General features: G+C 43.6%; 2 protein-coding genes and 2 long non-coding RNA genes across 22 annotated transcripts; 3 read left to right on the top strand and 1 right to left on the bottom strand.

The window, feature by feature from the left end:
- Window positions 1–22,704: 22,704 nt before the first annotated feature.
- LOC123133702 (uncharacterized) lies at window positions 22,705–25,867 on the bottom strand. The gene is made up of 3 exons (XR_006465361.1): window positions 25,217–25,867; window positions 23,657–25,147; window positions 22,705–23,559 (listed from the first exon to the last, which is right to left on the bottom strand). It is a non-coding gene; the product is annotated as an uncharacterized lncRNA (long non-coding RNA).
- A 16,315-nt stretch (window positions 25,868–42,182) lies between these two features.
- LOC123136062 (BOI-related E3 ubiquitin-protein ligase 1) lies at window positions 42,183–46,937 on the top strand. 2 transcript variants are annotated; one of them, XM_044555347.1, is made up of 4 exons: window positions 42,183–42,583; window positions 42,689–42,848; window positions 45,318–45,661; window positions 46,160–46,937. In XM_044555347.1, the coding sequence occupies exons 2-4, from the start codon at window positions 42,704–42,706 to the stop codon at window positions 46,718–46,720; spliced, it is 1,050 nt and encodes a 349-aa protein (XP_044411282.1). In that variant the 5' UTR covers window positions 42,183–42,583; window positions 42,689–42,703; the 3' UTR covers window positions 46,721–46,937. The 2 variants fall into 2 exon arrangements, with proteins under 2 accessions (XP_044411282.1, XP_044411283.1); XM_044555348.1 differs by having other exon boundaries at window positions 42,669–42,848.
- A 2,099-nt stretch (window positions 46,938–49,036) lies between these two features.
- LOC123136060 (probable polygalacturonase At1g80170) lies at window positions 49,037–54,592 on the top strand. The gene is made up of 2 exons (XM_044555346.1): window positions 49,037–49,663; window positions 53,219–54,592. The coding sequence occupies exons 1-2, from the start codon at window positions 49,229–49,231 to the stop codon at window positions 54,368–54,370; spliced, it is 1,587 nt and encodes a 528-aa protein (XP_044411281.1). The 5' UTR covers window positions 49,037–49,228; the 3' UTR covers window positions 54,371–54,592.
- A 5,970-nt stretch (window positions 54,593–60,562) lies between these two features.
- LOC123136059 (uncharacterized) lies at window positions 60,563–68,607 on the top strand. 18 transcript variants are annotated; one of them, XR_006466550.1, is made up of 8 exons: window positions 60,563–61,084; window positions 61,206–62,377; window positions 62,640–62,809; window positions 62,928–63,596; window positions 63,905–64,126; window positions 64,251–64,403; window positions 64,795–67,975; window positions 68,078–68,607. It is a non-coding gene; the product is annotated as an uncharacterized lncRNA (long non-coding RNA). The 18 variants fall into 18 exon arrangements; XR_006466548.1 differs by having other exon boundaries at window positions 60,564–61,084; window positions 61,206–61,369; window positions 61,764–61,819; window positions 62,138–63,596; XR_006466543.1 differs by having other exon boundaries at window positions 61,206–62,809.
- Window positions 68,608–72,089: the final 3,482 nt, after the last annotated feature.

Here is a 72,089-nt window from a genome sequence, read left to right as displayed (position 1 = left end):
ACCCAAAACTTGAAAACTTCACAACACAAAACTCAACAGGAAATCTTATAAGCTCCGTTAGTGAAAGAAAACAAAACCACCACATAAGATACTGTAATGAACTCATTATTTATTTATTTTGGTGTTAAACCTACTGTATTCCAACTTATCTATGGTTTATAAACTATTTTACTAGCCATAGATGCATCAAAATAAGCAAACAACACACGAAAAACAGAATCTGTCAAAAACAGAACAGTCTGTAGCAATCTGTAACTAACGCAAACTTCTGGACCTCTAAAAATCCTACCAAAATAGGAAGTTCTGGAAAAAAAGTTTATTGATCAGCAGCAAAAATAATAAACGCAAAATCACGCTCCTGTGATTTAACAAAATTATATTCGTGTGCACAAAGTTTCTGTTTTTCAGCAGAATCAAAACAACTATCATCATAGGTTATCCTATAGGTTCTACTTGGCCCAAACACTAATTAAAAGATAAAAACACATCTAAACAGAAGGTAGATGCAAGATTTATTACTAAACAGGAGCAAAAACAAAAAACACAAAGAAAATTGGGTTGCCTCCCAACTAGCGCTATCGTTTAACGCCCCTAGCTAGGCATAAAAGCGAAGATAGATCTAACGAGTGCCATCTTTGGCACTAAATTCATAAGTAGCCCGCATGATAGATTCATAAGGTAATTTGACTTTCTTTCTTGTAAAGTGCTCCATGCATTTCTTTAATGGAAATTGGAATCTAATATTCCCTTCCTTCATATCAATAATCGCGCCAATCATTCTAAGGAAAGGTCTACCAAGAATAATAGGGCAAGAAAGATTGCAATCTATATCAAGAACAATAAAATCCACGGGCACCAAATTTCTATTTGCAACAATGAGAACTTGATCCTTCCCATTGGCTTTTTAATGGTGGAATCTGCAAGGTGCAAATTTAAAGAGCAATCATCAAGATCATGGAAACCTAGAATATCACATAAAGTTTTTGGAATCATGGAAACACTAGCACCCAAATCACACAAAGCAAAACACTCATAATCTTTAATTCTAATCTTTATAGTAGGTTCCCACTCATCATTAAGTTTTCTAGGTATAGAAACTTCCAAATTAAGTTTTTCATCATAAGATTGCATCAAGGCATCAACAATATGTTTGGTAAAAGCTTTATTTTGACTATAAGCATGAGGAGAACTAACAACGGATTGCAACAAGGAAATACAACCTTCTAAAGAACAATTACCATAATCAAAATCCTTGAAATCCGAGATAGTGGGTTCAATGCTGTTTAAAGTTGTGACCTCTACAATCCCACTTTTACCTAATTTAGCATCAAGATCTAAAAACTCCGAATTCTTGGGACGCCTTCTAGGTAAAGTTGACTCATCATCAGTCCCATAATTATCAAGATTCATATTGCAAAACATAGATCTAATAGGATACGCATCAATAACTTTAAGATCCTCATCATTATTTTCATGGAAACTAGAAGAACACGCTTTTATAAAGCTATCTTTCTTAGCACGCAATTTAGCGGTTCTTTCCTCACACTCATCAATGGAAATTCTCATTACTTTGAGAGACTCATTGATATCATGTTTAGGAGGAGAAGATCTAAGCTTAAGAGAATCGACATCAAGCGAAAGCCTATAAACGTTCCTAGCCAAATCATCAACTTTGAGAAATTTTTCTTCAAGAAAAGCATTAAAATTCTTTTGAGAAATCATAAACTCTTTCACACTATTCTCAAAATCAGAGGGCATATTATTAAAATTACCATAATAATTATTGTAGGAATTTCCATAATTATTAGAGGAATTACTAGGGAATGGTCTAGCATTAAAGTTTCCTCTATAAGCATTGTTTCCAAAACTATTCCTACCAACAAAATTCACATCCATAGATTCATTATTATTCTCAATCAAAGAAGACAAAGGCATATCATTGGGATCAAGAGGAGTATTTTTAGTAGCAAACAATTTCATAAGTTCATCCATCTTTCTACTCAAAACATTGATTTCTTCTATAGCATGCACTTTTTTACTAGAAGATCTTTCAGTGTGCCATTGAGAATAATTAGCCATAATATTATCAAGAAGTTTTGTAGCATCTCCTAACGTGATTTCCATAAACGTGCCTCCCGCGGCCGAATCTAAGAGATTTCTAGAAGCAAAGTTCAAATCGGCATAAAAATTTTGTATGATCATCCATAAATTCAAACCATGAGTAGGGCAATTGCGAAGCAGCAATTTCATTCTTTCCCAAGATTGGGCAACATGCTCATGATAAAGTTGTTTAAAATTCATAATATCGTTCCTAAGAGTGATGATCTTAGCGGGAGGAAAATATTTAGAGATAAAAGCATCTTTGCACTTGTTCCAAGAATCAATACTATTTTTAGGCAAAGACGAAAACCAAACTTTAGCATGATCTCTAAGTGAAAACGGAAATAACTTCAATTTGACAATATTGTTATCCGTATCTTTCTTCTTTTGCATATCACACAAATCAACAAAATTGTTTAGATGAGTAGCGGCATCTTCACTAGGAAGGCCGGCAAATTGATCTTTCATAACAAGATTCTGTAAAGCAGTATTGATTTCACAAGGCTCAACATCATTAAGAGGAGCAATCGGAGTACTAAGGAAATCATTATTATTGGTATTCGAGAAATCACACAATTTGGTATTATCTTGCGCCATGGCAACAAGTAATCCAACACACAAGCAAGCAGAAAAAGGCAAGCGAAAAGAGAGGAGGAGATTGGGAAAGAGAGGGCGAATAAAATGGCAGGGTGAAGTGGGGGAGAGGAAAACGAGAGGAAAATGGCAAATAATGTAAATGCGAGGGAGATGGGTTTCTGATGGGTACTTGGTATGTCTTGACTTGAGCGAAGACCTCCCCGGCAACGGCACCAGAAATCCTTCTTGCTACGTCTTGAGCTTGCGTTGGTTTTCCTCGAAGAGGAGAGGGTGATGCAGTGATGTCTACTACACAACCTTCTTCTTGTAGACGTTGTTGGGCCTGCAAGTGCACAGGTTTGTAGGACAGTAGCAAATTTCCCTCAAGTGGATGACCTAAGGTTTATCAATCCATAGGAGGCGTAGGATGAAGCTGGTCTCTCTCAAGCAACCCTGCAACCAAATAACAAAGAGTCTCTTGTGTCCCCAACACACCCAATACAATGGTAAATTGTATAGGTGCACTAGTTCGGCGAAGAGATGGTGATACAAGTGCAAAATAGATAGTAGATATAGGTTTTTGTAATCTGAAAATATAAAAACAGCAAGGTAACAAGTGGTAAAAATGAGCATAAACGGTATTGCAATGATAGGAAACAAGGCCTAGGATTCATAGTTTCACTAGTGCAAGTTCTCTCAACAATAATAACATAGAAAGATCATATAACAAGCCCTCAACATGCAACAAAGAGTCACTCCGAAGCCACTAATAGCGGAGAACAAATGTAGAGATTATGGTAGGGTATGAAACCACCTCAAAGTTATTCTTTCGGATCAATCTATAAAAGAGTCCATACTAGAATAACACCTTAAGATACAAATCAAACAAAACCATAATGTCACCTAGATACTCCATTGTCACCTCGAGTATCCATGGGCATGATTATATGATATGCATCACACAATCTCAGATTCATCCAACCAACATAAAGTACTTCAAAGAGTGGCCCAAAGTTTCTATCGGAGAGTCAAGAACGTGTGCCAACCCCTATGCATAGGTTCCCAATGTCACGAAACCCGCAAGTTGATCACAAAAACATACATCAAGTGGCACATGATATCCCATTGTCACCACAGATAATCACGGCAAGACATACATCAAGTGTTCTCATAAAGACTCAATCCAAAAAGATAACTTCAAAGGGGAAACTCAATTCATCACAAGAGAGTGGAGGGGGAGAAACATCATAAGATCCAACTACAATAGCAAAGCTCGGGATACATCAAGATCGTGCCATAGAGGAACACGAGAGAGAGAGAGAGAGATCAAACACATAGCTACTGGTACATACCCTCAGCCCCGAGGGTGAACTACTCCCTCCTCGTCATGGATAGCACCGGGATGATGAAGACGGCCACCGGTGATGGGATCCCCCTCCGGCAGGGTGCCGGAACGGGCTCCCGAGAGGTTTTTGGTGGCCATAGAGGCTTGCGACGGTGGAACTCCCAATCTATCTTCTGTTCTTGAAGTTTTAGGGTACAAGAGTATATATGGGTGCAGGGGAAACGTCGGAGGAGCTACGGGGGCCCCACGAGGCAGGGGCGCGCCCGGGGGGGTGGGCACGCCCCCCACCCTCGTGAGCACCTCCCATATCTTCTGACGTGCACTCAAAGTCCATCGGGTGGCTTTCCTTCCAAAAATAACTTCTCTAGTTGATTTCGTTCCGTTTTGACTCCGTCTGATATTCCTTTTCCTCGAAACACTGAAATAGGCATAAAACAGCAAATCTGGGCTGGGCCTCCAGTTAATAGGTTAGTCCCAAAAATAATATAAAAGTGGATAATAAAGCCCAATATTGCCTAAAACAGTAGATAAAGTAGCATGGAGCAATCAAAAATTATAGATACGTTGGAGACGTATCAAGCATCCCCAAGCTTAATTCCTGCTCGTCCTCGAGTAGGTAAATGATAAAAAAAGAATTTTTGATGCGGAGTGATACTTTGGCATAATTTCAATGTAAATCTTCTTAATTGTGATATGAATATTCAGATCCGAAAGATTCAAGACAAAAGTTCATATTGACATAAAAATAATAATACTTCAAGCATACTAATCAAAGCAATCATGTCTTCTCAAAATAACATGGCAAAATAAAGTTCATCCCTACAAAATCATATAGTTAGGCTATGCTTCATTTTCGTCACACAAAGATGTTCCCAACTTCTATACCCTCGATGACAAGCCAAGCAATTGTTTCATACTTAAATAATCTCAAACTTTTTCAACCTTCACGCAATACATGAGCGTGAGCCATGGATATAGCACTATGGGTGGAATAGAATATGATGATGGGGATTGTGTGGAGAAGACAAAAAAGGAGAAAGTCTCACATTGACGAGGCTAATCAACGGGCTATGGAGATGCCCATCAATTGATGTCAACATGAGGAGTAGGGATTGCCATGCAATGGATGCACTAGAGCTATGAATGCTCAACAAAAGAAAACTAGTGGGTGTGCATCCAACTTGCTTGCTCATGAAGACCTAGGGCATTTGAGGAAGCCCATCGTAGGAATATACAAGCCAAGTTCTATAATGAAAAATTCCCACTAGTATAAAAAGACAACTTATGAGACTCACTACATGAAGAACAAGGTGCTACTTTGAAGCACAATATATGAGACTCACTATATGAAGAACAAGGTGCTACTTTGAAGCACAAGTGTGGAAAAAGAGATAGTAGCATTACCCTTTTTATTTATTTTATTTTTTTCTTTTTCTTTTTTTTGGGCCTTTCTTTTTTTTCTTTTTGGCCTTTCTCTTTTTTTTATTTTTTTATTTTTGGGCAATGCTCTAATAATGATGATCATCACACTTTCATTGATTACAACATATGAATTACAACTCGAAACTAGAACAAGATATGACTCTATATGAATGCCTCCGGTGGTGTATCGGGATGGTGCAATGAATCAAGAGTGACATGTATGAGAAATAATGCATGGTGGCTTTGCCACAAATACGATGTCAACTACATGATCATGCAATGGCAATATGACAAAAGTAATGTATGTCATGATGATGATCGGAACGGTGGAAAGTTGCATGGCAATATATCTCGGAATGGCTATGGAAATGCCATAATAGGTAGGTATGGTGGCTGTTTTGAGGAAGATATAATGAGGTTTATGTTTGATAGAGCGTATCGTATTACGGGTTTTGGATGCACCGGCGAAGTTTGCACCAACTCTCAAGGTGAGAAAGGGCAATGCACGGTACCGAAGAGGCTAGCAATGGCGGAAAGGTAAAAGTGCGTATAATCCATGGACTCAACATTAGTCAAAAGAACTTATATACTTATTGCAAAAATTTAGAAATCATCAAAAACCAAGTACTATGCGCATGCTCCTAGGGGGATAGATTGGTAGGAAAAGACCATCGCTCGTCCCCGGCCGCCAGTCATAAGGATGCACAAGCCAGGTACACTTCATGTTTCAAATTTGTTACACAACTTTAACCATACATGCATGCTATGGGACTTGCAAACTTCAACATAAGCATTATTTAAATTCATAATCACCCAACTAGCACGACTTTAATATCACTACCTCCATATCTCAAAACAATTATCAAGTATCAAACTTTTCTTAGTATTCAACACACTCATAAGAAAGTTTCACATATCTTGAATACCAAGTATATTAATATTAAGCAAATTACCATGCTATTAATGACTCTCAAAATAATCTAAGTGAAGTATGAGAGTTCAACTATTTTTTCAAAATAAAACTACCACCATGCTCTAAAAGGTATAAGTGATGCACTAGAGCAAATGACAAACTACTCCGAAAGATATAAGTGAAGATCAATGAGTAGTCGAATAATTATGCAACTATGCGAAGACTCTCTCTCATTTAATAATTTCAGATCTTGATACTTTATTCAAGCAGCAAGCAAAGGTAAAGAAAACTACATTGCAAGGATAGCACAACTCATGTGAAGAAGCAAAAACTTAGGCTCAACCGATACTAACCGATAGTTGTTGAAGAAGAAAGGTGGGATGCCTACCGGGGCATCCCCAAGCTTAGATGCTTGAGACTTCTTGAAATATTATCTTGGGGTGCCTTGGGCATCCCCAAGCTTGAGCTTTTGTGTCTCCTTAATTCCTCTCATATCATGGTTTCTCTTTTTATCACAGGCTTCATTCACAACAAACTCAACAAGAACTCGTGAGATAGGTTAGTATAAACCAATGCAAAACTTTATCATTTTCTACTGTAACAAATCACTTAAATTATTATTCAACATTGCATACTAAATGCCTATGCATATTTAATACTCCTATCCTCAAATAGAATCATTAAACAAACAAACATATGCAAACAATGCAAACATAACAGCAATCTGCCAAAACAGTACAGTCTGTAAAGAGTGCAAGAGTATCAATACTTCCCTAACTCCAAAAATTATGAACTAAAATTCCCACTGTAATAAATTTATCAGATCTCATCATGCAAAAAGTTTCAACATTATATCATGCTCTGAATTTTCTAGGGAATTTTTGCAACAGCGGTAAACTTTCTGTTTTCAAACAGCAACATGTATACTAGCAAAATAAGCATGGCAAAGGCTATCCTTGACTTTTTTATTGAAAGTAAAGATGAAAAACATTATTCTAAATAACATCAAGCAAATACTAACAAGAGAAAATGACGCTCCAAGCAAAACACATATCATGTGGTGAATAAAAATATAGCTCCAAGTAAAGTTACCGATGAACGAAGACAAAAGAGGGGATGCCTTCCGGGGCATCCCCAAGCTTAGGCTCTTGGTTGTCCTTGAATATTAACTTGGGGTGCCTTGGGCATCCCCAAGCTTAGGCTCTTGCCACTCCTTATTTCGTAGTCCATCGAATCTTTACCCAAAACTTGGAAACTTCACAACACAAAACTTAACAGAAAACTCGTAAGCTCCGTTAGTATAAGAAAATAAAACAACCACTTAGGTACTGTAATGAACTCATTCTAAATTCATATTGGTGTAATATCTACTGTATTCCAACATCTCTATGGTTCATACCACTTAATACTAGCCATAGATGCATCAAAATAAGCAAACAACACATAGAAAACAGAATCTGTCAAAAACAGAACAGTCTGTAGTAATCTGTATCAAACGTATACTTATGGAACTCCAAAAATTCTACCAGATTAGGAAGACCTGAGAAATTCATGTACCAATCCAGTGAAAAAAGAATCAGATCAGCAGAACGTTTCTGTTAATTAACAAAACTAAATTACTGGGTGCAAAAGTTTCTGATTTTCAGCAGGATCAACACAACTATCACCGTAAGCCATCCTAAAGGTCTTACTTGGCACTTTATTGAAACAAAACCTATAAAACATGATTACTACAGTAGCATAATCATGTGAACACACAAAAACAGTAAGGGTAAATATTGGGTTGTCTCCCAACAAGCGCTTTTCTTTAATGCCTTTTAGCTAGGCATGATGATGACAATGATGCTCACATAAAAGATAAGAATTGAGAGATAACGGGAGCATCATGAAGCATATGACTAGCACATTTAAGTCTAACCCACTTCCTATGCATAGGGATTTTGTGATCAAACAACTTATGGGAACAATAATCAACAGGCATAGGAAGGTAAAACAAGCATAGCTTCAAGATTTTAAGCACATAGAGAGGAAACTTGATATTATTGCAATTCCTACAAGCATAAATTCCTCCCTCATAATAATTTTCAGTAGCATCATGAATGAATTCAACAATATAACCAGCACCTAAAGCATTCTTTTCATGATCTACAAGCATAGAAAATTTACTACTCTCCACATAAGCAAAATTCTTCTCATGAATAGTAGTGGGAGCAAACTCAACAAAATAACTATCATGTGATTGAAAATTAAGATCAAGATGACAAGTTTCATGGTTATCATTATTCTTTAAAGCATACGTGTCATCACAATAATCATCATAGATAGGAGGCATGCTTTCATCATAGTAATTTGCTCATCAAAGCTTGGGGGACAAAAAATATCATCTTCATAAAACATAGCTTCCCCAAGCTTGTGGATTTGCATATCATTAGCATCATGGATATTCAAGGATTCATACTAACAACATTGCAATCATGCTCATCATTCACATATTTTATGCCAAGCATTCTATGTAATTCTTCTTCTAGTACTTGAGCACAATTTTCCTTCCCATCATTTTCACGAAAGACATTAAAAAGATGAAGCATATGAGGCATCCTCAATTCCATTTTTTTTTGTTTTCTTTTATAAACAAAACTAGTGCTAAAACAAGAAACAAAAAGATTTGGTTGCAAGATCTAAAGATATACCTTCAAGCACTCACCTCCCCGGCAACGGCGCCAGAAAAGAGCTTAATTGACGGGGTGTGAGTGAGTGCCTTTTACCTAGCCTCCCCGGCAACAGCGCCAGAAAAGAACTTGATGTCTACTACACAACCTTCTTCTTGTAGACGTTGTTGGGCCTGCAAGTGCACAGGTTTGTAGGACAGTAGCAAATTTCCCTCAAGTGGATGACCTAAGGTTTATCAATCCATAGGAGGCGTAGGATGAAGATGGTCTCTCTCAAGCAACCCTGCAACCAAATAACAAAGAGTCTCTTGTGTCCCCAACACACCCAATACAATGGTAAATTGTATAGGTGCACTAGTTCGGCGAAGAGATGGTGATACAAGTGCAAAATAGATAGTAGATATAGGTTTTTGTAATCTGAAAATATAAAAACAGCAAGGTAACAAGTGGTAAAAATGAGCATAAATGGTATTGCAATGATAGGAAACAAGGCCTAGGGTTCATAGTTTCACTAGTGCAAGTTCTCTCAACAATAATAACATAGAAAGATCATATAACAAGCCCTCAACATGCAACAAAGAGTCACTCCGAAGCCACTAATAGCGGAGAACAAACGTAGAGATTATGGTAGGGTACGAAACCACCTCAAAGTTATTCTTTCGGATCAATCTATAAAAGAGTTCGTACTAGAATAACACCTTAAGATACAAATCAACCAAAACCCTAATGTCACCTAGATACTCCATTGTCACCTCGAGTATCCATGGGCATGATTATATGATATGCATCACACAATCTCAGATTCATCCAACCAACATAAAGTACTTCAAAGAGTGCCCCAAAGTTTCTATCGGAGAATCAAGAACGTGTGCCAACCCCTATGCATAGGTTCCCAATGTCACGAAACCCGCAAGTTGATCACCAAAACATACATCAAGTGGCACATGATATCCCATTGTCACCACAGATAATCACGGCAAGACATACATCAAGTGTTCTCATAAAGACTCAATCCAAAAAGATAACTTCAAAGGGGAAACTCAATTCATCACAAGAGAGTAGAGGGGGAGAAACATCATAAGATCCAACTACAATAGCAAAGCTCGGGATACATCAAGATCGTGCCATAGAGGAACACGAGAGAGAGAGAGATCAAACACATAGCTACTGGTACATACCCTCAGCCCCGAGGGTGAAATACTCCCTCCTCGTCATGGATAGCGCCGGGATGATGAAGATGGCCATCGATGATGGGATCCCCCTCCGACAGGGTGCCGGAACGGGCTCCCGAGAGGTTTTTGGTGGCTACAGAGGCTTGCGGCGGCGGAACTCCCGATCTATCTTCTGTTCTGGAAGTTTTAGGGTACAGGAGTATATATGGGTGCAGGGGGTACGTCGGAGGAGCTACGGGGGCCCCACGAGGCAGGGGGCGCGCTGGGGGGGGGGGGTAGGCGCGCCCCCCACCCTCGTGAGCACCTCCCGTATCTCCTGACGTGCACTCCAAGTCCACCGGGTGGCTTTCCTTCTGTAGGACCTTGAAGTATGTCTAGAGGGGGGTGATTAGACTACTTGACCAATTAAAACTTAACCTTTTCCCAATTTTAGAGTTTGGCAGATTTTAGCAATCTTTGGACAAGTCAAGCAATCGTCACTCAAATCAAGCAAGCATGCAAAGAGTATATAGGCAGCGGAAATTAAAGCATGCAACTTGCAAGAAAGTAAAGGGAAGGGTTTGGAGGATTCAAACGCAATTGGAGACACAAATGTTTTTATCGTGGTTCCATGGCTCCACCCATGAAGGGTCCACAAAGAAGCAACCTTGTCTATCCCACCATGGCCGTCGCCCACGAAGGACTTGCCTCACTAGCGGTAGATCTTCAGGAAGTAGGCGATCTCCTTGCCCTTACAAACTCCTTGGTTCAACTCCACAATATTGTCAGAGGCTCCCAAGCGACACCTAGCCAATCTAGGAGACACCACTCTCCAAGAAGTAACAAATGGTGTGTTGATGATGAACTCCTTGCTCTTGTGCTTCAAATGATAGTCTCCCCAACACTCAACTCTCTCTCATAGGATTTGGATCTGGTGGAAAGAAGATTTGAGTGGAAAGCAACTTGGGGAAGGCTAGAGATCAAGATTCATATGGTAGGAATGGAATATCTTGGCCTCAACACATGAGTAGGTGGTTCTCTCTCAGAAATGGTAAGTTGGAAGTGTAGGTTTGTTCTGATGGCTCTCTCCACGAATGAAGAGGAGGTGGAGGGGTATATATAGCCTCCACACAAAATCTAACCATTACACACAATTTACCAAACTCGGCGGGACCGAATCAACAAACTCGGTCAGACCGATTTAGTAAACCTAGTGACCGTTAGGGTTTTCAGTGGGACCGACATGCAACTCGGTAGGACCGATATGGTTAGGGTTAGGACATAACGTAATCTCGGTGAGACCGATTACACAAACTCGATGAGACCGATTTTGGTAATTAGCTAACCAGAGAGTTGGTCAGGTAAACTCGGTGGGACCGATTTGCTCTTTTCGGTGAGACCGAAATGTTACAAAAGGGAAACAGAGAGTTTACATTGCAATCTCAGTGGGACCGATCGCTCACTTCGGTTAGACCGAAACGTTACGAAGGGAAACAGAGAGATTACAATCCCATCTCGGTGAGACCGAGATCCCTATCGGTAAGACCGATTTGCCTAGGGTTTGTGGCAGTGGCTATGACATATGAACTCGGTGGCGCCGGGTGTGACCGATTTTGGCTTTAGGTTTAGGTCATATGAGGATGTGAGAAAGTAGTTGAGGGTATTTGGAGCATATCACTAAGCACTTGAAGCAAGAGGCTCATTAAGCAACACCTCATCCCTCCTTGATAGTATTGGCTTTTCCTATAGACTCAATGTGATCTTGGATCACTAAAATGTAAAATGAAGAGTCTTGAGCTTTTGAGCTTGAGCCAATCCTTTGTCCTTGATATTTTGAGGGGTCCACTTTCATCATCCATGCCATGCCATTCATTGAGCTTTCCTGAAATAATAGTCTTGGAATAGCATTAGCTCAATGAGCTATATGTTGTTATTAATTACCAAAACCACCTAGGGATAGTTGCACTTTCACCTTCCAAAAATAACTTCTCCAGTTGATTTCGTTCCGTTTTGACTCCGTCTGATATTCCTTTTCCTCGAAACACTAAAATAGGCATAAAACAGCAAATCTGGGCTGGGCCTCCGGTTAATAGGTTAGTCCCAAAAATAATATAAAAGTGGATAATAAAGCCCAATATTGCCTAAAATAGTAGATAAAGTAGTATGGAGCAATCAAAAATTATAGATATGTTGGAGACGTATCATGCAGCAATAGTAGCGTAAGTATTTCCCTCAGTTTTTGAGAACCAAGGTATCAATCCAGTAGGAGGCTCCTCAAAAGTCCCACGCACCTACACAAACAAACAAAGAACTCACAACCAACGCAATAAAGGGGTTGTCAATCCCTTCACGGCCACTTGCGAAAGTGAGATCTAGTAAAGATAGTATGATAAGATAAATATATTTTTGGTATTTTATAATATAGATGCAAAAAGTAAAGATGCAAATAAAAGTAGATTGGAAGCAAATATGATAAGAGATAGACCCGGGGCCATAGGTTTCACTAGTGGCTTCTCTCAAGATAACATAAGTATTACAGTGGGTGAACAAATTACTGTCGAGCAATTGATAGAAAAGTGAATAATTATGAGATTATCTAGGCATGATCATGTATATAGGCATCACATCCGTGACAAGTAGACCGACTCCTGCCTGCATCTACTACTATTACTCCACACATCGACCGACTCCTGCCTGCATCTAGAGTATTAAGTTCATAAGAACAGAGTAACGCATTAAGCAAGATGACATGATGTAGAGGGATAAACTCAAACAATATGACATAAACCCCATCTTGTTATCCTCGATGGCAACAATACAATACGTGCCTTGCAACCCTTTCTGTCACTGGGTAAGGACACCGCAAGATTGAACCCCAAAGCTAAGCACCTCTCCCATGGCAAGAAAGATCAATCTAGTAGGCCAAACCAAACTGATATTCGAAGAGACTTGCAAAGATAACTCAATCATACATAAAAGAATTCAGAGAAGATTCAAATATTATTCATAGATAAACTTGATCATAAACCCACAATTCATCGGATCTCGACAAACACACCGCAAAAAGAGTTTACATCGAATAGATCTCCACAAGAGAGGGGGAGAACATTGTATTGAGATCCAAAAAGAGAGAAGAAGCCATCTAGCTAATAACTATGGACCCATAGGTTTGTGGTAAACTACTTACAACTCATCGGAGGGGCAAGGATGTTGATGTAGAAGCCCTCCATGGTCGATTCCCCCTCCAGCAGAGTGCCGGCGAAGGCTCCAAGATGAGATCTCGCGGATACAGAAGGTTACGGTGGTGGAAATTGTGTTTCGTCCTTCTCCTGGATGTTTTCGGGGTACGTAGGTATATATAGGAGGAAGAAGTACGTCGGTGGACGCCCGAGGGGGCCATGAGACAGGGGGCACGCCCTCCTATCTCGTGGGAGCCTCGGCAACTTCTTGACTTACACTCCAAGTCCTCTGGATCACGTTCGTTCCAAAAATCACGCTCCCGAAGGTTTCATTCCGTTTGGACTCCGTTTGATATTCCTTTTCTTTGAAATACTGAAATAGGCAAAAAAACAACAATATGGGCTGGGCCTCCGGTTAGTAGGTTAGTCCCAAAAATGATATAAATGTGTAAAATAAAGCCCATAAACATCCAAAAGGGGTAATATAATAGCATGGAACAATCAAAAAATATAGATACGTTGGAGACGTATCAGCGTCCTCCTTGTCCCATATAGGCTCCGCCACTCTGTAACCGTCGGGACCGAGTTGGTGGACCCCTAAGTTCAACTCCCGCATTTCTTTCCCCCACTGACTTGATTCCACGGTTGCGCTGCTCCCGCACTTGATCTTGAACTCCTTGTAGTCATCTTCGCTGATCGAAGGATTTTTCGCCTTGATCTTCTCATAACTATCACCTTTGTCAATCATTCTCTTCACCGCGCTTCTCCAAGTAGACAGGGTCGTGCTCATCCTCGTGAGGGCGGCACTGTTCACTTTATTCCCTGAGAGGCGTGTGTTTGCAAAGTCACCGAGGAACTTGTATCGTTCGTGCAGCTTCGTGAAGAGGAGGTTGCGCAAATTCCCTCGGTCCTTATGCCTTAGGTTCTCGGTGTTGATCGAGATGGTGCTCCGGAGAATGCACCCGAGCTGAACTGAGTACCCCTTGACTAATTCTTTGGGCGCCGTTGGATGCCCGTCGGAGTTCACTTCAGTAAATTCCTCCTTGACGGTGCCGAGCACGTCCGGGCGTTGGTCCTTCCGTTGCCTCTTCGGTTGGCTGCCATATGTGCATGCACTACCATCATCAGTGGTGGCATCCCCAGCGGCACCATCAGTGGTGTCATCCACGACGCCACTAGGGGTTGTGTAGTCAGGATCGGTGTCTTCCGCGGCGTCCTCATAGCGGTGAGGTTCTTCCTCCATCTCCTGGGACAGCTCCCAAAATTGCTTGCCGCCCGAACCGCCGGCCTCATTGTTGTGGGCCATGTTTCGCTCTAAATAGGAAAAAGTTTGGTCAAAAAGTTGGTTATTGTCAAGGAACAAGATCATGGTCTCATTATTTAGGGTTTGTCGACACCGAGGCATCCTAAAAGCTAAGCTTTTATCATTTAGGGTTTGTCGACGCCGAGGCACCTTAAAAGCCTAAGCTTTCATCATTTAGGTTTTTATCGACATCGAGGCACCCTAAAAGCCAAGGTTTTATAATTTAGGGTTTGTCGACGCTGAGGCACCCTAAATGCTAAGTTAAGTTTTCATCATTTAGGGTTTATCGATGCCGAGGCACCCTAGGTTGACTGATATATATGGGTATCTTCTAATAATATACCCTATCAAGAAAAGGGAAGGAGAATTCTAAGTTGGGCCTAATCACTTGGCTCTATTGCCACCTATGGCAGTTGCTTTTTCGTCTGTCCAAACATGAATTCATCGTACGTGTTTAATGCAGCAAGAATAAAGGGGCAGTTGATCCTACTTAATTTAAGTACTAAGATACCCCGGCCCATGCATTAGTCGCAAGTACCCCATATGTCCTATTTTTAGCAAAGTCATGCTAAAATTCACGGAAAATTTTAGCATGACCTTTGCTAAAAATAGGACATATGGTACAGGAGCAGCATCACAAGTAATACCAATGAACGTATAGTCCAGCAAGTTGAAAAAGCTGAAGTTCTCAGCATGAAGTAAATAGGAGTATCCAAAATAGTTATTTGCTTGATCTCAAGTTTGACATATATGATAGTGATAGATGTAAGGAGCAGAACAATGGCAAAGCCACAACCTCAAATCAGGAACAAATAAAAACACAAACTACAAATTGATGCGATCTAAATATACTTTTCCCTTACAACAAAATAGCACTATGATTTACAATGTAATTACTTTGAAAATAACACTGTGATTACTCTAAAATTACACTGTAAATAAAATGGAATTACATTCATGAAGCTGCTGTAAACTTAGACGCAACACTGCACACAAAACATAGAAAAACAGAAGAAATGGTTTTAAAATGGATGCAAATACTACCCAAGAAAGACAAACCACAAAGAATAGGGTTCCAAAATGCTTGCAGATCCAACATAGAGAAACCCCTAGGGAAAAAATTGGATTGAAAATTTTATTGTGATTTAGTGTAAATACACTGAAAAAAATAATGTAATTAACCTGAAATTGCACTGCAATTGCAGTGATTATAAAACTAGCAATCTCAGGGTTACAGTAAAAGTTGCAATGTTATTACCCATGGAATTATAATGTAACAACATTGTAGTGTCACTGCTCTATAATTTCAGAGGAACTAGAGTTATGAAGTTGTTGTAACTTAGATGCAGTTACTACCTAAAAACGCACACCATATAGGAAAAAAAGCCAGCAGAATCAGAAATCACAAGTCAAGGGCTCCAGCCTCCAGGCCATCAGCTAGTAAATCGACAGGGCAATTGAGTTTTGAGTCCAGCGCTACATCCACGCACCGACCACTAGAGCTGCAACATAATTGCCAGCAAAATCCACCGCTAAGACCGCACATACACCTACATCAAACACCAGGAATCGAATGAAACCACCGGCTCTAGAAGAATCCCCACTACATCAAACACCACAAGATTAATTTGTAGTATGTCAATGTGCTGCTTTATGGGGCACTTAATATGTAACTAGATTTTCTAAATTTTGAAATTTTAGTTCTGATTATGCATATCACCGTTTTTCATCTAAAATGTGTAGTACTTTCATATTTATGGGCACCACGGAATTTCAAAATTTTACTATGGGGCATTATATTTCTATAGAAGTACTACACATGTTGTTTTTGTTAAACATGCAATATGTTACAGAGAAAGAGGAGGCGCATTGGTCACTTGGCATGGGCCAGCTGCGATTCATGTAATCTTCTTCAGTTGTACTAGTACTTACATTAGTTCTCCCCTCCCATCGATCGACTAGTGATGTGCATATGGTTTCTTTTCTTAAGGCCAGCCATGGGATAAATTCATGCCCACACTCTTGTTCGCCCAGGTTCAGAGTTTCAGACATAGTGCATATATAGAGTTTCAGGCATACATACGTTCACTGGTAAAGTGAGTCGCTGGCCTAGCTACACGTAGCTCTATGATGCCTATGCAAATACCCAACACATTCAGATTGCCCCGGGGAGCGACGCCACCACGATCCTAGAGCATCTTCAAGGGCTATGCAACAAATGTTGTTTAGGTCCAATTTTGCCGACAAGTTCGGACGTCTTCATGAATATTTTCATATTTATCTGCAAAATCATGGTACCCACTACCCAAAGGGCATTTCTACTTGTCCGCCTTAGCGGATTTTAATCAAACAATTCATATGCGCCATGGAGTTTCAACCAGAACAAGAACCCGTCGCGGCCGATGTCAGTGCTGAAGACACGACTATGGGCACGAAGAGCAGCAGGGGGGAGAGGGGAAGCTCACCAGGTGGCTCAAGGAGGCTGGCGAGAGCTTAGTAGCAGCAGAGGGTGGCGGTGCCCGAGGGGGAAGACGAGGGCGATGCAGCGGAGACGAGCTCGAGGCCGGGGTCGGGGAGGACGAAGCGGAGCTCGTGGACATGCCGCCGAGGTGCGGGGACGGAGATGGCCGTGGCTAACACGATGGCGAGGGGGAAGACGAGGGCGATGCAGCCGAGACGAGCTCGAGGCCGGGGTCGGGGAGGACGAAGCGGAGCTCGTGGACTTGCCGCCGAGGTGCGGGGACGGCGATGGCCATGGCTAACACGGCGGCGAGGCTCGGGATCTGGCGGAGAAGGCGAGCAGGGGAGAGGGCGAGAGGGCGAGCACGGTGGCGCGGCTATGGCGTCGGGGGACGACGATCGGGCGGCGGAAGGAGGGGGCACGCGTGAGAGTGTGGCGAGGGAGGAAGTGGATCTGGCGAGGGAGGGACGAAGGGATCGGGTGAATTAGCTAGGGGGGAGATTACAAATGGCGCACCCCCTGGCGGTGCGCCATTAGTATGTTTTTTATAGCAATGGCGCACCAGCCGACGGTGCGCCATAAGTAATTTTATTTTATTATTATTTTTTGTTGCATCTAATAATTTTTTAATATGAATATGAAATAGTAATAAATTTTTATAAAAACAATAATATTTTTTAAAAAAATATCATCAAATTTGTTATTTGAAAATATTTATGAATATGAAAAAATATCATCAAATTTGTTATTTGAAAATATCATCAAATTTGTTATTTGAAAATATAATCAATTTTTTTTTGGATTTTTAGTTGCATTCATTTGTGACGGTGGAGCGGGGGAGGGTGCGGGGGTCGGCGGCGGCGGTGGAGCGGGGGAGGGTGCGGGGGGTCGGCGGCGGGGGTGGAGCGAGGGAGGGTGCGGGGGGTCCTCGGCGGCGGTGGAGCGGGAGAGGGTGCGGTGGGTCGTCGGCGGCGATGGAGCGGGGGAGGGTGCGGTGGGTCGGCGGCGGCGGTGGAGCGGGGGAGGGTGTGGGGGGTCGTCGGCGGCGGTGGAGCAGGGGAGGGTGCGTGGGGTGCTCGGCAGCCAGGAGGATCTGGCAAGGGGGGATAGCGATCAAGATGGAGGGGGTTGAGATCGAGTGTCATCATGAATATTCAATATTTTTTCATATTGAATATGAAAAAATATCATCAAATTTGAAAAAATATTCGTGAATTCAAAAAGTGCCCATGAAATTTAAAAATATTCATGAGTTCAAAAATTGCCCATGAAATACAATCGAGAAATGAAGGCTACAATTTAAATACAATCGATCTTAGCTAGCTATCTGTTCACAATCTTCTTGCCCTTATTTTTCGTAAATGGAGTTCTTCTCTTGAACGGACGTTCTTTAGGTAGGGTGGTCCTGCTTCTTCTTGTGGTGTATGTCGGTACTTCATCGTCGTCGTCATGTTCCATCTTCGGATCGCCGTACTTGTCGAAGTCTTGCTCATTGGCGACTCCATCCATTCCAATGATCTTCCTTTTGCCTCTCCTCACGACAACACGATTGGGCTTTGACGGGTCGGTAATGAAGAAGCATTGGTCCACTTGGGAAGCCAGTACCCATGGCTCATTTTTGGCAGTGACATTTGCGCCCGCGGTCTTAGATTTGGCTTCGGGTATAACCATGGCGGTGAAATACCGGTCTTCTTTTATGACGCTCTTGGCCCATCTGACACGGAACATCGGGACCTTCTCTCTAGCGTAGCTCAGCTCCCAGATCTCCTCGATCCTTCCGTAGTATTTGTCCTTGTCGTTACGGGTGTAGGATTCCATCATTACCCCGGAGGTCTGATAACCACCGCTCTTCATGTCCTTTCCCTCGGTGTAGAATGTGTAGCCATTGATATCATACGCCTCATACGTCATCAGGTTGTGATCGGCGCCCTGTGACAAGGCAAATATGAGTTGTTCTTCCGCGGAAGAATCCTTATGTAAAGGGTACGACAGAAGCTTCTGCTTGAACCAACGTGTGAAACATGAGTTGTGCTCTTTGATTATATCTCCGTCCGTCCTCTGTTGGCCTCGGTCATTGTATGTCTTCTCAATAAAGGTTTTGTGATCTACCACCCAAGGATCGACCATGTCTATGTGTTGTAGCGCGACTAGGTTTGCTCTTTCAAAGTCGGCGAGTCGACCCTCGAAGTCGACATGCATTTCGCGGCGACCCTCACGGTGGCCCCATCGAGCAAGCCTGCCGAGGTGCCTTTTGACTGGCAGACCAACGGGGTTCTCGATGCCTAGATAATTCATGCAGTAGGAGATGCACTCTTCGGTCAGAAAGCCCCTGGCTATGCTTCCCTCTGGACGTGACATGTTGCGAATGTATCCTTTGATGACACCATTCATCCTTTCGAACGGCATCATGCTGTGCAGGAACATCGGCCCGAGTTAGATGATATCCTCCATGATATGGACCAGCAGATGCACCATAACGTCGAACAATGCGGGCGGAAAGTACATCTCAAACTCGCATAGTATCACCACGATCTCTTCCTATAGCCTTCTGAGTTGCCTCACGCCAACCGACTTTTGAGAGATGACGTCGAAAAAGTTGCATAGGCCAAATAGCGTTTCACGGACGTGCGCGTCCATGATTCCATGGATTGCAACTGGAAGTATCTGCGTCATCATCACGTGACAGTCGTGAGACTTCATCCCGCTGAACTTCTGCTTCGCTGAGTCTAGGTATCTGCTTATCTTCCCCGCGTAACCATAAGGAAGTTTTACTCCTATGAGGCAGGTGAAAAACTGATCGATCTCCTCCTGACTTAGAGTGAAGCACGCGGGAGGGAAGTCATTTCCGGTCTTCTTGGCCCTTTTACCTTTGCGATGACTTTCCGTGCCCTGCTTCGCCTCATCATCATCATCATTAGCGTGAAGCTACTCCCTGATGCCCATTGATTTCAAGTCTGCCCTTGCTTTCGGCCCATCTTTCGTCCTCTCTGGCATGTTGAGCAGGGTACCAAGCAGACTCTCGCACACATTCTTCGTGATATACATGACATCAAGGTTGTGAGGCACACGGTGGATCTTCCAGTATGGCAAGTCCCAGAAAACAGACCTCGTTTTCCATACCTTCAGCAGCGGCTCTGGCGCCTTTCGCTTCTTTCCCGGCTCTGGCGCCTTTTGCTTCTTTCCCGGCAGTGGGCAATCTTTCCAATTTTTCAACAGCTCGTCTATTTCCTCGCCGCTCCTCGTACGCGGGCGTCTTCGGGGTTCGGTTTCACCATCGAACAGATCCTTGCGTTTCCTCCATGAGTCATCATCGCGAAGCCACCTTCGATGTCCCATGAACACGGTTTTTGAAGACCCGGGATCTCTATCTAGCTGGCGATACATTGTGTCATCCATGCACCTGACGCATCCAGAAAATCCGTGGACCACCTGCCCCGCGACATATCCGTAACCGAGATAGTCGTGCACCATCGTGAGCAGTCGACTCTCATAGGGAAATATTCTTTCTCTGCGGCGTCCCACGTGGTTGGTGTTTTCCACAGCGTGTCTAGCTCCTCTTTCAGCAGCCCCAGATACAGATTGATGTCGTTCCTTGGTTGTTTCGGCCCTTCAATTAGCATACTCATGTGAATGTACTTCTTCTTCATGCACAACCAGGGGGGAAGGTTGTACATCCACACAAACACAGGCCAGGTGCTATGTGTGCTTCTCTGGCTGCCAAACAGATTAACTCCATCGGTGCTCGCGCCCAGCACGATGTTCCTTGGATCCTTCCCAAATTCTGGGTGTTCGAAGTTCAACGCTTGCCACTGGCTCCCATCCTTAGGGTGACTCAGCATCTTGTCTTTTTTATTTATCTCCGGATCATTTGCGTCATCTTCTCGCTTCTTCTCCTCCCTATCCGCGTGCCAATGCAGGAGCTTTGCTACCTTAGGGTCCGCGAAATACCGCTGCAGACGAGGAGTGATCGGAAAGTACCACACCACTTTTCGAGGAGCTTTCTTCCTCTTCTTGTATCAAGTGACGCCGCACACCGGACATATGGTAGACTCTGTGTGCTCGTCCCGATAAATGATGCAATTATTCATGCACACATGGTATTTAACGTGCGGCAAATCCAGAGGACACACGATTTTTTTCGCCTCCTCGAAACTGGTCGGGCACTTGTTCCCCTTGGGAAGACGTTCGTGCCAGAATGACATGTTCTCGTCGAAGCATGCGTCAGTCATTTTGTGTTTTACCTTCATCTCCAGAGCCATGAGCATTACTTTCAGGCGAGTATCCTCGGGCCTGCATCCTTCATACAATGGAGTAACCGCGTCTACCTCCAGTTGATCCAGCTTGGCTTTCTCTCGGGCGGCAGCTCTTGCGTTATCCGTTTTCTTGAGAAGCAGCTCTTGAATATGAGGGTCTTGCACCCAACCCATCGATGGTCCATCGTCGTCTGCTCCGGCATCTTCATCTTCATGATCATGCCCTTCGTCTGCTCTGGCATCTTCCTCATCATCATGTCCGACATCTTCTACATGATGACTGTGTACTGCATCTACTTCATGATCATGTCCTGGAGATTCTTCGTCTTCTCGCCCGCCCTCGCCGCGGTTGTCTTGCTGCCCTTCCTCATTTCTTGCCCGGCCCCCATGCACGACTTCATAATCATCTTCATCACCTTGCCACCAATAGCCTTCCATGAAACCACGCAAGAGCAGGTGGTCCCGCACCTGTACGGAATCCGGGTCCATAAGGCTCCTCAGCTTGCATCTTCGACACAAACATCTTATCTCCGTCTCGTTCTTTTGAAGCATCTCGGCCTTCGTGGAGCTCAAAAACCTATTCACGATGCCTTCGGTCATCGTGCGGACCATGGTCGCCTGGGGGTAGAGCAAAATGATATTTTAAAACCAAGAAAAAATTTGGCATGACTTTGCCTAAAAATAGGACAAAAAAGAATGCATAGTGCCAAAATTCTCGCCAAAACGGAAATGAATCAACATTCCGGCAAAATATTGGCAACTATCGCATTTCAAATACCGGTACCTACAAACACAAACATATATGCAACACCACAAACATATGTAACACCACAAACATACATAGATCTAGCTAGGTCATAAAAAGTGCATGTGCACGTTGTTGGAGGGAGAAAAAAGTAGATCTACAACATAAAGATAGCTTTTCCCTTACTTACCTATCAAAAAAAGGTAATTTAACCACTTAATTTGGATGAATCTATGGTGCAAATGAGGTGAGGAGGAGGAGGCAGCCGAGACAAAGTTGGAGGAGGAGGTGGAGAGAATGAAGTGGGGAAAATGAGTGTGTAGGTGTGGCTGTCCAAAATATCTAGCTGGTCCCAGGTTACTAATGGCGCACCACCTACAAATGCGCCATTAGTAACCCCGGTTACTAATGGTGCACCAGCTGGTGGTGCGCCATTAGTAGTTTTGCAAAAAAATAAAAAATATATAGTAGTGGCACAATGTGTGGCTGGTGCGCCATTACTAGTTAAAACTAGTAATGGCGCACTCTTCCCTGGTGCGCCATTAGTATTTTTAGAAAAAAAATTGTTACTAGTGGCGCACTATGTGGCTGGTGCGCCATTACTAGTTAAAACTAATAATGGCGCACTCTGCCCTGGTGTGCCATTAGTATTTTTGGAAAAAAAAAATTGTTACTAGTGGCGCACCATGTGTCTGGTGCACCCTTAGTGTCTTTCACACTAAAGGCGCACCAACACATGGTGCGCCACTACTATATAGTAGTGGCGCATCACATGTCTGGTGCATCATTAGTGGTCATATCATCTATAGCCCTTTTCCTAGTAGTGATGCTACAAATAGACATACGTCTATCAGCGGTGAATTACTGAACAAAATCTAAAGATACTTAATGTTATTATTTTAAGCACATACTTTTTATTTGAAAAACATTAAAATACTCTGTAGAAATTGTTATGATCAAGTGAAGTGCACTTCATAACTATTTTATAGAACTAACTTTTTATATAAATTTGAGAGCAACATCTTAAGGTTGGAATTAACAAAAAATGCATGTACTACATCCAGCATCATCTTAAGTAGCAACACACATATATTAGGTAGGTGTGTGTACAGAAAGCTATCGATTGAGCAGCATTTTAGTACATCATAGTAGCTAACTAGCTATGCCCGCGCGGCGGCACGCCGCGCCCTGTTGATTCATTGCCGTGAAATTGGTTCGATGTTGCTAAGGAAATTTGTGATGTTGTGTGAGGTGTTGCTGAGTTGACATACCTTTTTTTTTCAATCGGCTGTGATTCAATATAGAAGATATGTGTGTGAAATTGTACAGTCATAATAAGGCAAGTAATGATGCGCTGTTAGTAAATTGCCTTGATATTTTCAATTGTAAATACCTCTTCCCACATAGCATTTGTGTGATATACTCCTCTATTATAGTTTACACTGAAAAGAAACAAAGAAGTTGAACAAATGTTTAATAGAAACTACTGTCAAATCTAAAGTTAATTCATTGAGAAGAGTATGAGGAGATGTTATATACATGCTACTTATTTCGATGACAGGAGCATGATGAGATGTTACATGCTAACTGATTTCTCTGTTCGCTTGTTTGGAGCAGCGTGGCTGATTTTATCCCTAAAACTCCCAACTCTCCATAATAGAATAAAACTGTAAGTTTCAGATCACATCATTAAATATCTTGAAGAATTTAATGACAATAAAAATGCTATTTCATTTTACAGCAAAAGAAAGGAACAAGTAGCTAGATGCATCAACACTATAAATGGACAAACTGAACTAAAGACTACTTTATGATCCTTCCAAATTCATTCACAACCCAAACCATGAAATAAAGTAATTCAAGGTTCTTACAGAAGATAGTGGAAGCACGACAAGGGAAGGGATTTTGATCGTTGTAAATTGACCAACGATAACACGGAAAAAAGAAGATCATAAGATATTTGCACAAAATAATTAGAAGAAATCACTTACGCTACATGAGCTCTGATGTGAATCCATATCAAATTTTCACTCAACTGTCCGTCATACAAAAATGGCCACCCTTATTTAACATGGCACCACAAAGGTACTCTATGTATAAATGGAATGAGTTATATATTTCACACGTACACGATTAAAGGATCTACCATCAGTGTATCGAGATTCTACCGCATTATACTAAAGAACGATTTTACTGAACAATAGCACTTGCAGCAAAAGATCAAGGTGTACTTTGGTTGAATATGAAAGCGTGGAATTACATTATAGTACCAAAGTACGATTTTACTGAACAACAACACTTTCAGCAAAAGACCAGGCTGTACTTTGGTTGGATATTAAAGTGTGGAATTAAATTTATGTAATATTTTCTGTTTAACTCTTACGGTTTCCTCGTAGTTAATCAGAAATGTACTATACCCATCTAATTGAGTGCTTACTTGACAATAAGAAAACTGAAAAGCGTCCCGTTCTATTCAAAATGCCCTGCTTTCGATCAGAAACGCATTAGACCCAGCTTTCAAGCAACTTGACTGAATATCTGAATCTTTACTTAACACTGAAAATTAAAGACCATCTCACTATTCAAAATGCCTAGTTTTTAGAGTAACCTCTTAGCAGCCATGATCTTGCAACACTTATTAGTTTTTATTTAAAAAATATTGGAAAATAGATAAACATAACTATGACGAATGATACCTTTATTCGATAGTGAGGCCAGCACAAAAAGAGTTCCACAAGCTTTAGCTTTAGCGCCAAATGATTCAACTGATGCTCCTACAAGCTTCTGAATTCACAAAGATTGTGCCGCCCAAAAGTGAGGGAGAGAGAGATTGCTCGTACAAAAAGTAAGCATCAGGGAAGAACACAAGTAGGAGTATAGCAACATAATGTCTGGACTGAGCTCATTATTTTTGCCTGCAGCCGTTCAGACATTACGCCGAACACTTGGCCTGCGTCGGAGCAGTCAGCTGCGCCCAGAACGATGCTTAGCCCATGGCGAGCTCCTCCACGTTGAGCACTTGAGCTCCACCTGCAGGGGAAGCAGTAAGCCACAAGAAGAAGTGTCTATGATTGGTGGGGCGGGAGTCGCGGGTCTGACCATGGTCGCTGCTGCGCCCGTTGTCTGGCATGTGGACATCCATCGACTGCAGCAGAGGCAGTGAAGATAGTAGGAGGAAGGGGGCTAGGGGCACGTACATGAGACACCGGTGGAGGATGCAGGGTGCTGGTGGCCGCATTGTCGCGTCCCGTGCCAAGCCGCCATTCTCCACATCAGAAGAGGGACATGAGAGGTTGGAAACATCCCCGCTGCCAGTACTGCCCGCTGCTACATGTTGCATCCACACCGCACGTTGCCACTCATGGTCACCGCGCGCACGCGCAACCTGCCATCGCGCTGTGAGCTTGGCCTAGCTAGCCGCGCACAACCGCGATCACACGAGAGTTGTGCCGATGCCCACCGCCAGGAGTAGAAGTGCGAGACACCTACACCGCCACCGCGCGCTGCGTGAATCACTGCATGGCCTCGTGCTCGCTGCTGCAGTGCCAACACCGGGTGGAGCAGGAGGACGACGACCAACGACAGCTCCACGCAGCCGAGGAGGCCGACGCCGTGGCCCATTACAACAGCAGGAAGAACAAACCATGGAGCTAGTATAAACAAGAAGAAAGAAACGAACCACAGAAAGTAGACGAAGTACAGGAAGAAAGAACACCTATTTATAGTGTACAGAGAGATGGAGAGTATGAAACAAAACCAAACACAAAGTGTAGAACAACGGCAGGTGTAGAATGACCCATATAAACGGCGCCGCTTACAAAAAGCAAAACACAGACGCATTCAGAGTAGACCATGCAAGCGGTGCCAATCTCTAGAACATCCCTGAGAACTGAGTAAGCGGCAAGCTGGACTGTCCTGGGTGTCCCAATCACTTTTAAGTTTTAAATTACCCCAATAGTTCGCTGTCGCTGAACCAACTGCCGGACCGCACATACCTCCTTGTCTAGTTGTCATTGGCCCCAACCACGCGTCCCCAGGGCACCGCTTCGGCGAGTTATTATTGGCCAGTCACGTACTGAGACGCCGCGTCCCATCTCGACTGCATGCACCTTGTCGTCTTGTCGTTGGATCCAAGTGCCAATCCCCTGATCACCGCTTCGGGCAGTTGTAATTGGCCGCTCGTCCACTCAAGCGGCGCGTTCCCATTAGTCCGCATGCATGCAGTAGCTGATTTAACCACGTACCTTTGTCGCCTTGCATCTGAACATACGTGCACAGCGCTGACCACCGGTTTGCTCTCATTTCTTAACCATTGTACGTGGTTCCTCTCGCATGCGAACACGTACATATATTTTCTGTGACACAACCTGGCCTACTGCATGCTAGAACGGCGTAAAAAGGAGAAGCAAAATTGAAAACTAACACACCACGTGAACCACATACATCTTGAACGGCTAGAGCCACACGGTGAAGGAGCAAGCAAGTTCAAAAAATTTACAAAACAAACTACGGCCACAAATGAGTTTCTACCCCGCCACATCCCAATTTAATACACGTGCCCTCATGCCGTTAGTCTATGGGTTGCTTTCACCCAAGTGGTGAAACCTGGAGGCAAAATCTTGGTTAGAAATAGAGGCTTGGGTATTTTCAGAATATATTGGTCGTTGAATAGTCGGAAGAAGTAAACAGATGGTTACCAAAAGCTTCGGCATTGTGGAGCTTACACAGTCTTCCACCTTATCCTGACCTTGGTATTGAATCACTGTTACAGCAACCACAAATATGGATATCAGATAAAAATCAGAAAACAAGTTGTATTCTCTGCCAAAACCATATGCAATACCTCCTATAGTAGGAGTATTTTCAGTAACTACTCTGATGTACTACTGCTCCTAGTTTCAGTAAACAAATAAAATACATGCAGAACTAACACATGGGATACTGAGCAAAACCAAAACATAAAGAGGAAATTATTGTCAGCGAGAAATATGAAGTTAAGTCTGATGTACCGCTACAGCCATACGTGTAACCTCGTCGGTATCCACCCCATCCGCGAAACTCTCTTCCGATTGTTGCCCGCGTGGACTATCCATGACAACAAGAAGACTATATGTAGAGAATGGCGTAACAAAATAAACAAGACTATCAAATTTCTGCTACAAAGAACGCAAAACTCTGTCAGTAGTTATAAAACTGAAAATAATATAATTTCTCCTACATCTACATATCATCAATGATGGATTTAGTTTCTTTTTGATAAATAATCAGAATGTCAAATGTATAGAGAAATATTAGAGGTCCATGCTCATACCTTTTCTTTAACCTGAAAAATATGGCGGTTAGCAGGGGCACATGAACCTGCACCGTACTTGGCACAAACCATGAAGAAATCACAGTAAGTCGTGAAATAGAAGAACAATATAACTATTATTTCGTATCCATTAGAAGTTATTCGATGAATTTGTATCAACAGTAATAGTGCAGGTCATAACCAAGAAATTAAGATCGGGCTTGAGTTCTATATTAGGAACCAGATCAAGAAGAGAACTAAACAAAATTTCAGAGAGGAAAGGGAAGAAAAAGAGCTTACTGGTAGTTGTACTTGTACTACCCCCGATCCAGCCGAAGCAGGTGGCACTTTGGACTCAGTCGTGGAAGTCCTCAACGGCAAGAAGGAACCCCCAGCCGGGCATCTCGAGGTCGATGTTGAGTAACAACAGGATTGACATGGAGCCATTGACGTGCTCCACGCGCAGGCTCGGGATGAACTCGTCGACACCTCCGCCACTGGTTAACGATGGGTCGGCGTGCCTAGGCGAAGGGAAGAGGCAAATGGGACTCCATCCGGTGACACCTCCTCGTCAAAGGACGGGCACGCTTCCCATCTCCCAGCTGCTCGTCTAAGATGAAGACACGGCGGACCCATGGCATGGTGTAGGGCGGCAGGGATGTTCGCCGCCTGGATCGGGGGAGATCGCGGGTGTCGTGGAGATGTGCGAGATTTTCTCTTGTTTTTCATGGGTAGTTCGGGATTGGGAGAGAGGTCTTGTTCTCGAGATGGAGATTGGGTTGGGGAGAAGGTGTTGAACGTTGGTTCTGCCCTGTTTTTGCGTCGATGTGGTGCGTGAGGTTTTCGGTAGATTTTTTTTGGGAAACGTTTGGGGCCGGGGCACCGGCCGAAGCTTCGGCCGATCCAGTCCACGCGCGCACGCTGCGACCCAGTCGCGAGCAACCACGTGGCGCTGCGGATCTCGCGAATCTTGCCTCATTCCTGTCTCGCAGCTCCGCGGATCTCGTCCCCATCCTCATCTCCTGCAGCGCCGGCGCCCACATCTCGCCGTCGGCCATGGAAGATCGAATCCCCCGCGCGTCCATGGATGTAGATCTCACCCCGCCATGCTTTACAGCCCGTTTCGTCATTGGATGCAGCCCGTTGACCAATCCCCATCCCCGGCGGTTGCAACTCCCACACTTCTCGTGCTTCTGCCTCGCTGTTGACGAGCCGGACGACGATGGTCGACACCGGAGGTTTCTGCAGAATCGTCGCACCCCCTCATGTTGCAACCGTTTTAAAAAAAGCTCCATCCCCTAGATGAAAAGCTTCAACCGGATGTAGAGAAAGCTACAAGCGGTCAGCGTCATCGCCGGAAAGCTACAACCGTTGACATGAAATGGTACATCCTTCGATTAAAAAAGCTTCAACCGAAACGACACAAAAAGCCTTGCCCAAGTGCTGCTAAAAAGAAAATAGCTACGAATAACAGGCGGATCTAGCCGCCGCCGCCGCGGATCGGGGAACGGGCAGTCGCGGGGGGATCCAGCTCCCCTGTTTTCCTTGCTATGGCTATTCGTACACGGTCGCAACAAAACTATTCTTTTTTGCTGCAACGGTTGCTTCAGTCCGTGTATGCGCGCAGATCTAACGGTCCATGCAAACCGCATCGGACGGCTGGGCCTCGACCGGCCCAACTGTTGGGCCGGTGCGCTGGCGCAGATCGCTGTCCATTTTTTTTCGTGCGTGCTATCCTACGAGGGGAGGAAAGGGCCGAACTGTGTTTTTTGATGTGGATCTCGTACGTGGGCTGAGTTGGCGATTTTTGGGCTGCTGCGGGCGTGTGGCCCTCGCGAGATGGTTTTCGTTCGAAGGGAGGAGGGGATCAAAGGGAGGTGGTCGAACCACGAGGGGAGGTCGAACCATCACGACATTTGATCCTCCTTTAATAGTAGAGATTCGCTCTATAGGTTTGGTTTTCTTTCCTTTTTTCTTTGGTTATTTTTGTTTTTTCACTGTCTTTCTTTGATTTTTCTTTTTTCTCTCCAATATAACTTTCATGTACTTTGTTTTTCATTGGTTTTCTTTGTTGTTTCTCGGTCTTCACTGGTTTTCTTTTCTTTCTTCGTTTTTGTTTCGGTTTCTTTTGTTTTTCTTGGTTTCATTGCTTTTTTCTTTTCTTTATGTTTACTTATTTTTTCTTCAGGTTTCTTTGGTTCTTTGTTAGGTTTTCCATGATTTTCTTCGGTTTCTTCATTTTATTACCATTTTCATTGGTTTTCTTCTGATTGTTCTTTCGTTTTAATTTTTTCTTTATGTTTTTGTCGTTTTTCTTTGATTTTCTATGTACATTTCTCAAGTACATGTGAATCATTTTTTAAATAAACGTTCTGATGTCCAGAAGTTTTCTATGCATCAACAGTTTTTATAGAAGTTTACATTTTTTGCATAAATTAGTAGCATTTTTAAATTCAATAATCAACATTTTTTCCATATACATTTTTTATGTCTACGATTTTCACAAACATATTCATATTTATGAAATGTGCGCACGTTTTTAAAATGTCATAAACGTTTTGTACATTCTATAAAAAATCATACACATTTTAAATATTTATTTTAATTATTTTAATATTTGTCAGCATTGTTTGATTATTTTTTTGTAATGTCACACACATTTTCGGGAACAATTGCATTTTCAATAAGCTACGAACATATTTTCAATTAAGCTAACATTTATTTTGCATTGTGTTAACATTTTTCATATTCACTTTTTTTATGTTTGAAATATGTATTTACAATATTTTCAAAATTAAGAGAAAAAGAAAAACAAAGAAAGGAAAAACATGAGAAAAGATAAACTTATGTGAAACCTACGAGTGATGGCCCATTTCGTGACGTTTGATGCAAGCGCTCGCTCCCTCCAACTTGCATTAAGCAAGGTATATGTGCGCCCTACATACCCCTCAGAAAAAAGGTGCGCCCGCATTTCCTATTCGGCACCTTATGCCTTGGTTGTCTCATTTCCTATTCGGCGTCGTATGCGCTGGTTGTAGTACTCTTTGCAACCGGCACCCCCCCCCCCCCCCCCCCCCCCCCCCCCCACACACACACACACGCCCTAGGACGGCATATTCCCATTTTTTTTTCTTTTTTGTAAAAACTTCAGAACATATGCTCCCGAACAGATTCGAATTCCAAACCACTTGACTTAGTACAAAACAGCAGTAACCAAGTGGACCAGCTTTCTTTCTTGTGGATAGTTTACTTCTTTTTTCTTTTTCAACGCTAAAAGAATGCAATGGTTTGCCAGTTTGGCTTTCTTTTTTTGGTTTTGTTCAGTAGGTTTTTCTTCTATTTTCTTTGTTTCTCTTTATTTTTCATTATATTTTATTTTTAGAAATTCACTCACTTTTAAAAAATCATGAAAACATTTCAACATTTATGAACTTTTCTTAAATTCATGAACTTATCAAATTTGTGAACATTTCCTTAAATTCATGAAAAAAATTCAAATGCATGAATGCTTTTCAAATCCATGGACTCTTTTCTGATATTATGAACTTATTTTCAGCACATGCGAACTTTTTCAAAGTTTTTGCATTTTTCCCAAATTGATGAACTTTTTCCAAAATGTGAACTTTTTTCTAATTCATGAAATTGTTCTAAAAATTGATATTTTTTTTCAAATCCATGATTTTAAAAAATTTACCATGGACTTTTTCAAATTAGTAAACTTGTTTCAATTTCATGTAAATTTATGAAATTCTACTAACTTTTCCAAATCCACAAAAGATTCAAACTTATCATCATTGTTTAGATTTTTGAACTTTTTTCTTAAATTAGTATTTTTGTCAATTTCATGAACTTTCTTTAACACATGATTTTTTTTCTAATTCGTGAACTTTCGCCATCTTTTTGTGCATGTTCGTGAATTATTTTTGAAAACCTTGAATTTCAAATTATTTCACATTTAAAAAAATTCAAATAATTCAAAATTCTAAATGATACATTAAACACATGTGCAATAAATAGCGCGGATACAATTGTTCGTAAACTATTTGCACTACAATTAGTGCGTAGCATCTAGTAGCTCTATTGGTTAGCCGAACTCAAACACGGGTGTAAACGAAGTTTATTTCCTAGAAAATCCATCTTTTGTGTTTTTTCCAAGCTATAATACAATTCGCTACGTGCGTGTTTGTGGGCCGGCCACCAGGCGCTTCAATGAGCGCCAGTTGCCATCCGCCCCTGGGGGAGTTGCTCTCCTAGGATGAAATATCAAAGGAGTACTCTTAGCAAAGATTCACTCCCATCTTCTCGGGTTGTGATAAGTTAGTATGCATGCATTGCGTCACTTGTCGCAACTGGGGAGTGTTCCCTTTCTTCATACATTCATTTTTTTAAAACAGTGTATCTCTTAAATCATGGATCCACATCTTGAACCGTTTTCACCATTGGATTTCTCATGTCGAGATCTTTAAAATTAGATCTCATGTTGATAGATTTCGACGAACATTTTTCATGAAAAACCGAACCTATAGCATTTTCCCCTTATGAGAGGATTCCCCATGCCTCTCACGAAGCAAATCTGTGCTTCCATGATAAGTAAATTTGTGACTCTCGTGGAAGTAAATATGTGCCTTCACGAGAAGTAAACATGTGCCTCTCGCGTATATAAAATAAAATTAATAAATCCGAAGGAAGCGTCCAGAAAGCAACACGTGAAGCGCTCCCAAGCCACCTTGACCATTTTTTTGCATGATAATACGTGTCTCATTCATATCATAAAGAACAAAGTACAAATAACATAAAGACCGACATGACAAAACTGAAAAGATAGCAGAACATCTCTAAGCTTGACACCAACGCTCGTCAACTGCCTCTGGCACCACCACAGCAGCCATCGAAGAAAAGAATGACGAATCACTACCTCACCTGAGCTCGACGCGGCTCCATCGCTGATATGCAGCTTTGCGGACCTCCAAGGTGGCTCGCCAAAAGTGAAGCCCTTACCATTGAACGAATCAGACCGGGGCAACACCCCGGACACGCCATCAAACTCTAGATCTAGCACCTCACCACGACTAAGACGCCGAAGGAAGAAACCATATCTGCCATCCACGAACCACGAGCCCAGCAGATATTCCGTCTTTCAGATGTCGTCGATGCAGACCATAATCTGCATCCGCTCCTGGACTACCTCCCAAGCTCCACGTCAACGCTGGAGCAAACGTCGTCACAACGGCGGAGCTCGAGGACACAGGTCCACCACGAGGATGCCGCCGCCACACCATCCTTGATTGAACAAACTGGTTTCTAAACCCATCCCAACCATATAATCGATGGCTTCGTCAGGAAAGGATCCGAAGATTCTTTATTCAGCGCCGTCATCGTCACCATCGAAGTAAAGACGATGAACAGCCTAAAAACTTAAACTATAAAAGTGTCAGGACCCCGACTCAATGCCACATCGATCTAGCATGTAACACCTCATATCACTTTGCGGCCTCACACACGGTATTCCCACGGGTGTCGTCTTACCTTTGCCCGGGACCGTTTGCGCCTTTTGGCACACGTATATGACAGTGTCGTTAGCATCCATATGATAAGGAGCCCGGGCTGACATGGCTAGTCGTAAACCCAAAGTGGCACTAACTTACAGGGACAGGCATCCATGACCCAGCATCGAACGTGTCGGTCATCAGCGAGTGAATCCAGGCTGTAGCACTGGGCTAGCAGGACTCCGGTGAACCGGGCTGTAGCGGGCTAACAGGACTCCGGTATTCATCGCGTGACATTTCCCCGAAGGGACAGACACAGGAACGAAGAAGGACACATGCCGGCCAGCCTAAGTGTTCCGGAGCAGTAGCAAGCTACCATGGCTCAGTGGAAACACTAGGAGACATTTCCCGGTAAGAGAGGCTACTAAAGATAAACAACTAGATAGTCAGATCCCACACATACCAAGCATTTCAATAACATACACACAATATGCTCGATATGTGCAAACACAACATGGCATCACAACATGACTCTACGACTCAAGTATTTAATCAATAGGCTCCGAGGAGCGAGATATTACAAACATGGGTCTCATGACCCAACACTCAGAGCATACAAGTCAAAGCACAAGCGGAAGCTATCATGTCTGAGTACAGACATCTATAAATGAAAAAGGCTGAAAAGCCTGACTATCTACCAGATCCTGCCGAGGGCACAAGATCGTAGCTGAGGTAACAAGCTAAACGTCGAAGACCACGCGGAATTACTAGTGAGACTGAAGTCTCTCTGCAAAAACATAAAATAGGCAAACGTGAGTACAAATGTACCCAGCAAGACTTACATCAGAACTATCTACATATGCATCATTATCAACAAAGGGATGGTGGGGTTTAACTGCAGCAAGCCAGCTTTGACTCGGTGGCTATCCTGAACTACGACTGCAAGTAACTCTTTTGAGGTGGCGCACACGAGTCCACATATTCACCATATCAATACACCACTATGGATCCGCTCTCGTCTCCCTACGAGAACGCCATCCATAGCACTCACGCTTATCTTGCGTATTTTAGAGTATCCACTTTCACTTGTCTATGAACTGATATAAGCAACCCAGAAGTCCTTTTCCGCGGACACGGCTATTCGAATAGATCATATTAACCCTGCAGGGGTGTACTTCTTCACACACGCTCTCACCACTTACCGCCGTTTACACGACATGTACTCGGCAACCTTCAAGCGGAAGCCCAACGTGGGTGTCGGCCACAGCCTACCTAAACACTCAAGTCTCTAGTCCAAGTTTATCGCCTATTCGGGTTCCATCCATGAGGAGATCCGGCCGGAGTTTCGCTCATAGCCCCAAACGATATGAACAGGGTTCCGTGACACCAAACGGGCGCCCGGTTTACCCGGCCACGTGCCTACCGCATCACAGCCCACCCCTACGGTCAGCGCTGCCCACGGCCTCCAGCATACTACAAACACCAGAAACTACTTGCAACTCCTGGACAGAGGACAAGGGTGATTAAGAAGCCGAGAGGGTCCATTGGTTTCGGGCCCAATGCGTGGTAGTAGCTGAATCATGGATCACAAACACAGAACTCAGTTCCTGAGGATGGCTGCAATGAGACAACCCACCATGTACTCCTACATGGCCTCCCACCGCTACCTTTACCAAATCGTATTCACACACTTAGCTCACACACAGTAGGACATGTTCACACACCTCTGATTCATCCCTGATGAATCAGACCTGACTCAACTCTAAGCAGTAGCAGGCAGGACAAACAAGCATGAATGAGTAGGCACAACAGGGCTCAAACAACTCCTACTCATGCTAGTGGGTTTCATCTATTTACTGTGGCAATGACAGGTCATGCAAAGGATAAAGGGGTTCAGCTACCGCAGCAAGTAACAGATGAATCGGTGTTGTCCTAATGCAATAAAAGAGAGCAGGAGCGAGAGAGTGGGATTTTATCGGAATGAACAAGGGGGTTTTGCTTGCCTGGCACTTCTGAAGATAACATTGAGTCTTCATCAGTGTCAACGATCACATCATCGGAGTCACGTCTATCGAGAGGGGACAAATACCGGCAACACAGAAGGGAACACAATCAATGCAATGCACAATATGATGCATGATCATGACATGGCAAAATGAATGTGTTTTGAGCTAATGCAACTAGTAACAGATTAAATGAAGTTGGTTTGAATACAAGATTCAAATTCAAACTCCATATGTGATTATTCAAATGCCATTTAATTGATTTGTGCTAAACAGCAGCTATAAGTTGTTCTAACATGCATTAAAATGATACAGATGGATTCCTTGAATTTTTCTGATAATTTTTCATATATAAATTATTTAATTTGGAGTTACGGTTGAATTTCTATGATTTTTAGAAGTTTTAGGCATTTTCTGAAATTTTCTGAATAATAATAAATCCAGAAATGATTTATGGCGTCAGCACCACGTCACTGTGACATCAGCAGAGTCAACTGGGCTGGCTCGGGTCAAACCTGACGTGTGGGGGCCACACGTCAGTGACACAGGCTAGACAGGGGGGGTTAGTTTAGTTTAATTAAAGATTAGGGGCACTAGGGCCCACATGTCAGTGTCAGGGGGTTAGATTAGGTGGTGATTAGCTTAAACTAATCACCTGATGGCGGGGGCCCACCTGTCATAGACCCAGGGGAGGTCAAACCCCTGGTCAAACGACTCAATCCCGCCGGCGTTGAGTCGCCGGCGAGGCCGAGGCGGCGGAGGCCTTCGGGTTTCTTGCTCCGGCGACCAAATGGCCGATGGAGGGCATCTACGGAATGCCCAGGCTCGCGCGCATCTAATAGGGCAAACGGGAGAAGCTAGGGCGGCCGTAATCCTCGCCGGCGTCGAGCTCAGCGGCTGCCGGACCTCGGGCGTTGGCGGGGAACGGCGCTACGGTGCACAAGAGGGGAAACGGAAGGGCGCTGCGGCCTCCTGGGGTTGCGGTGAGCACGACGGTGGGCTCGGGAGCGAGCTGCGGTGGCTGTGGCCACGGCCACGCCATGGCCGGCGGCGAGAAGCTCTCGGCCGCGGTGGATAACCTAGCTACGGCGCGCGAACGATGAAACAGAGAGGGGGAAACGGACGGAGAGCTCACGTAGACCCTGTAGAGGTGGACGGCGAGCTTGAGGGAGGCCGGACGGGGGCGGATTTGACGGCGGCGATCCGCGGTGGCCGAGGAGGGGAACGGCGAAGCTGGCAGCATCCAGGGCTTCCGGAGGGCCGTGGATCGGTGGGGAGGAAGAGGGGGTCGAGGCGGAGCCTTTGAGCGCATCGGCGAGGCTAGGGGGTGGCGGTGGCCGCGAGGGAGCTCGTCGGCGGCGGCGGCTCCGTTCGGGCGAGTGAGGGAGAGAGGAAGCAGAGGAGGGGGGGAGAGTTCGGGAGAGTGAGGGAGTTCCAGGGGGGTGGCGTGGCGTCTCCGGGGCGTCGAGGAGGAAGCAGGAGGTGGCCAGGGGGAAGCAGGAGGTGGCCGAGGCCTCTCGGGCGCGCGCCACGCCTCGCCTCTGCCTACTGGCAGAGGAAGACGACAGGGGGGGAGTGGAGATGGGCTGGGCCGTGCTGGGCCAGGTAAGTGGGCGCCAGGTAACTTCCTTCTCTCTCTCTCTTTTATTTCTTTTCTATTTCTGTTATTTTGTTTTTTGATTTGATTTAAAATACCAAATCATTTAATAAAATCCTGGAAACAATTATGGGTGCTTTCTGAATTATTTCAGTGACCCTTAACAATTTCCAACATTTATTTGAACATTTAAATTATTTATAGTATTTAAATGCCCAAAGTCAAATACAATATGATTTAATTCAAAAATCCAAAAATGACCTAAGAATATATTCATCATTTTTGGCAGAGGTTTCCACCTTAACCAGAAATCATGAACTTTTCTTAGGAACCTTTTGGGTTTATTGAAAAGATTTTAATTCACCCTAGTTGAGTTGATTTAATGCTAGGGTTTGAGCATCCCCATTTCAATTTTAGGCAAAATTTAAACATGATGCAACACATGACTAGCTAGCTCAGAGCAAACCAGAAGCTAGGGATGTGACAACTCACCCCCACTAAACAAGAATCTCGTCTCGAGATTCAAGCGTAGGGTAAGGTGAAGGGGTAACGCAGACTAGTATAATCTTCACGATCCAGGGTGCATTCCATAAGAGTGTTGATTTGATCACCATCATTATCTTGATGTCTTGCTCCGAGAACTCCAACCAACATGACAACGAGAGGAGAAGGGAACTCTAGAGGGATCAATCTTCTTGAAGGTCGAACAACTCAGGATTAACTCTCGGAATGAGACATAGCAACATCTCTCGAGATGAGAGGCGAAGCACACATCCATAGGAATGGAGTGAAGCAGATGACAAAGGTTCACTAGGTAGATAACAATTTCACGCTTAAGAAGGTGGTAATCGGTTGTCAACGTAGCGAGGAGTTGAGTTGCCATGATACCACGACGAAACATCCTGGAGGAGGGTGATTCGTAGATTATTTCCTTAAGTGGCAAAAAGAATTACCTTTGATTCAGAGATCATTGAAACTCTTTAAACCAGCCTAAGGCAATTCTCGAGCGATCGTTTGGAGGGGGTCGGTAGAATGGCATACTCGGACTTGGATGATGTGGATTACCTTGTTGAAGACAACGCAATGGATGATTTTTGCTTATCACCGGAAATGGAAGAGACCCATGGTAGAATGGCACATTGGCGGTGCAAGCTGGGAACAAAATGCAAATGATGGGAATGATTCTGGTAACTGGGGAAGAACCCAACAATAGAGAGTGGATCCACTGTTTGAGAGGTTATAGCATAACCGAGGAAGTTGAGAGCAAACCTAGTTAGAGCCGATGATAACACGTAGCATTTCCACAATCATCAAGGTTTTATCAACATCCATGTCAAGGGTGCTGACAACACAACATACTACCATGATGAATAGCGATGGACGATGCAGATGCAAAGGAAGATAACACCTTCTCAGATTTCACCCTTGGCAGGGCCAAGGAAATAAAATCTAGATGATCGACCGAGAGACATTTAGCACTCCGCTTCTAATGTTCTCCTTGATGTGCTAGTGTAACCCATTCATAGATATGGTTTGATATCTAAAACATCAAGTAAAAAGGTCGGACTTCGGGAACACAAAAATCCATAGGGGCAACTAGGGAGTAAATCCTACGAAATCCCTATGGGGAGGTGGCCAACTTCCTCAAATCAAGATACTACAACAGGAGGTCTTCCGGCTGGGTGTGTTGGCCACGACATCCACCTTACCGGTTATCGAGAGACCAATATTATAGTTCTTGGGGAAATGTTCCAACCATCATATCTGCCTGAGATTCAGATCTGGTTGGTGTCAGGATATTCCAGGCTCATCGAGTCTGGAAGAAAAATGAAAGTTTGCAACACAAATCGACGAGATGACGTTGCGGGATTCTCGGGAGATGAACTACGATAGCAAGCTCCAAAACATGAGCTGGTTCTGCTACAAACATGTGAACACGTTGTCCAAGACAAGCATGACCACAAAGTAGTCTTATAATAAAACACTACCGAGTTCAGGAGGGGGAACCATCATCGAGGGTATCGAAGTTCTTTCATAAGTCCGGATTAGCTCTTATGAAGGAACTCCTTCTCCTCGAACAAATCAATCAGTGGCTTGGTGTGCTAGGGATACATATAGATTGAAGGTTGCAAGTCTTCAAACCACAGAATTCTTCGCACGTGTGCATGACTGACTTGCGATGATTCCAAAGGAAGCAACATTGACTTTCTCGAGTCCATGGCGGCAACTTGCATCAAATGCACATGAACTAGAGGAATCACTTCTTACATCCGAACATATGCTTCATGAGCTAGCATGAACAAATGCTTTCAAAAGTTTCCAACACTAGCTTAATGTTCAGCAAAATTATGGGGAAGACAAGGATGTTGTCAATGGGCACAATAACTATTCATCTGGGTTTCCTTTTAAAAGGAATTCCATAGTTAAGTGAACAAGTGATAGCATTGGTCAGACCCAAAGGATATAATGGTGTATGCTCGAGGGATCAACCACGAGTATATCACCCTTCTTCAACACACACTACACAAGAATATCCCTTTGGAACGGACTAAGTCAGGCAAGCTTTTATCTTCCAACTCTCCAAGTTGTTGTCTAGCTTAACCAACTAGCTCCGGAATATCCATCACAGATTCTTGGAGAAAGGGTGGTTCACAAGAACCCGACTTGATCACGAGCTCAACATAGCAGTCAGGTGACAACCTGGTAATACTTCCGAGAAGACATCCAGAAAATCACGAACCACCGGTATGTTACTAAGCTCGAGAACAATCTCGCTTTTGAGGACAAGACGATATGATCAAATGAGTGAGGACTTGACAAGATCCTAACTCATCAATCGGAGGGTGCACCGAAATAAGGACTAGGTAGCACGATCAGTCTTAGAGGGATGATTCAAAAACCAACATGCTAAGAATGAAATTACTATCCTTTAACTACCAAGCAACGAGGTTGCTGGGAGTATTGATTTCACACATCACAATTCATTTGTCGGTATTCCGGTTGCATCAACACGATGGCCGAGGAATGACTAATGATGGTGAGAAGTATTACTACGTCAAAATTCATGAGAGTTGGTGCAGTTCTCATGACAATTCTGACATAAAGGGGGTAATACTCCAAGGTAGAACAGAACCAAAAGCTGGATTGGCATTTGATCTGCGGAATACAACTACTTTGACCCAATCCTAGATATGGAAGAGGTACTGGAGTTTGTTTCTCCTAGTCATTCTGGAATAGAATGGCTTGACGGACCACAAGGGTAATAGGAATCGATAAACGAATGCATGCATACCCTTGACTATCAATTGATAGACGAAGGTCAGTAGACAACTAAAGAGGGACAACTCAAAGGAACATATAATTTTCTGGGTTGTGGATGCATAGATTAATATGTCGAGCAAGATCAACATTTCTTCCAGATAACCCATGCAGAGAGGTAGGACTGGCAGAGTCACGATTTATGAGTGGAGATCTCCTCAAGAGTACTCTAATTGTGATCTTTTGATCCAATAAACATCTGCCATAAGCGGTCCATAGTACTTGGAAGAAGGAAATACCACGGACCTCGAGGACTATCGTAAAGTTACTAATATCCTGAAGGAACTAGCAAACACTATCAACATGAAGTAAGTAGAGTGAATCTCGGGTTCAAAACCCAGAAATAGAATACCTACTACTAAGTAGCATCACGGGATGCTTCCGAGAATAAAGGCCAGAATCATCACACTGGGAACACAGATCATGGCTAGACCACTAGATGATCCCCTAAGCACTTAGGGTCATACTAATAATTCCAACATATATGTCGAGGCAATAATTACCTCAACACACCGATTAGTGTGGTTAATCTGGCCCAAAGGAACATCGAAGCGGGAGGGAGGAATTTGCAAATTGCTTCAAACTATTTAAAAACCTGGGATGACTCGGACAGCATAACGGCTGTAAATGCTCAGAAAAGACTTGAGACATTCACAAAAATGGTGGCATAACCACTCAGAAGCATAATATCAAGGTTTCGAGATCAACAATTAACATACAGAAGTAGTAGGAACTGAACAGGGGCTTAATCCAACAATCTTATAAGTCTACTGATTAGTAACACGTGATCCTAATAGAAAGAAGAGATAGCCTAGTTCTTAATCCCCGTAGGAAAGATAAGATGACTCAGATCAGAAGGCATAAGGTATAAGGAGTAAAAGAGCCTTACGTTCCATCCCACAATCAATTCCCTTACATAACTAAAGCATTTCTAGACTCGACTTCGACCAGTTTGGCTTGGTAATCCTACAGGCAGTCAAGCTCTGATACCAACGCTGTCAGGACCCCGACTCAATGCCACATCGATCTAGCATGTAACACCTCATATCACTTTGCGGCCTCACGCACGGTATTCCCACGGGTGTCGTCTTACCTTTGCCCGGGACCGTTTGCGCCTTTTGGCACACGTATATGACAGTGTCGCTAGCATCCATATGATAAGGAGCCCGGGCTGACATGGCTAGTCGTAAACCCAAAGTGGCACTAACTTACAGGGACAGGCATCCATGACCCAGCATCGAACGTGTCGGTCATCAGCGAGTGAATCCAGGCTATAGCACTGGGCTAGCAGGACTCCGGTGAACCGGGCTGTAGCGGGCTAACAAGACTCCGGTATTCATCGCGTGACATTTCCCCGAAGGAACAGACACAGGAACGAAGAAGGACACATGCCGGCCAGCCTAAGTGTTCTGGAGCAGTAACAAGCTACCATGGCTCAGTGGAAGACGACAGGGGGGGGGGAGTGGAGATGGGCTGGGCCGTGCTGGGCCAGGTAAGTGGGCGCCAGGTAACTTCCTTCTCTCTCTCTCTTTTATTTCTTTTCTATTTCTGTTATTTTGTTTTTTGATTTGATTTAAAATACCAAATCATTTAATAAAATCCTGGAAACAATTATGGGTGCTTTCTGAATTATTTCAGTGACCCTTAACAATTTCCAACATTTATTTGAACATTTAAATTATTTATAGTATTTAAATGCCCAAAGTCAAATACAATACGATTTAATTCAAAAATCCAAAAATGACCTAAGAATATATTCATCATTTTTGGCAGAGGTTTCCACCTTAACCAGAAATCATGAACTTTTCTTAGGAACCTTTTGGGTTTATTGAAAAGATTTTAATTCGCCCTAGTTGAGTTGATTTAATGCTAGGGTTTGAGCATCCCCATTTCAATTTTAGGCAAAATTTAAACATGATGCAACACATGACTAGCTAGCTCAGAGCAAACCAGAAGTTAAGAATGTGACAAAAAAAGTAAAATCGATCCACACGCGTGGATCCGGCGGCCCTCCTTACCATCGACGACCGAGGTCGCCGGCGGAGGGAAACGGCCGGAGAACGGCGTTGGAGGATCGGCCCTGGCGGCGCTGCCAGGGACGAGAGGAAAACTGGCCGGCCACCTTGACCATTTCCGGGGCTCCCGATTCCCGAAGGAGTATTCCTTGATTACTCGCCTCGTAGAGCATTCCGTAGATTCTTTATTTTTTAATCCGAGCAGTCCGTATATTGAGGTAAATATTTGACAAAAGGGCCTGCGTAACCTCACCGGGCCACGCCAGGCCCAATAACAGGCAGTGAGGTGGGCTGTCCACTCCGCTCCCTCCCCCCTTCACCACACCACACCCCTTCTCTTCTTCCTCCTCCCCTTTCCTTTTTCGCCTCTTAAACCGATAAAAAATAAAACAGAATCCACCAAATAAATCGCGGAGTTCCCAACGCTCTCCGCCCTCTCTCGCCCGCATTCCCCAATCCAATCCGCGGCGGCATCGGCGGCGACACCACCACCACCGGGAAGCTCCGCCCCTTCCCCATCTCCCTTCCCGTCCCCTCCACTCCCCTCCAGACGCGCCCGAATCGCGCCGCAGATTTCGCCGCCCCGCCGCCCCCCGCGCCTCCCCCGATTTCGGCGGAACAGCCGCTAGGGTTTCGATTCGCCAGGGCCGGCGCTCGGGATCGGGTTCGGGCCCTGACCGGGGGCCGCCTTCGTCGCCCGGCAGCACAATCCGCCCCCCCTCCCCCCTGCTTCCTGGCACGGCAGGAGCCATTTCCGGTAACGTGTCAGCGGTTTCCGTTTGAATCCCCTCCTCGTTTCCGTTCTGATTTCTTGATCGCGGTGAGAGCCTCTTATCTCTCAGTGTCGCTGCGGTGTTGGCAGGGGAAGGATACGGCAATGGAGGGGCAGATGTTCGGTGGCGGCAAATGGGGCTCGTCGCCCTACCCTGGCTCCAACGCCAACATCAACGCCAACGAGAATCAGTTCCTGCTCGATGCCAAGGCCGCGCCGCAGCAGCTTCAACTCTTTGGGAGCAACTCAGGTATTATGATGATTCCCCTTCCCCTGTTATAGAATTCAGCTCTGCCCGCACGCAATTGTGATTTAGCAATCTGGCAGACTGATTGTATTATCAAAATGAGCGGATAACCATTATGCAGTTATGCTGATGCTGGGAAGAAATTGTGAGGTGAAATTTGATCCTACTCACTGGTGCTTGCTGGTTGCTTTGCTGTAATTAAGTCTTATCTGCAGTACAACCTAGTCATTTTTTGGATATTAATATTGCATATTAATCCCTCTGTAAACTAATATAAGACCGTTTAGATCACTACTCTAGTTCTACGTTAGCATTGAACTGGTTGCGCATTGGCCAACTCATTTTCATTGACGGAAACAAGGCATTTCCCCCCAATCAGATAGATGGTCTTGTGATTGGACCTTTAGGTTAGTTGTAGAGGTGGTAAACCTTGTGTGTTGTGCGCAGAGCTCAAGGTAAATACGATGATGTTTACATGCGAGGTTTCTTGAGCGTGCTCATTAACAATAACATTTCTGTGGTATACCGTTAGTCTGGACATCACATTGCAAGATTGTAGCCTCTTTGGGTGTGTTTTGTTCAACGGAGGGGTATCCCCAATCAGCTGGTTCGGGATAGCCATTTTTCTGTTTGGTTGGGTGGGTGAGGTTAGCACATACTCCCTCCGTCCGGAAATATTTGTCATCAAAATGAATAAAAAGAGATGTATCTAGATGTATTTTAGTTCTAGATACATCTCTTTTTGTCCATTTTGATGACAAGTATTTTCGGACAGAGGGAGTATTTTGTTTGGTTTGAGGGATGAAATATGGTTAGAGATAGCCATTGAAGTGTTTGATTTGAGGGATAAGTGGTAGACGGGAGTTGTGGTGACTTTTTTTTTATTGAATTGGTGAAATTACCCCATAATTACAATAGAAAATTACACCACAAACGCCGCCCTCTTCAAGCTCTGGCCGCACACATCGTCCTCTGTCTCCAGTCGCACTCTCCTCAAGCCACAGCCGTGCCTCCTCCTCAGTCCCTGGCTGACGTCGCCCGCGCTCACCCTCCTCCAGCACTGGTCCGCATTTCCGTGCTCGCCCTCCGCAACAGCTGGCCGCCATGAGCCCTGTGCTGAACGTGGTCAGAAGAAATGGAGGAGAGAGGGTACGGGCAGATAATGGGACTCACCGGCCTCTCGCTAAGGCCACCGTACGCTCCTCGGGCTTGAGGAGGCGGCGCTGCTGTGGAGAGGTACAGATCGAGCATGAGTTGGAGTGGCAGAAGGGCTCGAGAGCTTCTGTTTGAGGGGAGAGGGTGAGATGCGGTTGAAAAAACGGTTCGCTAGCGAGGTGGTTGCCCATATCCGCGACTTTCTCGTGGACTTGTGGAGCATATCCGCGACTTTCTCGTGGACTTGTGGAGCCGGAATTTCGTGGAATATTCTGAGAATCTGATACTTCCTAGTTCTACGTTAGCATTGAACTGGTTGCACATTGGCCAACTCTTTTTCATGGAACAAGACGCTCCACCCAATCAGATGGTCTTGTGATTGGACCTTTAGGTTAGTTGTAGAGGTGGTAAACCTTGTGAGCAGTGGCGGAGCTACAACAAAAATCCTCGGTGGGCCAGGGGGCTATTCCAAAGGAAATATAACAGATTCTTCTCTCAAGGCCCAATTATACACTGTATATGGTGGCTGGGCTGGGCGGCCATGTCCTGCTTTTGCCCCAACATATCTCCGCCAGTGCTTGTGAGCAGAGCACAATTGTGCGCTGCCAGGATAAATGCGGCGATGTCTACATGCAAGGTTTCTTGAATTTGCTCACTAACAATCGCATTTCTATGGTATACCGTCAGTCTGCACATCACATTGCAAGATTGTAGCCTCTGTATGTTTATTAGTGGCTTATCTAGCAAATATGTATTATGAGATATTAGTCCATCGATGCTTAGTGATATTTTCCTTCCATCATTTTCTCTTGCCCTCCCATTTCGCTCTCTGCTCAGTGTATTTCTGTCAGTTATTAATGTGTGTAACGCAAATATTGAACTACTGCCTCTGTCAGTTAGTAATACTACAGAGGTAGTATTATTTATTGCATTTTTTGGGCTGATTCTCTTTTTGAACTGCCCTAATGCCTCATACTATGCCTATCAGAACAGTGTTTTTATCTGATGAGTTTTATGATAAACATTTTGAGTTTTGATAATGTTAGCAACGAAGACACCCTTCTTGCTGCCTTCCTTGTCATAGATGTATTGGTTACAAATGTATGTGTGCTTGATAATGCTTGCTTCGATGTTTGTGTGTCCTCGTAGCGTTTTTTTTTAATATCCATGAATAAACCAACTGATTAACATCTCTAGCTCCAACAGGGGTAGCTTAACGCACTTTACCTTTTACCACAGCACTAAAAGTTTCATGCTGCTGTCTTTTACTCAAATAAATGCTTGCTGTTCATCTAATCATCAATGCATTTCCTGCAGTTGGCACCAGTGGATATTATAACTACAATGGAAATGACAACCCATATGTTATGAACCAACCAAGAAAGACAAGCAATTGTACAGCGGATGAAAAGAAGCTCAAGCTTCAGATGTCCTTGAACAACTTTCATGCAGGAGATGCCGACCGGTTGGCATGTACTGGTAATTCAAGTGTTGTGTCTACTGGGCTGAAATTGTCCTATGAGGATAATGAGCGTAATTCTTCCTTCACGTCTGGTAGTGGAAGCATGTCTTCCTTGACTTCCACGACACCTTTTGGTCATGATATTATGACAGAAATGGAGAAAGGAAACAAAGAGATTGACTATTATTTGAGAAGTCAGGTAAACATTTATCCTAATTTATCTATCAACCAAATTTAAGCTGCTGTTTTTGCCCAGATAGCATTGGCAATATTTTCTGTTAGGCCCTGCTTACGTTTTTCTTGCTCTTTAGTTCATCATGGAAAGTTGGAAACACAGTATGCCTGGCAGTTTAGTGTGGAATGGTTGGGTTATCCAAATATGATTCCGTACTTTTTGGTGGCATCACTATTTACCACTTCCTAACAATGGAAATGGTCGATCTTCGCACTTCCTGATTGTCAAATATAAAATATATTGACATATTTCAGGCTTTATAGTCGTCTTCCTTCTGTTATGTTTGTAAAGAATATACTGTATAAGATAATGTGCTGGTTCCTTATTGTAATATCTAGTGTGTGCAGTCCTTAGTGATCCTGATGTCATAGGCTCTGGTGCTAACACATCATTTGGTTGTAGTTGAAAGAACTCACTGAGTTCAGAGATTTCTGGTGTTTATGTTGTGCCTCTTTTCCACAGGTGGAACAACTCAGTAGGCGTGTGAAAGAGATGAAGCAGAGGCAGATGGTTTCTCTTGTGGCTACTCTCGAACGAGGAGTAGGAAAGAAGCTGAAGGAGAAGGAGCTCGAGGTGGAGGCGATGAACAGGAAAAGCCAGGAGCTGAATGAACAGATCAGACAGGTCGCCATGCAAGTCCAGTCATGGCAGTCGGCTGCGCTCTACAACGAATCCGTCGCGAGCACCCTGAAGAGCCAGCTCATGAAAGTGGTGGCAGACCATGCCAACCGCACCAGGGAAGGTTGTGGCGACAGCGAAGTGGAGAGCGGCGCCGTGCCCATCCAGAAGAACATCAACGCCGTCCCCGGAGGCTTCTTTGAGTCGAGCCTCCTCCCTGGAGTCAAGAGCGGCGTAGCCGGCAGCGGGCTTGCAGCCTGCAGGTGGTGCGGAGCGAAGGAGGCGGCAGTGCTGGTGATGCCGTGCCGCCACCTGTGCCTGTGCGCCGACTGCGATAGGGTTGCAGATGCATGCCCTGTCTGTCAGTACCCCAAGAGTGGTAGCGTTGAGATCAACATGTCCTAGCATCAATCCTGTGTGCTTCGAATTGGACAGTGGTGTTATGACTCCGGTACATATAGTCAATCCGCCCCTCTCCCTCCATGATCCTGCCTTGGTTTGCACCTAGCAAGCTGTAGTGCTAAAGTTTTGGTGGTGGACATAGATTGTTAGCCCGCTCTTGAACGATCAAAATTTTCCTGGACCCATCTAGTGCTGAGCAGATTGTTGCGAAATTCCTTCATTCCAAACGATCTTCAGAGCATCACAACTGAAGTAACAATAACCAGCTCGTCAACATTGTGGTGGCGACATCATCATGTTTCACAGGACAGGTTCAAGAAGATGATGATCATATTGCTGAATATCATCATATCGCGGAATATATCTCTTCTTGATGCAGAGACAAAACAAGGAGCCAAATGTGAGCAGAGGCACCATGTAATCCAAGACGAGGGCCGCAGTCCGTTACAGGAGAAACAAAATATGACTATATGAGCAGGAAAAGGCCAGCAGGCACGCACACGCAACGCAACGTGCTGCTGCTACTGCTGGGTTTGCCAACGCCCAACGCAACGGACGAGTGCGTCCCAAGGCAATCCACAGATAAGGCCACCACGGCACTGCCGGTGCGGTGCGTGGGCTGCAAAACCAAACGGTGCCGGTGCGGCTCATGATTGCCGCCCGGGTCTATCTTGGGCAAAGTTCCGTCCCTGCATGTGATGGATCGTCCAAATGCAGCGTCTTTTAAAAGGGCCAATTGAAGAACGGTTTTACTATTTTGTCATGATGATTCAGGGTGAATCTCGCCCCTCTGATTGAAAACAAGATCGATGATCCAAATGTAACGTCTTCTAAAAGGGCCAATTGAGAAACGGTTTTACTAGTTTGTCATGATTCGGGGTGAATCTCACCCCGCTGATCGAGAATACGATTGTCGATCCAAATGCAATGTCTTCTAAAAGGGCCAATTGAAGAACGGTTTCACTATTTTGTCATGATTCAGGGTGAACCTCGCCCCTCTGGTCGAAAATAAGATCGGCCGGGATCGGATGCAAAATTTTGGATCAGGCTGAGCCCCGGAGGTATTTCATTGCCACTTGGCATCTCCTCTTGACTGAATTTTTTATTGAAAGAGAAGAAGAGAAAAAGATTTGCAAAACGAAATGGGATGAATAGCTGTCATCTTTATCTGCTATTCCTTGCAAACATTTCGTCGGCTCTTGAAAGGATTGGAGTGGACTGCAAATGGGGCAGGAGACGCTACCAGGCTTGATTGCAAAAATCCAATCGTGGAGCTACATCATCGACTGCCAATCATGAAATGCTGGTGCTATGCAGCCATGTGGCCGTGGTTAATGAGAGCCATATATATGCGTAGAGTCTCTAAAATCCTAGGATTATGATTTTACCATCATGCTTTTCGAATGCTTCACATAAGAGCATCTCCAACAGGCACACAAAAAGAGCTTTGCGCACTAAAAGTTTGTTTTTTTGGGCGCCGGACAGCTCCAGCAGAAGCTGCAGCGCAAAAAGCTTTTGGGCGCGCGCTGAAAAACGCTATTGCGCGCAGCATATTTAAGGCGCCGGATTACGCGCGCTTCACAATTTGCACTATGTATTTTTTGGGCGCGTGTTTTTGGGCACCTGCTAAAGCAAAGTTGGTCCCGACGCCTTAAAAGCGCTACAGTGGCGCGCTATAACGTTTATTGGGCGTGGACTTTTTGTGCGCCTGTTGGAGATGCTCTAAGCAAGCCATGTGATTTTTCCAATATGTACATGTGGCCATATGAGGCGGTGAAAATTTTCAAATCAAATTAGATAGATAGACTTCGAAAGAGCCTATGGGAAAAAGAAATACATGTGGGTCACTAATACAAATCGAACAACATGCACACAACAATCTTAAGAAAATAATAAACTTCCAAACCTTGTATGATAACACTTTGAATCAACGAGGGATGCAAGAATGATTAAGCACGTCGTAAGCTATCAACGTTAATGCAAAGACAATCCAAAAGGTCCCCTAATCTTCCCAAAATAGGGGCTATGGATGGATCCATCTAGTAGTTCTCGCAAGAAATAGTTAGTTATGACTTGTCCTCCTCCCACGATTGGAACTAGTACAACTTAGCTAATCAAACTTTGAGCCAATGATAACCTTTTCCTTGACGTGTGTAGCATTGTTTAATCACTTCACGGTAGGAGCATGCCAAGGAAATGTAGTACAAGGATGGATATATACATGAATGCATAGTGGGCCACCTTTTGCAGGGGATGAGTAAAGCATAAACCACACCTCGCCCTGTCTCACACTGCTATCATTCACTTGCACTTCAAGTCCAAAGGAGAAACGACCATCGAGCACACCACGCCTCCTCCCTCTCCCCATGCTTGCTCCTCCCACTATAAATTGTCGCAGGTACAAACCCTTGTAAACCAAGCCAAGGCGCGCGCACACGCACGCATGTACCCGAGCTTTAGCTGCCCCTAGCTTGCGCCATTAGAGTGGCTCGATCGGCCGTGTAGGTCGAAATGGGGCGAGGGAGAAGGAGAGGCATGAGAGCAGTGCCGTTGTTCTTGGTCCTGCTGGTGTTGGTGTTCATGGCCGTGGCGAGGGTGGCCGCGGCGGAGGGAAGCGACGTTGCAGAAGGTGTCGACGTTGGCGGAGGGGAAGGCGAAGACAAGGCTTTTGAGAAGAGGTTCTTGAAGCTGTGGACGGACGGAGGCGGCGGGGACGGGGAAGATCACCTCAGATGTTACGGTGATGACGAAGATGATTATGGTGATATCTATGACGACGAAAAAGTCAAAGAGATGACGGAGGAGGAGGAGGAGGGCGAAGATGGCATCATGTTGGGTGCGACGAGATGCCCGAATCCGAACAAGAAAAAGAAGAAGAAGAAGAGGAACGTCGTGAAGGTCGACAGCTTCGGCGCCGTGGGGGACGGCTGCGCCGACGACACAGAGGTACGCTCATTTCTTAATAGTCGTTCATGCCAACGCCGTGATATATATATGATACGTACGTACCTACCGACTCTCCATGGCGTGACGATAGGAGCTGCTATATCCTTAGCAGCAGGTGCATGGGAATGGCGAGAAACCGGCAAGAAACTGCAGAGGCGTTTCCTGCAAATCGATCTCACCTTTAGCTTCAGTTTGTTGCAACTTCATTTTTCCAATGAAAAAGTTCAGCGTGTCTACATTAAGTATAGTCAGGTGATTTATTAGTGTGGTGGTGTGTGGTTCTTTCACAAGATAACGGATTAGTCAACTTGCCACATCCACGTTTAATTAATCACCAACTCGCCAAAAAAATAAAGTATAGCTACCTAAGATGCATTGCGATCTTTGTTGGCTTAGAAGTTTTCTGTAAAAATATATGGCTATCAAATCATTGTATACGTCACTCGGACTCTGCTCGATGCTGCAAGAAAAGTATGCACATGCATATGCGTGTCCATGCCTTGCAAATGCGGCTATGATGATTGCCACACTTTCCATGTGTTCTTGGATCGATCGATGAGCTGACCTGTTCTGTTCAGAATAATCATAGACAGAGATAAAGAGATTTGATAGCGATGGGGGTTGCTTAGCTTAACTGACTCATCGATGCGTTCAATCACCATCCACCACCTGGCGGCGTGCAGATCTCGTTGAGAGATCCCGCCTTTTAGGAAACCAAAATATGGTATGCGTGCACGCGTGCCTCTGCATATTTAACTTGTATACTCAAAATATTTCCATTTTCATACTACAGTGCAGCAACTCTGCATATTTCATTGATTAAGTATCGGCAAAATGGAATAGAAATACGTAAAACATAAGCCTTCTCAAATGTACATGCAATGCAAGGAGATGAGAACTATACATTTATTTGTAGCCGTATGCATCGCTCTGATGCAGAGGACGGGGATATCCCCTTCTTTTTAAAAAAAAAGAAAAAAAAGAAAAAATATTTCATTTTATTTTTATTTTTGTGAAAGGCCACCAGATCCGTTAACCAAAGTCCAGCATTACAAATAACCCTTGGAAAACAGAAATAAATAAAATATATCTTGACCCTAGGGTAGCAGACCACCTTCTACCTTAGAAAGGAGTCGCCGCTGCCGAAGCGGGTCTGACTTTGTTGTCTGCTGGTTGGGAAGTCGTCGAGTCTAGCGTCCAACCAGAGCAGCGTCCTGGAGGAGAAGCTGGCATTAGAGCGGTGAATGATCCAACCGCCAATCACCCGCCGATAGCGCCGCCCAAAATGACCACTGCCGGCACGACTCTTATACATTCTATCCGGTGCTCATGAACTCGGAATAGTTGACGTTGAAGCAAGGCCCGAGCCATAGAGCAAATACCCTAGATGTTGCAGCCGCCACTGACACGTCGCTGGTAGCACTAAGGCACACCAAAACGCTATACCTAGGGGAGCACTTGAAGACAAAGCAAACATACCCCACGACTTCACGGCTCATATCATCGCCAACTATGTAGCAAGGTACTTAGAATCGTGATTTCAAATCGAATCGAAGCTCCGATGATAGGGTTGCAAATCGTAGAATCTTGACTATCAGGAGCTCCAATGGTAGGGTCGCAGACCGAGCAGACGTGGTTCACGCTGAGCAGCCTGAAGAGGCATCGCTCATGGAAGGAGTGCGTGCAGGGCATGTCCGGAGCTTGTACCCGCCCTCGAAGTCGTCGAGGCAGACGGGGCAGTACTGCTCCCTCGTCTCGTCGACCCTCGGCGTGTGCAGCAGCGCCACCGCGCTGGTCGATGCCGGCACGAGCTTCATCCTCTCGCGCTCGCGCGCGTGGAGGTCTAGGAGCTCGGCGGCTCCGGCATCGTACTCCTCCATCATCTTTCTTCGCCCATCTTGTATCTTCGGGTCGTCGGGATCGATGCGGGGTCGAGAGTTGGCGCCGTGAGTCCGCGTGTTTTGGTTTGGCCTTTCGTGGTCGAGATCGTCGCGAGCGGCACCGGTTGATGGCTTCATTTGTTTGCCGGAGCAGAGGTGCCGACGATCTGCTGATCGGGGGAGTCAGGCAAGGCAATGGTGATGATTGTCGGATGGGGAATTGCCTCTCTTTTCAGGGGGCAAAACAGTGATCACCTTTCGTTATCTTTTCCTGAAATAATAATAATAATAATTTTCCAAGCAGAGATTACAAAAATAGAAATATTGGCATGGAAAAATTTCTAAAATAATCTTCTCAACCTCCTTTGATTCAAAGGAATTCTATATGATTGTTGGAGGATTGAATCCTTTGAAATTTTTCCCACGTTGGTGCTTTGATTCATAGGATTGGATTCAATAGGAATTTTTTAACGGAATCTTTAGTAATCTAACATCCACTCCAACCTCCTTTTAGAATTTATTTATTTATCCTGTGGCATCAAACATTCCTTAGTCCTTACTAACTCTATTGGATCCAAGTGGACATGCCACTTCAATCCTATACCTTTTCTATTCTTGTATTTTCAAAATCATGCGAGCAAAAAGGCCCTCGGTGATTTCGTCGTAATTTTGAAATGTCAGTCGTTTAATGGTAGATATGAAACTTTTGAGTTTTGCTGTACACAAATTCAAATTGTTTTCAAAATACTTTTCAATTTTTTAAAATACTTTGTTGGATTTTATCGAGTTCAAGTGTGATTTTTGTTATTCGGACAAAACGACAACTGAAATTCAGTGATATTGGTCATAGGTGAAAAAATTCGAAGACTTGATTCAAAAACATACATGCTGTAACAACTTCGCTGATGCATGGAACCACATGTCTATTAATACAGAAGAAACCAGATATCAAATTCCAGTTCACAAAGACCAAAATCGAACCAGAGGAGGAGCTGATGGTTTATAAACCCACACCCACCCTTATATGTTTTTTCTTTTCATCCTTTCTCGGTATGGTATGATTGATTAATTAATCTTTTTGAATCTAATCCTAATTCGTTGGAACCATATAAGCCCATACCTAGAACTCTGATTAAGAAAAAAAAAATGTAACCACCTGCAGTATAAAAAAATAAACTTTGTACCTGAATATAGACGTGTATTTCTGCCCCACATTGGTGAAAGTAAGTAAAGGGACAGTGGTATCGCCAGCCCACCGGGGTTTAAATCCTGATGCTCGTATTATTTCTGAATTTATTTCAAGATTTTCGGCGATGCGCTTTTAGTGGGAGGAGACGTTTCCGTCGATGACGAGGCGCCTACGATGACTTCGTAAATTTCAAGATGACATGCCGGCTTAGTCTCTCAGAGGTGCTTATAGGGGTAGGGTGTGCGTGTGTGCGTTCATATGAGAGCTTGCGTCTGTACTGATGTTCAAGAAAAAGGAATTAATTCTAACTCCCACATGATAAAAGAAAGTAAAAGGTAAATAACACGAGAAGTGCCTGTAAAAAAAAAGCACGAGAAGTGTACTATTCATATGTTCTTACTTCCAGTTCCATGGGTTAATCAATTCAGTAACAAAATGAAGTGAAATGTTGAGTTAGCTGATGTTTGATGAATTAAATCTTACTAGGCATTCGCAAAGGCGTGGGAGAAGGCGTGCTCGCTGAAGGACGCGGTGCTGGTGGTGACCGCCGGCCGGCGCTACAAGGTGGGGCCGAGCAGGTTCATGGGCCCGTGCAAGGAGAGGCTGGTGGTGCTGATCCACGGCACCATCGTGGCGCCGGAGGAGCCGTCGGAGTGGAACCCCAAGAGCCCGCGGCTGTGGCTCCTCTTCGGCGGGCTCGTCGGCGCGCGCATCCAAGGCGGGGGCGTCATCGACGGCTCCGGCTCCAAATGGTGGGCCAACTCCTGCAAGGTGGACCGGTCGAAGCCGTGCAAGGGCGCGCCGACGGCGGTGACCATCGACTCGTGCCGGGGTGTGCGGGTGCGCGGCCTGACCATCCAGAACGCGCAACAGATGCACCTGACGGTGTCGCGGTCGCGCGGGGTGCGTCTGGACGGGATGGCCATCCAGGCGCCGGGGGACAGCCCCAACACCGACGGCATCCACGTGGCCGAGTCCACCGCGGTGACCATCACGGGCGCCCGCATCGGCACCGGCGACGACTGCGTGTCCATCTCCAACGCCAGCTTCGCCGTGAAGATGAAGGGCATCGTGTGCGACCCGGGCCACGGCATCAGCATCGGCAGCCTGGGGCAGGGCGGCTCCTTCGCCGCTGTGGAGGGGGTGACCCTCGACGACGCCCGCATCGCCCGCGCCCAGAACGGCGTCCGGATCAAGACGTGGCAGGGCGGCGCCGGCTACGTGCGCAACGTCCGCTTCTCCAACGTGCTGGTGGAGGCCGTCGACCACCCCATCATCATCGACCAGTTCTACTGCGACTCCAGGACGCCGTGCGCAAACCAGACCACCAACGTGGCCGTCAGCAACGTCATGTACCGGAACATCTCCGGCACCTCCACGCGGGACGAGGCCATCAAGTTCGCCTGCAGCGACGCCGTGCCCTGCAGCGACATCGTGCTCAGCAACGTCAACCTGCTCGGGGACGACGGCGCCGAGGTGCAGGCCGTGTGCAACTGCGCCATGGGGCTGGGCTACGACCCCGTCCGCCCCGCCGTCGACTGCCTCAGGAACAACGCGTGCGGCAGCGGCGGCGGAGGGCTGAAGCTAGGCGCGGAGGAGCCGTCGACGACGGTCGCGCCGCTGCACACCGAGCTGTGAAAAATCATGGGATTGACACGTAGGGATTGTGTTAACCTACGTGTCGGATATGCCCTTAAATTTTCACCAAGCTGTTACGTGCTGCAATTAATTAACTAGGTTTTTTGTTTGTGTCCATCTATCGTCATGTGTATCGATAACTGGGTCCGTCTATGTTACATCTAGATGTGAGATAATATCTCACATCTAAGTATGATGTCAACGGCACCTCCTCATTGATTATCAGTGTGTCCGATTTTGATTTGTCATAAAGCCTGAAACAGACGAAACGCTCACGTCCGCCTCGGTGGGCTGGCCCCTAGCGTGTACTAGCAGGAGGCTAGCTTTTTACGGTGAGCTTCAGCCAGCCGAAGATTCCTTCTTGCTGCATGTGTCTCTTCCTGTACGTGCATGGTAGATCGATAGATCATATTAGATCGGATGACGATGCAAGGAGAAGCAGCAAGCACCTTGGTAAGTTGTGTTGCGTCACAACTCGAAGCTAGCGATCGATTTTTTTTCAGAAAAATCTAGTGATCAGATGTATGTCAGTGAAAATAAAGTAGTTGTACCATCAATGGTTCTGGATTCAGAAAATGGTCGCCAATTCAAAATAAATAAATAACAAAGTTCCAAAATGTCATGAATTTAAAATTGTTCATATATTTGAAAAAAAGTTTAAAAAGTTTAAAAACAAAATGTAAAGGAAGATAAAAAAATAATGAAAAAAATAGAAAAAACCAACAGAATAACCAGGAACCCCAAAAGATGAAAATAGACAAAAAAGAAGATAACAGAAAAGCCGGTTGCAATCATCCAAAACCACTAAAAAAGTTCCTAAAATCGGATCCCCAAACCACAACTCGCTCCGAGGAATCCTCGATCGCTTCCCAAAAAAACACTCACTAACAACACAAATAGTCCAACCTACTATGAGCGAATAGTGAGCGACCGCTAAGCTTAGTGATTGTATCAGCGCCCCCCGAGGTCCTTATTGTAGGTATTAGCGGGCCTTGTTGTTTTATTATCAACATGCAACCGGGACAAAGGGTCGAGTCATGGAACTGCAAGTCCATCCTTGGCTGCATGTCGAAGGTGGACAATTGGGTAGGGTTCAAGCAAGTTGCATCTAGGGTGAAAACAAAACAACACCCTCCCGTGTTTCAAGTCGAGGGTGAACTTGCAATTGGGCCTACAGAGACCCCTAGTTTCAGGTCAAGGGTCTAATTGCAACTACTATGAAACAAGAAAAAAACAACACCCCCCCAGTTGCGAGTCGATGATGGACTTGCAACTAGGACAACTACAAAACAACACCCTCCCGAGTTGTGAGTACATGGTTGACTTGCAACTGGGGCGATTACAAACTACATCGCTCAAGTTGCAAGTCGAGGGTGGACTTGAAATTGGAGCGAAAACAAACAACACACTCCCCGAGTTGCGAGTACATGGTTGACTTGCAACTGGGGCGATTATAAACTACATCTCTCGAGTTGCAAGTCGAGGGTGGACTTGCAACTGGGGTGAAAACAAAACAACACCCTCCCGGGTTGCAGGCAAGGGTAGACTTGCAACTGGGCCGACATAAATCCCTAGTTGTAGGTCGAGGGTCTAATTGCAACTACTATGAAACAAGAACAAAAAAACACCCCCACCCTAAGTTGCTAGTCGAGGGTGGACTTGCAACTAGGGCAACTACAAAACTACACCCTCCCGAGTTGCGAGTACACGGTTGACTTGCAACTGGGGCGATTACAAACTACATCCCTCGAGTTGCAAGTCAGGGGTGGACTTGCAATTGGGGTGAAAACAAACACCAAACAACACCCTCCCGAGTTGCGAGTACATGGTTGACTTGTAACTGGAGTGATTACAAACTACGTCCCTCGCGTTGCAAGTCAGGGGTGGACTTCCAACTGGGGTGAAAACAAAACAACACCCTCCCGAGTTGCGAGACGGGTGTGGACTTGCAACTGTGCCGACAGAAACCCCCAGTTGCATGTCGAGGGTCTAATTGCAACTAATATGAGACAAGAACAGAAAACAACACCCCCCAGTTGCGAGTCGAGGGTGGACTTGCAACTAGGGCAACTACAGAACTGCACCCTCCCGAGTTGCGAGTACATGGTCGACTTGCAACTAGGGCGATTACAAACTACATCCCTCGAGTTGCAAGTCAGGGTGGACTTGTAACAGGTGAAAACAAACAAGAAACAACACCCTCCTGAGTTGCGAGTACATGGTTGACTTGCAACTGGGGCGATTACAAACTACATACCTCGACGTGCAAGTCAGGGGTGGACTTGCAACTGGGGTGAAAACAAAACAACACCCTCCCAAGTTGCGAGTTGTGGGTGGACTTGCAACTGGCCGACAGAAACCCCTAGTTGCATGTTGAGGGTCTAATTGCAACTACTATAAAACAAGAACAAAAACCCCCCCCCCCCCCGGAGTTGCGAGTTGATGGTGGACTTGCAACTAGGGAAACTACAAAACTACACCCTTCGTAAGTCGGGAATGGACGTGTAACTAGGACGACAACATACTATGAGCTCAGTTGCGAGTCGAGAGTGGACTCGCAACTAAGATAAAAAAACAAAATAGAGGCCCAGTTGCGAGTTGACGATGGACTTGCAACTAGAACAACAACAAACTATGGGCCTTACCCGCAAAAAAATATGGGCCTAGTTAGAGTCGGGGGTGAACTTACAACTTTGACAACAACAAAAGTATGAACCTAGTTGCGAGTCGACGATGGACCTGCAATTAGGACAACGATGAAACAGTGCACCCAGTTGTGAGTAAATGGTCGGCCTACAACTAGGATAAACAAACTATGGACCCAGTTGCAAGTCAAAGGTGGACTTGCAACTGGAGTGTAAAATAAAATACTCCCTCCGTTCGGAATTACTTGTCTCGGAAATGAATGTATCTAGAAATAAAATACATCTAGATACATCCATTTCTACGACAAGTAATTCTGAACGGAGGGAGTACATGTTTAGTTGCGAGTCGAGGGTGGGCTTGCAATAGGGAGAACTATGAGGCCAGTTGCGAGTCGAAGGTGGACTTGCAACTGAGACAGCTACGAAACTACGAACCCAGTTGCGAGTCAAGGGTCGACATGCAATTGGGATCAAACAAACTACAATCCCAGTTGCGAGTCAAGGCTGAACTTGCAACTAAGATGAAAGACAAAACACAGGCTAAGTTGCAAGTCAAGGGTGGGCTTCCAAGGAGGATAAAACAAACTGTCGGCCTAGCTACTTGCGAATCATTGGTGGACTTGTAACTGGGACAACTGTACAAAACTATGATATGAGTTGCGAGTCAACGGTGAGTTTGTAACTGGGACAACTACAAACTGTGAGGTTAATCGCGAGTCAAGGGTAGACTTGCAACTTGGATAAAAAAACAAACCACATGCCCAATTACGAGTCAATGGCGAGCTTGCAACTGGGACAACTACACCAACTACGATACGATTTGTGAGTAGAGGATGGATTTGCAACTATAAAAATTACAAACTATGAGCCGAGTGACAAGTAAAAGATGGACTTGCAACCAGGATGAAAAACAAAGTATGAACCGAGTTAAGAGTCTGAAGGTAGACTTGCAACCGGGACAAGCGCATAACCTACCTCTTTGATTTCTACGACATTGCCAAATGACATGGGCACACAAGAACGCGTGCGGAAAGATGCCCAATAAAAAACATATGTACAACACGGACGGGACGACAAATGAACAAAAGGTAACAACGCGGTAGAAGAAGACATCGGCCGACATGCGAGATTAAAAATTTGCACTAAATTACAACAGCAAGATCTGATGGATAACAACTCAGATGAAACATTGCTAATTTTATCTTGATAAAGCTTAGAAGAAATGGGAGACAATGTGAAAATGAACAGAGAAGGTAACAACTGCAATAGGCCTTCGCTTTTCTTGTCTCTTCTAATTCTACGCCTTGGCCTAGAAACAACGTAGCGAAATGGCTTGTCAGCACAACACGATAATGTGCCGAAAAGTGTGGAGCCAAACTGACCAACAAAAGGATGCGACAAACAAAACATCGACCAACAAGGCGGGGACAACGCTTGCATAAAAATTACAAAAACTAAATCAACCGGTAAAAAACTTGGATGAGACATCATAAAAAATCATCTAATGTGATTTTGTAATTTAGTATAAAATTTTCGACTGGACAAATGGAGGACAAAAAGCCACAACATCCATCAGACAAAACAAATTATATGAACCGTACAACAATTAATCATGTGGAGAGAATTAGCAAATAGTCGATCTGATTTGTACAAAAAAAATTCCAAAAATTATACAATTTTCTTTTAGAAAATCACGAACCACTCACATATTTTTGAGGTGGTCGAACAACTCACATGGATGTGAAAAGGTCGGGGGACAAAGAAAAAACAGGCCCAAACACTGACGCAGGGAACACATGCCAGCAAACAATGACTAAGGACATAATGGGCCCAAAAAACACAACAGCAATGTGAGCACAACGGAGACGGCAACTGCGTGAGCACATTTCCATCAAAAGAAAAAAACCACACGAGCACATAATGGACGCGGCAAACTACAGGAATCAAGGGCTCGCATGAAAAAAAAAGACTGCTGATCAAACGGTGAGGGACTTATATGTGAGACACCAACAAAAATCACGAGTTTTTGAAAAAGGCGAAAACAAAAATAAAAACAAAAAAACAAAAAAGAAGACAAAAAAGGGCTGAAAGCTTCTCCAAAAACTAGTAAAAAAGCCTTTTATGTGTCAGCTCATTCACACATGTTCGCTCCTGGGAGACAAAAAACAAAACAATAGGCAGGTAGCAGGAAATTATACAAGGACATAGAACGACTAGACAAACTTTCCTCTATGAAAAAAAAACAATTCTTGTTTTCCCTGGCTGAAAGCCCACAAAGAACAAAAACGGGAGACCCACAAATAAAAAAAGCCAACAATGGGCAGGCGAGACAAGAGGCCACAGCTGGCATGTGCGGTGTCTAAAAAAACAAAAAAGCCCACGACAGGCAGGCGGGACGTACACAAGAAACGGGCTGCCGCGCGCGACGCCAGCGACCGCGAGCGAGCCGAACAAACTGCGCGAATCTTAAACAGAAAATAAGATCTGACGGCCCTAGGCTTAGATGTGAGATAGCTATTTCACATCTAGATGTAAAATAGCAAACCTGTAAATCTACATGCATGTACATGGTGATCGGCGAGAAAAACACTTGCCTTTTGTTAGTTCTTCATGAAGAAAGAACTGCTTATCTATTACAGACGAGTGTGTTTTGCTAAAGCACATCTAATTTTATTTTTTTTAAGGATCAAGTCCTTTTCCATTGATTTTATGGGTAAATTCGTGCATTCTTTTTTCTTTTTATGTTTCATTGAATCACTTAACTAGATGCGCAATAACTAGGGCAAGGACCTAGACATAACCTCTTTTAAAGGTCATGGACCGGCGAAGAGCCCACCCAATCATTTTCATTTGCCGATCAAGCGACAAAAGGCCCTAACGCTAGTCTGAGTGTCACTCACTCAAAAGCACGTATACCTCTTTTAAGGAACTGGCAGGAGACATAGGAGAGGAATTTTAACGTTTGTCACGACACATTTGAAAGAATTCCTCGCCTTTTGCCGGTAGCAATGCACGTGCATTATGACATACTGGAGATGTCTCTGAGATATTTTTTTCACATGCAATTACCTAGCTATACTTAATTGTCAGTTTTACTAGAGCCACAAGCAAGTAGAATTATTGTTTTAGAACAAGAAGCAAAACCACAATGTGCTTGTAAATTACAGTTTTACTTCTTATTTATTTTAAATTTAACAAGTTGGTCACATGTCTTCCTCTTTTGACGAACATCGGAAAAGACAACTACTAGAACCATTTCGCAAGGGTCACAAGGGCTAGTGTAAAGGAATGTGTACTCAATATTGGTGCAACGATCATATGGACGATGGGGATATGTTTCAGGACTTCAATCCACACACTATTGTGCTAGCTTTGCTACACTTACCAAAGATCACCTTTTTTTTTGAGCAAAACCAAGGATTACTATCTCTACTCTTAATGTCTCAAGTTGGTAGTCTTCGTCAGTTATTTTTCATCCCACCATTTTCGTCCGGTTTTTTAGTAGGAATTTTTTCGTCCCGTCCCGCACCCTACCCCACGCACTTAGCCAAAAAAACACCCCACAAAAAACCGCCCCTATCGATCCGTCCAGGACACAGAGCCACCCTCCTCTCGTGCGATCTCGCTGCCGCCGCCCTCCGATCCGCTCCTCCTCGTCTCCCGAGGATACGCAACCGCATCCGCCGACGCCGATCCGGGCAGACGCAGCCGTCGTCGATCACGAGGACACCGCTACCACCGACGCCTCGGTTACGTTGCTCGTCGCGGATCAGGATCCCCAGGACGCCGCCGCCGCCGCCGCCGCGGATCCGCTGCCACGCACAGCTCGGGGCGGAGCCGCGACGGGCTCGGCTATGGCCGCTGCTGCGTGCGCCCTTCGTCTCCAGGATCGGCAAGCTCCGCCGCCAGCCACCCCCACGCACATCGGCGTCAAGCTATCTTCTTGTGTTGTTTTCCTCCATAGGCTTATGACTCGAGGCATGATGTGCACAATTACAGAAGGCCATACAGTCGGCGGCAAAGTGCTCGCTGTCGCCAATGATTGACTGTTGAGGATCTCCATTCGGGGGTACGTATCCCCCCCCCCCCCCTCTCTCTCTCTCTCTCTCTTACCCTTCCCGTTTCTCTTAATTTCTTTCGTGCTTCATTTTTTGATCCACTTCTTCCATGCTTATATTTGATGGATTTAGCTACCTGCTCAAATAATATGGTCAATAGCTGATCCTGTGATCCATTCTACGGATGAAGAAGGAGAAGACGAGGGAACACAATAATTTCTGTGTAATATTATTTGTTTATGATGTGGCTACTCTGGAATACAATTTATGGGCGAGAGAGCAGACTTTCAAATTTGGTGCGGTACTATATCTTATCAGATTCAGTAACCAGCATGGAATTAATTTTAATTTTGTTCTTCATCAGATAAGTAGAGCCACGCTTTACCCCAATCTTCATTTGATGAATCTCAACTACAAAAATTGTGATAGTTGCACTGTATTTTGTTGGGTCCAACATAAAGCTGAGAACAGAGTACCTACTTTGTCTTGGTATATCAAAATAATAAGGAATATGTGAGATTAGATAAGCCAAATAGTTGGTACTTGCTGAGTCTACAAAATTATCTTAATTGTTCCATTTAGTAGTTCACTGAATATTAAACTATGATGTTTCTTCCATTGGGAAGTTGTTTTATGTAGCCTGAACAACAAACAACCTATGAGCTTCTGAACCAATTCTTTCTTTTTTAGTAGGACCTTATGCTCTTTTAACTGAAAAACAGGGAGCACTAGCAGTTCTTCACAAGGTAATCGCCTCCTATGAATGTTTGGTGGTGCTGCTCCAATTTCTATTGCATTGCTTCTGATGTATGAATGGACTATTTTCCTAATTTGCTAATTAACGCAACTGGCGTAATTCTTCATGAGAATAGATATTTTTGTAGTGCACAGTACGCGTTTTTTAGTTACCCTCCTTATGAATAGATTTTTTGTAGTGTACAATACACTTCTTTTGTCAGGATTGCCTGTTGCTTGCTACTGCTACTGCTTGTACAATTGTGTTGTTTTGTATAATTTCTTAACTGTTAAGAGATATTTCCACACTGAGATTTTTCTAAGGGCAGGAAAATGGATTGGACAATGCCGCTAGCTCGGATGGAGCCCCGTCTGGATGTCGATTGGGGGCGACGTGAGGAGGGACAAGGTAGAGAAAGGGGGTCAGGTTAGCGCCCAGTAGAGGTGAGCGAGGGGGCCGGGGTTGCGTCGCCGCCGAGATGCGCGAGGGGATCGGAGCTGCGCCAAGCGGATTCATCAGAGCACTTTGCTCCCGCTGCCTTTGGCCTAATGCTTAGATGGGTTGATGCGTAAGTTTGAATCCTTTCATTTTTCACTTCTCTAATGGGTGGCTGATGGCCTGATGCTTTGATGGATTGATGCATGCTAGAACTGGCTGATATGTGCGTATGTGTGCACATTTTTTTCTTTTGATTTTTGTAGAGATTGGTTCATGCTTCTCTGCATATGGATTTCTTCTTTCTTCTGTCTGTGTTTGTCACTCTGTTGCTGAATGATCTGGTGATTTTTTTTTCTTTGTGGGCTTATCTGATGAAATTTACTGCTAATTAGATCGTGCACTGGCGCTGCCACCAGAAGATCGATCATAGATGCATGTGTTTGCTTTCGAACATGGTGGATGGTGCGTAATCTTTAGGTTTGCCAACTGTCACCTCCGGCAATTTCAGTTCAACATGTCTTGGTTTCTGCATTCTGAGTTCAGAGTTCTACATAGTGGAATGGTTAGTATATGGGAGTTTGCATCTACAATTGCATACTGTAGTTCCATTTCGTCCTTCCTTATTCAGAGATGAACTGAACCTCTCATTTTTCATGTACTTTTGTGTGATTGTATGAAAGTGCGGTGGAACTGACTATTCCGGGGGGAAATCAAATGATACCACATTAGTAGTAGAACGTACTACTTGCTCTTAAGATTTCAGAAATGACATGTCAAGGACAGGGTATAGAGCTCCGAAAATTATTCTCCTTCCGTCATCGGTTGCTAAATCAGTAACGCCCAGCCTCGTGTGCGATGGAGCCCTTACCGCTGTTCACAACTGAACTCTTTATTTTATTTTAATCCTTCGGATTTGTCGGGTCAAGGATCCTTCAGTTTTGTCGGATCAGGAAGTACTGGGACTTCAAGGACGATGTAGATTGTCGAAGGCAAAGTTGCAGAGTGCATGGGCAGCAGTACCAGTGCAAGAACCTCGCGCATGACGGAGCTCCTATGGCAGAGAAGCAAAACTCAACGACTAACTCTACAAGCTCTGGTCACTGTCTTAAACATCACCAACGTAAGCATATCTCACTCCATTATGCAAATCTTATTTCTGATTTTTTTGATTCTATTTCAGTACTTGTACCTTTTTACAATGCGTTTAGTGCATATGAATGAAGTATATTGATTTATCTTCTACCTATGGTTTTCTGTGCTTTATTGGTGCTCAACGTTTTTGACATGTTGGCATGCATATTAGATATTACTAAATTTGGACAAGCAACCTGCCAACAGATACAAAGAAGGTGAGTTTATAATGTGTAATACCCATTTCCTTTTTCTTTTTATCCTACAATGTGCAATACTTAAATGGAATTCAGTTATTGATGTTTGTTTTATGGGATTGAAAAAATAATCTCAAATTTGGTGACCCTATGTTGCTGGTTTGATTATGATAAATGCTTGTTGAAATGGGCCAACTGAATTCTTTTTCTGCTGTATGTCACCCTTACGTGATGAAAGTTATATTGTCTAAGGGACGACTTAATTGATTGTAGTTCTCTTTATCCCTGAAAGGTGCTATGCAACAATACAAAATTGCTTTTGTTTGCAGGGATATATGTCTTTTGATCTTCTTGATGGCATATATGAGGACCTGCAATACTGAGCCTGGAAGTTAGTCGTTGAGGCACTGGTCATGGTAGTGATATCTACTGCCAGAACATAAACGTTTGGCCCTCCTTGTTGCCACGAAGGATTTTGATCTACTGGATTTGCAGAACCAGTTAATGGCATGATGCTGGCTGTAGTAATGGAGGGTTGTGATTTCTGGATGGTAAATTCTGTATTGGAAATGATATTTTCTAATGTATTCATACAGTTAGATAAGTATCATATTAGATTTTCTTCTCTTACCTGGAACTTCTGCCATGTAAAGCATGCTTGCCTTTGATTTGCAGTTGTGCTAGGATTAGGATGGATTGGCGTCCTCTTCTCACGAAACACACTGACACAAAGTTTCTGGTTTCTAACGTACAAGGATTATTTACTATGAACAAATATTGCAATGTTCATTGGTAGTACTGTTTGTTGAGGTGATGCCTCTGCTACAGGTATGAAATTATCGTTGGGCCTTCAACTATTTTTATTTGATGTATATGCTTCCAAACACTACTTATTCCAGTACTGCATACTGGACAAAAACAATTTCCTTATATGCTAGAACACGGCATGGCTAATTAGTAATTGCACTACATTCCTAATAACTTTTAAACTTTTGGGAGGCATGGCAATGTTCTTCAACCATGATTTAGTTCATATATAATTAGACACTTCAAAAAGAATGTCCTGTGACATAACTCACCTTGGTGACTATGCTACGAAGTGTCCGAACCTGCATTTTATATCAGGATGATAAAAATTCACCAATATATCATCGTTCACACTAAATTTTTCCGTTTGGATGAAAAACCGCCGTCACTAATTTAGCTAATCGCTCACCAGTAGGTAATCTAGGATGCTTTGTATCCCTAGACCCACACCCACACACGACCGCCATCTCCCACTTTCCTCAGTATCACGACCTGATGCGACGTTGGCAGCGCAATCAGTCGGAGGAGGCCAGTGCTGACGATGACGACTCTGCGATGGGGAAAGGTCGCTTGTCGTCGCGGCACCAGCAATTCCACGATCGCATAATACCCGCATGTTGATGACCTCCAGGACTCTCCGGCCTCCTCCCTCCAGGTACCTCGCCAAACCCTAACCGTCTCAGGTTCACAGTTTATTATTATACTACTATTGTTTAATTAGATGGTAACATAAAACTTGGAGTGTTTGATAGGAGTTCTTATTCACGGTCTGAGATGCTGACTGGGTTCTCTCTGTCTCTCACAAGTTTGTCCTTGTGTTATCTCTTTATTCAGGGTACTCCCTCCGTTTCTAAATGTAAGATCTTTTAGAGATTTCACTATAGACTACATACGTAACAAAAGGAGTAAATCTACACTCTAAAGTATGTCTATATACATCCGTATGTAGTCCACAGTGGAATCTCTAAAAGGTCTTATATTTAGAAACGGAGGGAGTAAAAAAATGCCTAGAATAAAGAAATGATGAATTGTATTGTACACATTATTGTAGTTAAAGATTATGTTTAAAATCGATCACACTTTGGATGCTGCCAACTTGCAGGGTCGATGAGACATTAAATTGCCATATTGCTTTTCCCTCTTCTTCACGTGTTAGGAATATATCTTTAACAATAGAATTTAATATTTGTGGTTTCACATAAGGAAGAGACGGTATTATATCAGTCACGAGTGATGGAGTCATGTGGTTGTTGCCGTCGTGCTAAATGTTGGTGCAGTGTAAAATTCCTGAGCTAGACATTATGGTACAATATTAATTTTAGGATTGTTGCCAATCATACCCGTCTGTAGCTATATCATATTGCAAAATTCCATGAACATTTGGTCCACACTATTTTTCTGTTATACTGTTCCTGCCCAAGGGTGGATGAAGGTGGACGTGGGCGCCGCGGCTGCCACCAAGGATGTAGGGGTCACGCTACAACCGGTGAGGACACGGTAGGCACGCCAACCGCACTATAGCCTTACAATTTTTCCTAATTTCTCTAGGTATGCGAGATCAATTTAATATTCACATATATGCTGAAATTTTGACTTAGAAAAACCAGCACTGAAGTTATATGAAGTTTCTTGCGAGAGCTATATCATTCTTTTTAGTACTACAAATTAATTCCCATGAGTACCAATGGTGAGATTTTGAGGCGTAAATACTGGATGTGATTCTCATTGCTGGCAATCTTCATGAACCTATCAAGGAGAACATTGCAATACTTATCCGTTGCACAGGCGTTCTCAACACTGGCTAGCAACAAGAGAGAATGATTGTACAATGCTCACTGTTGTAAGCTTGATTCAAGAGGAGCTTCTCAATGTTGTACATGTAGGCTGTGAGTAACAGAAATAATACCTATTTGTTCACTCTTTTCCTGTACCTATGATTCATCTGCCACTATTCAGTAGAGTTCAGTTATGTGCTTCAATATTAGGAAGTCATCATCTTCTAAAACATACCGTTGCCTACTCAACATATTTTGTTCCTTTTTGTTTCCAACAGATTATGTATAAACACATGTGTACAATAGAAGCGGCAGAACCTGCATTGGACCGTCCTCATTTGCTCTGTCCATTTTTTCCAAAGAAATAACACTTCTGCAGTCCTATGCATTCAGAAATACGATTTAGTGTGCTATTAATCCTCGTAATCGCACGCTATATTTTCTGTGGGAATTTCATCCATTCTGATTTTGAGGCAAATATATCAGTTAATTTTTTTATTCTAGCAAGGTACCATATACATGTTATGAAATTCTCCTTTGCCTACCAGGTCAACCACTTAGGCAGGAGGGAATTCATTTATCAATAAAAATAAATTTGTCTGAGGGAATGTTATCTTATTTCTCCAGTATAACCAAATGAACACTACGATGAACTTAACATCTCTCTATCATTATTTCTCTAAGATGCAAGCGATATATAAAATTTAAAAAGCCCGTGGTAACGCACGGGCCGTCTACTAGTTTCGTTCAGTTCATGAGCAGTGGACAACCAGCTCAAGAGCAAGGCCTTTTTCAAGGTACCAACCATAATGCCACATCTCTTTTTTGTGCCACGCATTCATCACTACATTGTACAAATTCCAAGGGAATAATGCTAAAATAACATGTTGTTGCTACATTTTAATGTAACGGTATTGATGCAGATGACTTGTGTGCTTAATTATGAAGTTAATTACTCGGCAGCACATTTATTTTCCAAGTCGCCACAGGGAATTATTCTTTTGGGATCATATTTATTCTCTGCAAAAGGTAGTCTCAACTTGCTTAATGGCCACATTTGACGGTTGCTTAAACCTTCTGGACAAGACGCAGACATACAACTGTGTGACAACTTAATGCCTTTTGGGGAATTTTGATTGCTTTTCCTAACAAGAAAGCATAACAATATCTGCGAATGTTAATTACTTAGTTTACCAAAGGTAAATGTCTGCGACATGACAAGTATGTGGATTGATTTTAAGTGAACCGACTAACTGGATGATTTGGTTCTTTGTGCTAAGTCTTTGAAAAAGAACGTACTTATATGTTCTACTGTATTATATCATATGGCTAATGCCATATTTGTTACATACTAGCTAAAGATGAAGAAATATTTACGCAAAGAACATTCATTTTCACATTGCTTGGCATGCGTCTAGGTCATTCTATTTATTACCATTGCTGAAAGCTGTACTTCTGCATGCCGATAGTTTCATTCGAATAGCTCTCCTTAGATTTTTTCATAGTTCATTCCTTCCAGTTGTTTGATAGCTTTGTGATTATTTCAAGAAAATTGATCTGTCTTGCAGACTGAAAGCAATCTCATCCAGTAGTTTGATATTATGGTCATTGCTCCAAACAAATTGATCAGTGTAGCAAACCGAAAACAATTGGATGCTGATGCAATCATGGCCTGAGATTATTAACGAGTAAGGACATGCATAGAGTTGCTTCCTACTGGTACATAACTATTTTCTTTCTACAGGTACTATGTTGAATCTTCATAGATCTCATCTTCATGAGACTAGCGAAGGGTATACGTTAGGATGGAGAGATGAGGTGAGTTTCTAAATTTCACCGTCCAATCTAAGCATCACAAAAGGTGAGCATTACTATTCAAAGGGATGACTAATTAATTAACCTCTTAATTTCTTTTTACAGAAATTAACCAGATAGTACGTGGCTGAATAATTTTGAACTAGCTACTATTTCTACATGGAGTGCCATGTTCAAATAGACGAAGTGAAGTTGTAGTGGGTTCTGAGCCATTCTTATAAAGATAGGGGTGTGTAGTAGCTAGCGGAGCTACGTAGCAAAAGCTGGGCGGGCCGGTATGAAGAAAGACCACTATTTTTTGTCCTCGTGACTCAATTTACTTTAATCCTACACTGCATTTGCTCTTGAATGGGCGGGCCATGGCCAGCTCCGCCAGTGGGGGTGTGCCATATTATTTTTCTCTCTTTGCAACGCACTACTCTTTCATCGGATGAAATGAGAGTGTGGAGCTGAAATAGGTCTTTCATCGGATGAAATGAGAGTGTGGAGCTGAAATAGGTCAGGATGAACATTGTTAGGATACGTCCAAATTTCATGGCCAAAAAAGAAATATTCGGTGTAACCTTATTCCTGACTTTGCAAAAAATTAGATTAAAAAGTGTTGCATAATGGCACGTGGAGCAGGTTATATTTAATTTTTTGCTCGGTGCAACACACGGACATTTGTACTACTTCCTCCGCTCCTAAATATAAGTCTTTTTAGAGATTCAAATGCGGATTACATAAGGAGCAAAATGAGTGAATCTACACTCTAAAATATGTCTATATACATCCGTATATAGTCTTTATTGAAATATCTAAAAAGATTTGTATTTAGAAACGGAGGGAGTAGTATAATTAGGGACTGAATATGGCGCTCACGTGCGATCTGGAGCGCCACCAGCCCAAATGAATAGTTTGCTAGGGCATGGGCCCGATCAAACGATCTCACTCGATCTAGAAAACGTCCCAGCACGAACCCCATCGAGAAAACTTGTCGCTAATGAAAACCCGAAATCAATACACTTAAGGAGTACTCGTTGAGAACATCACTCTAACTTTTCCAGGTTGCGACAACTTGCGCGTTGTATGTGTGCCACTTGTCGCAACCAGGGAGTTTTCCTTTTCTTTAGATCCGTTTATTCAAAATGTTTTATCTTTTAAACCGTACGTTCAAATCTCGAATTGCTTTCCTCGTTGGATTCCTCGCGTCGAGATCTTTAAAATTAGATCCCATGTTGATAGGTTTTGATGAATTTTTTTACGAAAAAACCGAATGAAAAAACCGAACAAGGAGCACAGGTTTTTTTCCTTTTCCAAAGAGGCACGCCGGTGCTTCTGACGAAATCATAACCGTGACTCTCGCGGAAGCAAAATCGTGACTCTCGCGAAAGGAAAAAAAGAAGAAGAGAAAACGTGTTTTTTTCCGTTTCCGAGGAGGTACGGCTGTGACTCTCGCGAAAGCACAATTGTACCTCTCGCGGAAGCAAAACCGCGACTCCCGTGAAAGAAAAAAACAAAAAATGTTTTTTTCGTTTCCGAGGAGGCACGGCCGTGACTCTCGCGGAAGCACAACCGTCCCTCTCGCGGAAGCAAAACCGTCACTCTCGCGATAGAAAAAAAAATAGAAAACGTGTTTTTTTTCCGTTTCCTCGAATTGCTTTCGTCGTTGGATTCCTCGCGTCGAGATCTTCAAAATTAGATCCCATGTTGATAGGTTTTGATGAATTTCTTTTACGAAAAAAACCGAATGAAAAAACCGAACAAGGAGCACGGGTTTTTTTCCTTTCACAAAGAGGCACGCCGGTGCTTTTGACGAAATCATAACCGTGCCTCTCGCGGAAGCAAAATCATGACTCTCGCGAAAGGAAAAAAAAAGAAGAGAAAACGTGTTTTTTTCCGTTTCCGAGGAGGTACGGCCGTGACTCTCGCGAAAGCACAATTGTACCACTCGCGGAAGCAAAACCGCGACTCCCGTGAAAGAAAAAAAACAAAAAAGGTTTTTTTCGTTTCCGAGGAGGCACGACCGTGGCTCTCGCGAAAAAAAAATAGAAAACACATTTTTTTTCTCTTTTCAAGAGGCACGGCCGTGACTCTCGCGAAGCAAAACCGTGCCTCTCGCGGAAGCAAAATCGTGACTCTTGCGAAAGAAAGAAAAAATAAAACGCGTTTTTTTGGTCGAAAAGCTAGGAAAGACCGGTGGAAAACCAAAACGTCGAAAACCCCAGAAAAATCCGTTTAAAAAGCCGAAAACGCGTGCGAAAAAATAAAAAAAACATAATTCAGAGGAAGCGTCCAGAGCGTGACACGTGACGAATGGCTGAGAGCATGCCAAGTGGCGCTGAGTGTTGCGAGGCTCCCGAAGAAGCGCTCGTTAATTAGTTGCTCTCATGAAGACCCCACAAGCCAAAAAAAAGAAAAGGAATTGAGCCAAAAAAGGCCCAGGTTTGAGCACGTGTAGTAGAAGGCCTTTAAAAATATATATTTCACATCATATAGGTGATAAATTTGCCATTCAAAAAAGGTGATAAATTTACCATGACGAATGATAGTATTATTAGTTTAAAGAAAAACAAAATTCAGAAGGGAAAATAGCGCACAATTGCCATGATATATAACAAGAAAATGCCACATGGCTACAAAAAAAACTTCCTCATGACTAAAAACAAAAAAATTATGATTTTTCTCTCTAACACGCATGGCAAATCTTTGAAAATGGCTCTAATATCTGTACACCACGGCAATGTATTTTTCTGTGTATGATTTTACTTGCAGATAGTGGACTGATGCAACTCCATGTTTTTCTATTATATTTTTATGGCATGGGACAATCACTTAAAAATATTTTTCTTCTTGGAAAAAAATATTGCAAATGTATAAATTTGGTTCTTTGAACTATTTTATGGCATGGTACATTCACTTTCAAAAGGATTTTTGTTCTTTAAAAATCTATGCAGATTCAAACAAATTGTTTTTGGAACAACAAAGGTGGAAAATTTATAATTTGCCATGGGAACATGACAAAATTCGAAAGTTGTTCTCTAAAAAAAAGCATGACATCATTAAAAAAATTAGAATTTCCCATGCATGAAAAATTATAAACTACAATGGTCTAATGAATAAATTTGCTATGGTCTAAATAATAAAAGTATGATGTTCTAATTAATAAATTTATCGTGGTCTTAAGAATAAAAATTGCCATGCCACCAATACTAAAACTAACTTCATGTAATTAGTATTTTTGCCATGGTCTAATTAATAAAATTCCCATTTAAAATAAATTGCCGTGCTACAAAAATTTAAATGCCATGGTCTAAGTAATAAAATTGCCGAATTGACATGGTCTAATTAAAAATGCTGACATCCTCTAAATAGTAAAATTTCCATGGAATCCAAATTAAAATTACCATGTTCTAAAGTAGTAAAGATTCCATGGTCCAAATATAATTTTTCCATGGATTGTTAAGTACGAAAATAGTTTCATGCCATCGGGGAGCTAGAGATCCGTGATGGTAGGTTAAGCTAGTGGATTGATGAAAGACATATAGACTCTTGTTATTAAGTCTCATAACGTGAAAGTCATTGACACAATGAAGAATGAAGGACATTCTATAGAAGTGGCGGCAATAGTTTTTGATGATTGCTATTTAATAGCATGCGATTTGTCTCTTACTAGTTTTGAGCGTTGTAATAGGTAAATGAATAAGGTAGCTCATAAACTTCCTAGGTTAGCGAAATGTTGCATGACAAGGGATTGGTTCGAGGCCTATGACAATTTTTTTTGAAGAATCTAGTGCATACTGTTTTTTCAATGATTTAGCAGAAGGAGTTTACAAAACTGTGGCCTAGTGACCAGAGAGCTAACAAACAACTTTTAGCACATAAGATTGTCACCTAGTTCTCAATACCACATGGCTATATCTCATGTTTGATCCCCCAAACGGGGGGCGCTAAACATTTCACCTCTCTGACCCTATGAAAAATATTGTACGTGTTCTTATAGACCATGTAACCATTGTTTCTAATTAATAAAGTTGCTACTGTTTTTTAAGGGGCGAGATCAAGTCGGTAAGTGAGATCTGTAATACAAGACCGTGGGTCATTTCTGTTTCTATGATATATACATCAAGAATTGCGG

This window comes from Triticum aestivum, chromosome 6B (genome assembly GCF_018294505.1).
Source record: "Triticum aestivum cultivar Chinese Spring chromosome 6B, IWGSC CS RefSeq v2.1, whole genome shotgun sequence".
NCBI lineage: Eukaryota > Viridiplantae > Streptophyta > Magnoliopsida > Poales > Poaceae > Triticum > Triticum aestivum.
This window is presented reverse-complemented; position numbering and strand designations above follow the sequence as displayed.

What these genes read in the sequence shown, in the direction of transcription:
- LOC123136062 (XM_044555347.1), top strand. Translation starts at nt 42,704, where the DNA reads ATGGAGGGGCAGATGTTCGGTGGCGGCAAATGGGGCTCGTCGCCCTAC. An exon ending in ACTCTTTGGGAGCAACTCAG is followed by an intron (nt 42,849 to 45,317) that starts GTATTATGATGA and finishes CATTTCCTGCAG; the next exon opens with TTGGCACCAGTGGATATTAT. An exon ending in ACTATTATTTGAGAAGTCAG is followed by an intron (nt 45,662 to 46,159) that starts GTAAACATTTAT and finishes TCTTTTCCACAG; the next exon opens with GTGGAACAACTCAGTAGGCG.
- LOC123136060 (XM_044555346.1), top strand. Translation starts at nt 49,229, where the DNA reads ATGGGGCGAGGGAGAAGGAGAGGCATGAGAGCAGTGCCGTTGTTCTTG. An exon ending in GCTGCGCCGACGACACAGAG is followed by an intron (nt 49,664 to 53,218) that starts GTACGCTCATTT and finishes AAATCTTACTAG; the next exon opens with GCATTCGCAAAGGCGTGGGA.